Source organism: Colletotrichum chrysophilum (genome assembly GCF_026319265.1).
Source record: "Colletotrichum chrysophilum strain AFK26 chromosome Unknown scaffold_82, whole genome shotgun sequence".
In the NCBI taxonomy this organism is placed as follows: Eukaryota; Fungi; Ascomycota; class Sordariomycetes; order Glomerellales; family Glomerellaceae; genus Colletotrichum; species Colletotrichum chrysophilum.
The window spans coordinates 12,223-81,191 of record NW_026517369.1 but is presented as its reverse complement, the minus strand read 5'-3'; the positions used below and the strand labels follow the sequence as shown (position 1 = coordinate 81,191).

Here is a 68,969-nt window from a genome sequence, read left to right as displayed (position 1 = left end):
TCGCTTCAGCCCCCCGCCCATCAGATGCGCACGCAACCCGTGAATCACCCCAAGCTCCTCAAGACGTAATAAGGCGTGGTACCTGACGGATGGAGTTTCTGTCTGGCGACGCAAACCAGTCAGTGTGCTTCTCCGTCTCTCTGTCTGTCCGGATACTTTGCCAGCCAGTTGCGACCGGTTGCGAGGCGGTGCGTGCCAGACTCTGGCCAGCCTCCAGCTCCAGCTCCAGCTCCAGGACAGACTCAAGGGGCCCTGGCAGGCTACTGGCATGGTTGGCGAGGACTCACGTCGTAGGTTGGGGGTGCTCGCGGAAGCACGAAAAGTCCCGGACGAGCTAACGTGGAATTATTGCGCCTATCCACTCTCTTGGAACGATTCATTTGCTGAGGCGAGCAGTGAGTTTGATGGGCGGCGGGCGGCCACCTGGTCCTTGGGTACGGAGCACCAATGACCGTCTTCTCGTCAAAGGTGCCCTGGCTCCGCGGCGGCCTTGCCTTGTCGATTACGCTGGTCTAGCGCGTGTGTCGTCTCTTCTGGAGCGACGACATGGCCAGGTATCTTTGTACTCGGCCTGTCCCTGCCCTTAGAAGGTAAGGTGGAAGGGCAGCCGGCCGACAGAGACAGAGAGAGAGAGTGTGTGTGTTGGGGGGCCGCATGTTGGGCCGCAGATGGCACTTCCTTCCTTCTGGGGCCTTGCATACAGCTCATGCAGGCGGCATGGTGCATGCAAGTATGTACAACAACGACGACACGTCCCGCGGGTGGTGCTGTGCGTCGGTGACCGGGGGCCAGGGGTCAGATATCATCTGTAGCATCCATAGTCTTTACTATGGTAGACAAGAGGCGGGTGAGTGATATCATGGCCGACGTGCGCCCAACCAACACTGAACGAACGACAACCAACGACGACGCCCCGTCCGGCCCTGCCCGTCTGTCTGTCTTGTTCGGCGCGGTCGGTGGCTGCCGGCGACCACGACGGACGCGACCAGACCAGACAAACGTCCGTCATGCTCTATCTGTGCCAGTGGGTCGGTCATACACCCAGAAGGAGGGAAAAAAAGAAAGGACAGTGTGAAGAATCAAGTCCCTCCTCCTCGTCCTCCTCCAGACTCCCCTCCCCAGGGCGAAAGAATTAAGATGATAATACGAAGAAGAAATGAGAAATGTGTGAAAAGGCGCGGGTGGGAGGCCATCGAGGGTGGAGATGGCGCGAAGAGAGGGGGAATTGAGAGGGTCTTGGGTCTCTCCTTCTCCCACTGTTCGTCTGCCCCCATGCCATGACGAGCGAGTGACCGTGTGACGGGCAGCTGAAGCCAGTGGTCGGTCATAGTCGGTGTCGGCTCACTGGGGCATTTCTGGGAACCTGGGAGAGAGTCTTGGGAAAGCATGGGTGGTTATTTCAGTTCGTAAGGTTGCTTGCAGGGTATATTACATCGAAATCGATAGTGGTGTGGGGAAAGTTGCAAAGACAAGATTGTGTGTGTGTGTGTGTGTGTGTGTGTGTGTGTGTGTGTGTGAGCGACAGACAGAGTGTGTGTGAGTGAGACAGAGAGCGAGCAGGAATGAGTGAACCCAGATGTCTTGCTCGAGTCGAGCATGAACGAAACGGCTGTTCTCCATTGGTGTCAGTCAGTCAGTCAGCACCGTAGCGTAGCAACAGCGCAACGGTATACAAACAAATAGATGGCTCGTCATCCTGCACAATGTCGTGTCCTGCTGTTCTGGGGTCATCTACAACAACAATGAAATGTGCGCTTGCTGCGTGTTTGCTGCTGGGCCAGCAGAGCTGCTAAAGGACGGAGCACTACACTATGTAAAGTCTACTGCGCACTTCGTACTTCGTGCTAGCTTTCCCTTCCGCCCCTCCTTGGAGATTTCCTAGTGACGGGACCGCCCTCACGGCGGGAGGTACATGCCGCAATTGACTGAGGGACGGTTCGTTTTCCGTCCATGGACCCTGTCCCCCCATGGCCGGTGGTGGACTGAGATGCACGCAAGATGTGGCCATCTCTCTGCTGTGGCCCGCCGATGGAGCGTGCTCGCTGCCATGCCCCAAGGAGGCTTCTCGTCCGGCTTCGATCCAGAAGCGGCCGGCCGTGGCTGCGTGTGAATGGTGTTCCAGGAGGCCGGGAAGGCGAGCAAGGGCTCGCATGGCATGGTACCTACGGCATGGCATGGCATGGCCTGGACGAGGATCTTGAGATGCAGCGCGGGTGGGATCAGAGAAGGAGGTGGTGAGCGAGCATCCATGACCAGTCCAGTTTATTCCACCCACCCACCCGCCCGCCTCGATGCGATGCGCGCGATACATAGTGTAGGTGTCCACGGAGCGGATGCAGCATGTGTATGAGTGTGGATCTTGACGACCAGTCGGTCTGTTAGTCTGGCGCAGTTTTGGGGGTTAGAGTTTGCGTGTCAACTGACCGCCTTGCGAGAGGTGCTGTACCTTGACATCAAGTCATGTATATGTAAGGCTATTATTCATTTATTCGCAGGAGGATCATGTTTGGGGGCAGGCCAGGTCAGATCCGTTGCTTACCTCGGACAGATTGAATCATACGCAGTCATGTAGACAGAATCGTCACGTTCGTGCCTTTGCATGGATTCGGTTCACCGTCGTTTACACTTACGATCTTAACCACCCGTCCATGGCCCTGTACAACGGGAATAACCATCGCCGGAAATGTCGGGCTCACGAGGGGGGCAGAAGCAGAGTTGATTGATGCGCTGGAGGAGGCAACTCAAGTGAGGCATGTTTGCGTGAGTTAAGCGCCAGCTGCACCGGTGTGTTGTCACGGAGTTGTCGCTGCGGCATGGGGGCGGTATGACTGTTGCGGCGCCGAGTCTGGTGCGGCAAACCCAGGCCAGCACGAGGAGGTGAGTGGTGTTAGTGCCGTCCGGAATATGACGAGTCGGATTTTCGATGAGCGTGAAGCTGTTTGGTCTTTTGGATCATGATCGCCGCGGAACGCCCTCCTCCTTCGCGCAGCACGCACAGAGGGCGGTACTATCGAAAGTACGGGGTCCCGCTGCTGGCGAGGGCAGGCAGGCAGGCATGCTATGGTAGGTAACAGGGTAGACTAACAAGTGGATGAGACGAGATCGACTTTCACATCTCCTCGTCTCTCCTTCTCGAAAAGACGGTGACGGTGACGTTAGAACAGACCAGGGGCGGTTTCCGTGTTCCGCGAGGGAAAATGAGGAGCCAAAACGTGTTCAAGGTGCAGCTGGGATGGGCTAGGGCGGCAGGGATCCAAGCAGGGGAGCTGAGCTTCATTGCAGCGGTGGAGAGGCCGTTTCTCAGTTTCCCAGGCGGGCTTCTGCCTCACAGTTGTGAGGTGGTGGAGGAGGAGGAGAGCACTCTGTATGGACCTGGTGGTTTGTGATGTGTCAGGGACAGGGGCAGCAAAAGGAATGTGGATGCGCCATGGGTGCCCAACATCCAAAAGGAAGTCGTCCAACGTGGATGATGCCGTTTACACCGCGTGCCTATGCCTATGCTGTGCTGTGCTGTGCATCGCATCGCATCACATCGCAGCAGAGCAAAGCAATTGGCCTGGTCTGGTTTGGTTTGGTTTGGTTTGGTTTGGGCTGGATCGCTTCTTGTCCGTGATGGAGGGAGGGCGATGAGGGCACGCCATAGTTCACAACTTCCGGCGACGCAAGAGCGGTGCTGTAAGTGGTGTCGATGGTGTATGTAGCTTAAGTCTAATCGATCTCAGCCCGCGCATGGGATTCCCTCTTCGAATCGAGGCTCGGGAGGGCGTCGACGTGGGTGGAAGCGGCACCAAAGGCAAGGTAAAGTAAGTATTAGGCAGTAAACAGTGTTGAGATAGAGTGTGCTATTATGATGAAGGTTCGCGGCGGGCGGTGCTGGGACGAAGAAAACACGGGGGGAAACGGCGGCAGAGACGAGACGGACGACGCTCCGGTGGCGGGGGAAAGAAGAAGAAAGAGGAGTGCAGAAAGAGTTGCAAAGGCAAATTGGCACTGGCATTGGCAATGGAATGATGAACGGCACTTGTTGGGTCTCAGCCTTCATCTGTTGTTATGTCAAGTGCTAATAATGAATGCACTCTTCAGTCTCGTTCAATCATGACCCCTCCTTCTTCCGGCTTACTTTCTGCTCCATCCCTCCCGCCCTCCATCATTCCGTCTCTTGCTCTGGTTTCTCTATCCGTACTTGGTTTATGTCCCCATCTCCCCGTCCCCCAGTTCCTAATTCCGTCCGTCAGTCATTAAAGCATCTTGCGCCTTGACCCAGCGGTCCCTTCTAATTCCGTCATCAAATAGACTTCTGAGGGCGCGGCATTTCCTTCCTAATCCCATCCCACAGGAACCTTACGGTAAGGGAAGGGATTGAAGCTGAGTTGGGGCAAGGGGGGGTGGTAAAAATACCTGAATCGCCTTCATCTGAGTTGAGTGGAAATCTGAGCACAGCAGCAAAGCGAGTGTGGAGGGAGGGAAGAAAAGCACGCGTGCCTGCCCAAACCCTCGGAAGCCAAGGGTCCAAGGACCGGGACTCGCGACGACTAATACCCAATCGAAGACGAGCAGTCTGCCTGACTCTTGATGTCGCAAGCCTTGTCCGCCGGTCACCGGTGTAAGTGGCCATCATCCATCTGTTCCTCTGAAGAAGAAGAAAGAGACTGAGATTAGAGCCTCACCTGAGGAATGCGTGCTATTGGCGCCGTGCTCCAACCGTAATAAATGCGGTGTCATGCTGTGCTTGTGCAACTCATCACGTTATTAAGGCGCGGTGCGACATTACTTGAGCTGGCCTCGCTCTCAATGGAACAAGGTAAGGCCCAGGTGAGTCCAAGGTGAGGTATCCGTAGGCTGGCACCAAGTTCCTGGCACCAGAGCTGCCTCCCCTGCAGCTCACAGAAACATGCCGACCGGGGCGCTGCACTAGGCTGGGGCACTTGGGAAACTCTGATGGCCATGTACCACCCTGCGGTGATTGTATGTGACGATACATGTGCCCAGGTCCCGTCCCCGTCACCTCAAGCTCCGCCATCGTTTCTTCTGCTTAGCTCTGGTTCCATTCTCTTTCCTCATCTGGGTTAATTAGCAGGCGATGCCATGGCAGGAACCACCACCATGCCATTTCGAACTGCTTCTCATCTGCCCATCGCCCATCGCCCATCGCCCATCCGTCATGCCCATCGTCGCCAACATCCCTCAACCCAGCCAGCACCCATACCAGAGCCCAGCATCAACGAATTTCCTTTGCCTTCTCTGCTTCTACCGAAAGCAGCTTTGTCTCCATACACTCTGTCCAGGCCTAGGGACCGCATCACGCATGTTGCGCATAGCCACCCGGGGACCCTCGGCCATCACGTCGCCAACAATCTCGCCATGCTTCAAGCTACTTGACCGATTACCAAGTTCCGCTAGCCTCATCATCCATGGCTAGGTGCGCAGTACCCTTTCTCCGTTTCTTCAACCGCCTGCTCCAGCCTCCTCCCGTCCGCCTGGCTGCTGGACTTGGGGCTGGTGCAGAACACAGTAAACGACACCCCTGCTCTCGATGTCCGCCGCCTCATCAAACGGACCTGGCGATGATGCAATGAGCGCCCGTTGGCGTCCGGTCAGGTCAGGCCCAGCGTACCGTATCCAACGACAATACACAAGTACCAGCTACGACGTGCGAGCTCGTTGCCCAGGTCACGTATCCAAGATTCCAGAAGCCAGAGTTTCCGCCTCTTCCTCTACAGGCCGGCCATGCGAACCAGGGCAGAAATCTTCCGCCCCCAGACTCCGTGGACGGGCTTCCCAAACGTCACCGTTATTCAGATGGAATCGACGTGGCTGCCGCCCGCTGCACATCACATAATGAATTATATGTGGCTCCTCTCTGCTAGCCTCCGGCTTTCCGATTCGACGTCCGCCCGACAAACTGCCAAATCGACATGGCAAAAGGCTAAAGTACCCTCCTTGCAGGCTGCCTGACTGTGGGATTCCCACCCGGGCATCTGCTCCAGTGCCAGGCCTGGCTCGCCTCAGAGCTGACGAACCGGCTGGACCCCTGGGAACAATGGATGTGACTGGGTGCCACACACTGGCGGGCGGCCTGCCGCCGAGACACTGGTCCTGGTTCTGCTGCTTGCGCGCGAGGAGCAATGGCGATCTGCTCACTCCAATCACCCTCAGCAACGCGGCTTTGGATCCTAACCAGCCCCAGACAGGCGGGCTTCTTGGGACGAAAAGTCTTTTGCTGGGATCCGTCGACCTGGACGTTTGACCCTACCTACCTCACCACCACCGCATTACAATGTACTTCCCAGCAGGCCAGCAGCAGCGCGTGTACGTAGATGCCGTTGTACCTGACCCGTCGACCTCACTTTTGCTCTACGAACCACGCTAGGCGACAAGCCGGCTAGCGTCCAGGTAGCTTCCATGAGCCTGGCCCAAGGACATCGTCTTCAAGTCTCTCTCTCTCTTGCTTCTTCCCCGGGGACCAGCGCAGGGACCTCCGAATCCCGGCCGATTTTGTTTTTTTCCCTCTCCTCTCTAGTCTCTACCATTCTCTCCGCGCTCCACCGGTCGATATGAGGGAGAAATTGTCCTACATACCGCGTTTCTTCCTCCTCTCAAAGTCGGTCAGAAGAGCGGTGTTGGACCAGCCTCCCCGAGCCTTGCATCATGCAGAGGGATACATGTTTGTGCAGAAAGAGGGATATCGCAGTACCTCTTCTCCATTCAGGCATATCTGACTGCCTGCTGCTGACCGTCGCCCAAAGTCGATACACACCAATACACAGGAGCCCATCTGTGCGAAATAAGGCACGGGATGGATATCGTGGAGCGCCAGATGTGCTCCCATCCTTGCCGTCGACGAAGCTGCCCTAGCGCAATAACGGTTGCGGAGCGCATCGTCATCTCGCTATGCCTTCTGGTAATGACAAGCTGCCGGTAGAGTCTCGGCCGAGCAGCAATTGCTACAGACCTTCAGGCGTTCGGGCTGCGCCATTCTGGACGGACGGTAGCTGCGAAGCATCCGTCGCTTCTGTCCGTCATTGCTGGGTTGGTCCGAGGAGAAAATATACAGGCATATCCCAGTCTTCTTCCTGGCGTTCCGGACTGGCTCAGCAGTCAGAACCTTTTTATCATCTGTGCGGCAAGCATGGCTAGCCTTCCTGGAATACAAGCGTTTTCCCGCGTGACAGGTCCCGGAGAGAGAGACTCATAAAACAAAACAACAGAGAAAGTGAGGAAGCGAGGGGAGGAAAAAAAAAAAAAAAAAAAAGACAAACTTGTCATGGTCAAGGTCCCAGTCAAAGCCAAGCAAGACACGCAGATGCAGACTGCAGACGACGGGGACGCAGAAGCAGACAGTCTGCAGGCAGACAGACACACAGCCAGCAAGACAACCTGTACAGAGGTACGGTCGTGTCAGAAGGGGACTTGTACCGCTACTTGTCTCTGGTCCCGAACGAAGAGCCACCGGTCGACTAAGCCCTGTCAATGTCTGAGCACCCTATGGCGCCGAGAATGGGGCGACCCCCCGGTGTTTTCCTGGGAACATGCACCCCGGCCAGCACACGTCCACCGCAACCCAACAAGCTGCTGCAGCTTCACCAGGTATCCGTATCCATGTCGGCGTTCATCCTCCTCCACCACCACACCCCCATGCACCTTAAGCTCCCCGGCAAGTTGCCAGGGCTCGATAAGAACGCTATGCCGCCATGGGAGAACTACGCTAGGGCTGGACAGAAAAAAAATCAAATAGACCTGGCTCCTCCCGACCTTGTCTAGTCGTCGTCTGTGTCGTTCAATGAACTACGGTTACATTGGAGCAATAGACCTGCGAACTTCCTGACGATTCCCTTCGATCTTACTTTCTTATTCCTACCGATACCGCCGCCGGCCAACCCGTCCTGTCAAGGTTTCGAGTCAACTGTCTCTGGGAAACACAATCCAAGCTTTGCTACTTTAAACACGCAACCCCAACAACCCGACATCAACACCGCCTCTCTTTCTCTTCGAAAGAACGGAGCTTGGGGGCCAGTTCCTCGACACAGCAACATCCACCAGCTCGCTTACAAGACGCCATCACCTCACCCGGCTGTCCACGCTGGTAGGTAGATCCGGCCATAAACAGTGCGTAAGATCCCCTTGGCCATTCATGGTCTGGGATTCGTTCCTAGAGTCATGAGTGGTCCGCTCAGCTGCATCCCACCTTTCACCGCATCTAATCCTGACCCATCAGCACCGCCAGCCCCCGACATACATCTTGGTGGCCACCTCGGGCATCCTTAACTACCCTCCATCAACCTCCTCCGCAGAAGGACTTTCATCAACTCGTCAACGTTCTCTCCATCATCTCCAAGGGACTATCACGACATCTTGATAGCACACGGCTTCGACGCTAGCTACGCTAATCACCCAATCAACCTTCGACAACTCTTGCAGCCACCCATTTTTACTGTCCAAGGTCAAGAGTCTAACATCATCGACGGCCCTCCCAGCCGTTGCCGGAGCCTCCTCATCTTCTCTCCTTCTACGACCGACTTCTAGCAAATTTCCCGGGACTGTTGGCTTCGACCCAGTTAGTCCCACCCCCAGTCGACAAACTGGCGGTCTCAGCAGTTGCCCGGCCTTTTGTACAACATCCTCAACGAAGCCGAGAGGCTAAGGAGAGCGATTACGCACACTCAGATCCGTCAACTGCGCCTCGACAGTCTGGTTTCGACAACGGGCACACATCCGAACACCCAGCCTCCCACCCGAATCAGGATCACTCCTCCGCTTCAAGCACTGGTCAGGGCGGTCAATGTTCGGGCCCTCAAGGCCAGGAGTGCGAAGGGGACCAGGTCTCGATGTCACAGAGGGGACCTGCACCTACATCTCGGCCTCCATCGCAGTCACCCCCTCGCCCTTTCCAACAAAGCTCTCTTCCAGGACAACAAGATGTTGCTAGGGATCCGTTCGCTCCACGCTCGTCGTTGGGCATCAGAGGCTTGATCAACCCCTCCGAGGCACACGCAGAAGGGTACCAGGGGGAGACTTCGCAACCTCGGAGTGCCGAGTCCCAGGGCTCGCCCTACGGCATGCCCCCGAGACACTACAGCACGTCGGATCGACCATACTCGTTTCCTGGTCCCCCGGGATCACAGCCAGTAACCCCAGCCGGGCACCCAGCCACGACACCTCTTGGGTACACTCCCTCGGAGAGCTCGCCAAAGGGCGGCTTCCCCTTTCCGACGATGGGCAGGCAAGTTCTCAGCCCCAGGGAAACACGAGCAGCCAGTGTCGGCCAGGGAAGCATCAAGGGTCACGAGGGCCAACAAACCCCCTTCCTACCCCCTTCAGCGCCGCGAGCGAAACGGCCTTACGAGGAGGAGCCAAGTCGTCCGCCGCCTGGTCTCCCATTCTCCGGCCCGCCATCCCTTGGCCCTCCGCCTTCGACCATGGGACCAATGACGACGCCTCCCCGATCCATGTCCCAACCAATGGTTGGACAGCTACCACATGCTGATAGGCCTCAGCTGCCTCCGATGGCACGAGATCCCAGAGGACCGGAATACCAGGGCCAGCAAGGCATGATGCCTTCCGGGCCCAACTACCCGCCACAAGTCTCTCCCCCCGGCCCCGTGTGGTCAGCCCCTGGGAGCGGAACGGCATTGTACCAGAGCCTGCGGTCAGAATCTGCAAAGGCGGTGATGGAGGGCGGGATAATGTTCAGGATTGGAGGGGACAGCGGGATGGTGGTGCCCGTCGACGTTCACCAGGCATCGAAGCAGGCGGACGAGAAGCGGCAACGCAACGCCGGCGCGTCCGCACGGTTTAGACAACGGAAGAAGGAAAGAGACGCAGAGCAGATCGCCACCATGAACAAGCTGGAGCAGAGGAACCGGGAGTTGGAGTCTCGCCTGCGGGACTTGACTCAAGAAAGAGACTTTTACAGGGATGAGCGGAACCGGTTGCGTGAGGTGGTCTTGCGCACACCACTTAGTGACATGGCGAACGGGCCACCCAGCCCGACGTCTTCACGGAGCGGTGGTTCGATGGCAGAGACCAGCCCAATGGCGCAGGCACCCATCCTCTCTCACCCCCAGCAGGGCTACGCGTCAAGCGAGTCGTCTGTGGAGAGACCGGCACGACGACGAAGGACCGACTCTGCGCCGACGCCCGAGTTCTCGGTCCCATCGTATGGCACGCCGGTCCCCCCACCGGGCAACTTGCCTCCGATGCAGGCTGGGGCATACGGCATGATGCAGCGCCCACCTTCGACGGCCCCCGGCGGCGAGAGACTTCCCCCTCTCCGAGCTATGGAAGGACCCTTCGGAGCTCCCGGGACGGAGCCGGGAATGGTTCAAACCCCCGGCGGTCCGATGTACCCCAGCTACACCCGCGTCCCCCACGAGACGGGGTTCGCCAGCAGACCCCCTGGCCCGCCGCCTCACCATGGACACCATCCGCATGACCAGGGCCAGCGGTGAGAACCAATACGACAGAATACGGCCTTCAATGAGCCAGAGATTATTTGACATTTTCGACACTCGTTTACTTTATACCCACTTCGTTTCGCTGCTTCCCCGTTCGAATCGTATGGCTACAGATTTATAATAGGAGAGGCGGCTTCAAAATGGAACACTTGTTTTGGGGTTCAGGGACTTTTTCACACAAAGACTCGCATAGTTGGGCGACCGACGCGGACGTTTTGTTGGTTGTTACCGGAGTTGGCCGTTTTTGGGAGGAAAGAGAAGGGATATCTCCACCATCAGGATCAGGACAGAAAAAGAAAAACAGAGCAGGACTTGGTCCAGAAGATTATTCATGTGTTCCCGGCATTATGTGTAAAAAAAAAAAAAGGACAAAGCCTTCCAGGGCCGTTCAAGTTGGTGTTTTCAGAGTTGTCTTTCAGGGCGCCCGAGACGAAGCATTGGCTATCTGTTTCTCTTGTATTGCTCTGTGCCGTTGCTGGCGGATACCTATTTGATTGTGGTGGAATCTGTACACTATGTGTTTATCACATCTGTTTGAGCAAAGGAGGACAGAGACCGGCGGGTCGATGGATGCCCTCGGGCGTGGGCTGGCATTACCTGTGCTAGGTTCAAACAGTACTAGACAGCCGCGTGTTAGAAAAAAGCAACAGCAGCTTTATGTTTAACTTGACAAAGTCCCTCAATCCCGGCTTTTGCCTTGCTGGAAACCGATGACGAGGAAGACGATGGCGCAGCCCTCCTTCTGATGGACCCAATGGCGTGGGGGGATCGTGACTTGGCAGCTTGGTTTGAAAAGGCAACAGTGAGGCGAGAGAGGGGTGTTGTTAGTCCACCTCGATCAGGGACCGCAAAAAGAGAGAGAAAGAGACTGGGAAGATGCCCGTGTCGGGGGTTGTTTGTGGTGAAGGCACAGCGCAGCCCGGTGTGTGGGCAAGTCAGCTTATGCCACAATGCAAGTCATCCATCCATCATCGGAGGCGCTGGGCTGGCTGATCGACCGGTCTGTCGGTCGCGCCCCCCTCTGAGGTGAGGTACTCTACCGTGCACACCCCCTTCCCTTCAGCCAGATAAGGCAAACCCCAAGCATCCGAAAGTGTTCCTAGCGTTTACCCTAGGGCAGCTGACAGGGCGGAGGAGGTGGGATCGCAACTGCCTTTTGCATGTTTCCTTGAGGTTTCTGACAGAGTTGCGAGGAGTTGTTGTCGTTGTATGTTGTAGACATGGAGAAGCCGAAAGGTGAGTTGAGTGAGTGGCATGGACAATATTCGTGATTCTGATCTTCCAAAGGGGGTGTGTGTGTGTGTGGTGCGGGATATAACAGAGCCAAACGACGCCAAGCCGAACCGGTCAGTCAGTTCACCTTTTTTTTCTGTGATTATTCTTTCTTATTTCTGCAATGCGTCTGTTATTGGGGCTTGCGGATGGATACATTGCTCGTCCAGCGGCCTGAGCGGCTTGACTCGGCTCGTTGCAGTTGGATGTTCCTTTCTGGCTTCCATTACTTTTTTGGCTGAAATGCGCGGCGTAGCGGGCAGATGATGGCTTGGGTCGTCGAATGCCCAATCAGGAAATGACCTCGCCGAGCTAAAGGTACGTACCGATTTGCTGGTGTGGTGGTGGTGGTGGTAAGAGGCACAGGTAGTTTACCCGTCAGTCCTTTTTTTGATTTGGGTTATTTGTTCCACCGGATTCAGGGTCTCTCGGATGCATCGAGGCATGTAAGTGCATGTCAGTGGTGCTGGTAGGTTGGTGTGTTGACAGATATCTTCGATGTCAGAAGGGAGTGTCCCTGTGGAGAGAAGCGGCAAAGATTGGGGAACAGGAACAGGCACAGGAACAGGAACGGGGGCCATGGGAGGAGACGAGAGACGGGAAACGGGGACGCGGGAAACGGCAAACGGGGGGCGGACGGCGGGGCCACACAGCGCGGCACTCGGGCGGCCCCCACATTCCAGATGGCTTGGGTATCCGTCGGCTGGCGGTAGTGTTGGCGGTTGACTTTCAACCTCCAGGTCCGTCCGAGCCAACCATCGCTGCTGCCCAGCGTCAACGGTGTGTGTGTGGGTGTGCCATCATCCACCGGAAGACATCCACATGTGCCGCCGTTGTGAGAGTGTGATGTCCGCCGAGGCGCGGGGACGCGAAGGCATCCAGAGGAGAGAGAGACAGAGGGGTGCGTGGCATTAGACCGAGCAATTAAGCAGCTGCGGTGCAGTTCTGATATGCATACGCACAACATTGGGCTCCGTATCGAGAACAACAGGGGATCAGTGTGTCTGGCTAACTCGGGAGGCAGCCCTCGAGATCTTCGTCAAGTGTGTGGGTTAGTTTTCTGCTTCTTTCTGCCTCTCGTTGTCGAAATCGGGAGGCAAGTCAACTCCCGAGCGACGACACAACCTAAAACGGTGCGGCTGTACGCTGTATGTACGGCACCGCATTACATGCTGCACCTCATACTTTGACGCACGCATCCTCGTTGGACTAGCGGGTGAACAGACAGAAAGGCAGAGCGGGAGAGCTTCCCGACAGGGGGCGCGGGCGGTCCGCCTCCGAGCCCCAACGACCCCCCTTGCGTCCCCGGCGACGTTGACATTTTCATCTTGTCTGGAGGGGAACTTGTCCGTGTTTTTTCGTCGTTTTTATGCCCGGGCCCCGCCTCTAGTCTGATTTGAGTAGCTCCAAGTGCCTCCCAGACTTCCTTCTTCCTCAAACGCCATTCGCGCGCAAGAACACACGCTTCTGGAAGCTTTTTCTGCCCATCGTCATGTCAGTGTCCACGGACTGACTGGTGTTGCACCATCTTTGGTTCGCGCTTCGACGGGGAGAAGACAGGCAGAGTCCGGTCAGGGGGGAGGGGAGGGGGTGTCCAGCGAAAGCGAAAGAGGTTCGAGGTTCGACGAACCAGGCGCCTCGTTTGACAGAAAAGGAGGCTTGCTGGCACTTGAGTGCTGATTTGCAATTAATTGAGTTTCCAGAGTCGGATGTTATATGCTATTGTTAGCGCGCGTGCCTGTCGGTTGACTTTCTTGGCCCTTGTCAGTGAGAGAAGGAGAGAGAAGACCAGGACGGCATTGCGAAAAAGATTTGATATGATAATCGGCTGTTGGCGCCGAGTGAGTAGTCATTTTTGGTTGAATGCGATTGGAAAACGTTGATTTGGGGGAGTGTAGAAGATTAGACAAGGCTGAAATGAGCGAAACCGACGGACAAGTGACGAGACGGCGCACGCGAGAAAGCGAGGCAGACTCGGTTTCTTTTCTGGCGGGGATGTTGTGTGTTTGGAGGTTTGACAGCTTTGGAGAAGGTTAAAAAAAAAAAAAGGTAAGAGAATTGGAAAACATCAGGTCCACTGACGATAAGGCATTTCAAGCCTCAGGGCTTGGCGTTCCGGCACTTGACGACAGCGAAGTGTTGCAGTGGAATCCTGTCTTCGGGCCGTCCTCGTCGTGGCAGATGATTTGCGCGCCAAACGATTAAGCATGGTCCATCGGCTCGGGGAGCTAAAGCGACGGTGGAGAGAGGGAGAGAATCTTCATGTTTAGACATTCTCTGCCTTGGCCTCGGCTTGGCTTGGCTTACATGAATGGCCTACCTTGCCTTGCCTTACCTTGGCCACCTGGTGTGCTTGCTTTCCTGTCTTGCATGCCTCGTTGTCGTTGTTTGCCCTTTCTGCAGCTGCGGCTCGGACGAGAAGGAGGGAGAACAAGATCACGGGCCCGGTCGCGTTCGCTATTCCTCGTCGAGGGGTCCCCCTTTGCCATGTGTGTGTGTGTGTGTGTTTGTTCTGTGTGTTCACAGGATGGAGACAGACAGGAGGCGGGAGGTAGAGGTACATCGTCCAGAGTGAAGCACGTCCCTCTGCTTGTACCTGTTCCGAACTGTCCTGTTCGGGGGGTCGCCTGCCTGTCTCTTCTGTCTGTTTCTTGCTTTTTTGGGCAGCCTGAACAACGGAAAACACACGCCCTCCTTGCTTCTCCGACGCCCCCTTCGATTAGCCTTGCGTTTTCCATCTCTTTTTTTTTTTTTTTTTTTTCTGTTTCTCTGACCCGCCGGGAGCACACATCGCTGCAGCATCTCGGCACTGCACACTGACAAGCTGTTCACCGAACCCAAACCCGACCAACGAGATTCCCGGAGCCGCGGCGAGTGGAGACCCATCACTTAAAGAAAAAGAGGGGCTGATATCAGGTACGATCGGCCTCGGGAATCTGGGCGGCCCCCTTTTCTTTTGGGCGAGTGGCAGCACCACCAGATTTCCCCGCATGCAGCCTACCAATCTCGAGCCTCGAGCTGCATGCTGCACCATCATACCTCACAGAGACGACAATAATAACACAACAAAAAAAGTCGGCAGCCACGGGATGACCTCACCGGCTTGAGTATCCCGCCGCCTCGCTGTGCCTTACCGCCCCCCTTGCAAGGCTGCCTCCCCCTCTCGTTCTCGCGACGCAAACCATGTCCGCGATCACGCGCCCCGTGGTTTCCGGCTTGGCCCGTCGTCTGGCCCTGTCCAGGACTGCTGGCTTTTCCGGGGTATCCCACGCACCGTGCCGTCGGCGTCGGCCGCTTGGAGCGGCACCATGGCCGTGTACCCAGCGACCCCTCCCAGCCTCGTTCTCGACGTCGCGGACGAGCACACCGTCGGCGGCGGACATTTCGGCTCCGAACGGGCGGTCCTGGAGTCAACCTACAGGCCTTTTCATCGGGAATGAGTTCGTCGAGAGTGCCGGCGGGAGCCTGCTGAGCACCGTCAATCCTTGGTGAGTCGTGCGAGACTGAGACCACCCGCGTGTCCGAGGTTTCCGTGCTGATCATGCCGGCGCAGCAACGAGGAAGAGATCTGCAAGGTGTACGCTGCCTCGGCCGAGGATGTCGACAAGGCTGTCTCAGCGGCGAGGGCTGCTTTCGTTCATCCCTCGTGGAAACGCATTTCGGGGACGGAGCGCGGCTACATGATGATGAAGCTCGCCGACTTGGTTGATGCGAACCTGGAGACCCTGGCCACCATCGAGACGCTCGACAACGGGAAGCCGTACTCTGTCTGTCGCGATGTCGATGTCCCGCACTTTTCCGAGGTGCTGAGATACTACGCAGGCTGGGCCGACAAGCTCCACGGCCAGACGATGGACGTCGGCCCGGATAAGCTGGCTTACACCATCAAGGAGCCGTTGGGGGTCTGCGGGCAGATTATCCCCTGGAACTACCCCCTCGACATGGCGGCCTGGAAGCTGGGCCCTGCGCTCGCTTGCGGGAACACGGTCGTGCTGAAGCTGGCGGAGCAGACGCCCTTGTCGATGCTGTATGTCGCGCAGCTGGTCCGAGAGGCGGGGTTCCCGCCAGGAGTGGTCAACATCATTAACGGGTACGGGCGTGACGCTGGAGCTGCGCTAACTGGCCATCCCGGCGTTGACAAGGTCGCTTTCACAGGAAGTACTGCTACAGGCAGAGAGATTATGAAGCTTGCTGCTGGCGGCTTGAAGAACGTCACCCTTGAGACGGGCGGCAAGTCCCCGTTACTCGTCTTTGAGGATGCTGACCTCGACCAAGCCGCTCGCTGGTCCCACGAGGGGATCATGAGCAATCAGGGGCAAGTCTGCACCGCCACATCACGCATTCTCGTGCACGAAGCCATCTACGAGGCGTTCATCGATAAGTTTACGTCAACTGTGCGTAACATCTCTGTTGTCGGGGATCCCTTTGATGAAGCTACTTTCCAGGGCCCGCAGATTACAAGGGCGCAGTACGAGAGAATACTGGGATACGTCCAGGCGGCGAGAGACGAAGGCGCCACGGTCGCCATGGGAGGAAAGCCAGCGCCGCAGGCATCGGGCAAGGGGTTCTTCGTCCAGCCGACGGTCTTCACCGACGTCAAGACCTCGATGACGGTCTATCAGGAGGAGATCTTTGGACCGTGTGCCGCGGTAGTCAAGTTCGGCAGCGAGGAGGAGGCGTTGAAGATGGCAAACGATACGACATACGGACTTGGCGCGGCGGTCTTCACGAAGGATCTGGCGCGGGCGCACCGTATCGCGCGGGACGTCGAGGCGGGCATGGTGTGGATCAACAGCAGCAACGACTCGGACTTCCGCGTGCCCTTTGGGGGCGTGAAGCAGAGCGGCATCGGGCGCGAGCTTGGGGAGGCCGGGCTGGCGGGGTACTGCAATGTGAAGGCTGTGCATGTAAACCTGACGGGGAGGTGATGTGAGAAGCGCCGCCCATCAGAGGAATTGGTGGGTTGGTGTTGTCGGACGATGACGAGAATGTTGCGAGTGTCTGTGCGTTTCCGAGCGCGACAGGTTGATGTGACTGAGAGGACCAGCAATAGGGACGATGATGTACATGACGGCCATTATGCGATAGGGAACCTGTGACATGAACAGTGATGGGAAAGACGAGGTCACGAACTTACGATGGGAATCTGACTTGATGTTACGCCCTGCTACGGTGGAGAACGGAGACGGAAAATGGCAAAGTTACAAGAACGTTGGCTGATTCGCACTCAACATGGGATTTCTTCGTTTCTTTCGCACTTTCGGGCTTTTCTGCATGGCCAGTTCGGGATCGTCCGATTTGGCTGACAATTTCCCAATCTTCTCCTCTGCCTTCTCGTCTGACCTCGAGGCCCCGCCACATTGACAGCATAGCGGGACGTGAGAAAAGACAAAAACGCTTGGGACGATGAACTCAGGACGGGTTGGTGGGGAGGGGGAGATGCGAACCAACCAAGGAGCCAATTATCGTCTTGGTATCCCGAGCACAGGGGGGCAGTGCAATCAAATCACGTATTTCGGAATCAGCGTTTGCTGGCTTTGCTCTTTTGTTATTCTGTCGAGTTGTCATCGATTTTCAGAGGGGGAACTGGCAGAAATGTTTAGTGATTGTGCGAAGCATGGGGAGACACTCGACGACCGGTTCGCTTCGGTTCCCCTTTCCAAACTTACAGACACACAGTCCGGGGATGTGTGGCTACCTATATGAGGCTGAAGTCGGCCTATATTTGCCCGATGGAGCAGGTAAGTTGCAGATTCACCGGATTTCTGCCACTGTGTTCGTACTGGGGGCTCTGATCGGGTCGTGTCGAGCTTGTTTGTTCGATATCGTGCCATCGTGGCGACAGATCCGTCGGCTCGGGCTACCCCGCCCTCCTTTGGCAGTCAGCGATACATGTTTCCCATTATTCCCGCGCCGGATTCTGCCCGTGGGGGAAAAAAGGCAGAAATCCGGGGGAGGCTTCACAACTGCCGATGGTGAGGCTTTGCGGGGGAGAGAAGAATTCGCCGTGACTTTCGTAAGATCAGCCGTGGGCCAGGGAGGGTCTGGTGTGTTGTCTGAGAAGAGGAAGTTTGCTTGACGGGAGGCTGATACGGGGAGGGATCGTGAATCATGAACAGGGCTGGGTAAGCTCTACACTACAATTCGCGCGATTCTGTTCTGTGATATAGCCTCTGAGCCCGGACCAGTGGCCTGACGGCAGTTGAGAGAGGTGTAGTAGCACCGAGTCTGGCATGTCGGCTCCGATCGCTTTCCGATTACTTGTTTAGAAGGCTGATGTCTGGAGATGACGACTCAGGTTCAACACGGTCTCTTCAAGGGCAGCATTTTTATGACTCGGAAACCTCCTTTCGGGAACAGTCTCTACGACAGATGAGTTTCGGAGCATGACTGTACTTTGCGATGGTCCTTCTAGGACTAGTAGACCCAGGAACGAGTATCTAGCAGCACGTCCCTCAATCTCAGCTGCAAAGACGTAACCAAGAGCACGGAACCCCTGATTACCTTCACGACCAGGAGCCCCTATTATCTTTGCCTACAGCAGCTTCTAAGATCCAGTGGCCGACTTTCCAGGAACACAGAGAGTCTGATAATGTATCAATATCTGAGGCTCTTATTACACGACGATCTCACGCGGCCGACGTCGCAAAGCCGTTTGCTGTCGAGATCCAGCCCTGACCCATGTCGCAGGGCTCCGATACTTTGGGCAGCTGCCAGGCCGAGCCGACGCGGCTCCGATGTTCCCAACGTCTGTCCCGGTACCGTGAATAACGGCGGCATGGCCGTCTTGCTTACCGGCGGAGGAACGGTTCGTTGTCTGATACAATTTTGCTGTTAGAAGACCGTGATGAGAAGAGCTGCCTATTTGTAGTAGTTTTCGATCACCCGGACAGGGCTAAATACGCATATAAATCTATAAACTTGCTCCTGTACAGTTTTGTAGTATCACGCAGTACTTGTTGAGTCCATCTTGATCAACATGAAGCTTATGCTGAGGGAGCTCTCCATCGGTCAAATCAGAAGGAATTCAAGTCAACAGCAGCTGGCCTCTTGGCTTTGTCCACATAACTGCCAACACCCTGAGGTGTCTGCTAGCTCTCACTGGAAGCTATAAAGAATGACCAGGGCGTCCTTCCCGGATCCACTCCCTTGCTTCATGTTGGTGCAGCAGGTCATGAAATAATTTTGCTGCGTCGTCAAACTGAGCTTTTCCCTTTCCCCATCGTGTGGTGCCATGATTTCATCAGTGATTGCGGATATCGACACCAAGCTGATAATAACCGTGGCAGATGAGCAACTGGCGAAATGTCCAAGACTGCGAGACGAGCAGACAATTGCCGCAGAGATCATCGATGAAATTGACAGCACCAGGGATGACGTCGCCGAGAGACTCGAACCCGTATTGCTAGTGTCAGGGACCTTCCGGATAACGATCGGTGAGAGGGAATACTCGAACACCAAGGCCGAAGCCATTGAACCAACCGCCAAGAATATCGACGAAATCGCCGTACTGGATACCGTGACAATCGCCTGGGACAACGTATCGACATCGGAGTCCAACAGCAAGATCGACAAGAAGGTCGACAAACTCACAACGAAGCTGGACGGACAGACCATCACGAAGATGAGCGAGAAGGTCGACAGAGCTGAGCATTGCAAAGTCGACGCAGACGAGAACGGGAGAGTTGAAGCCATTGCGAAGACCAAGAAATTCGAAGAAAGCTCCACAATGGGTAAGTTTAACTCCTTTCAGAAGTTTTAGAGACAGTCGCCGAAGATCTTAGACAAGTTCAAGAAACGTTCCTTGAGTACGCATAATCAGGGTAAGTCTACTGTTTCAATATAGCCCTCAAATGCGAAGCAGGCCAGGAAGCTGGAGGCACCAAGGATAGGGAATGTCAAGTTCATAAAGGCTCGAAAGATCAACAATGTCTTCCATTACTAGGTATTCTGGTTACACAACAGCAGGAAGCTCCTGACCTTTTATCAGCCATAATAGGTAGCTCGATTGGATGGATGCATGACACGGAGGGGTCAATAGCGGTCAAATGATACAAATGGAAAGGTGTACAGTCGTAGACCAAATCCGAATACCTCATCTGGTCATCAACGAACTACGCAAGTGAAAGTGTACGTGAAATGCGATATGCTGTCGTTTCTACCCACCATGAACCGTGTCAGAAGCAGGCGACCAAGTGTGTAAACCAAAGTCATGATTATCTCGCACTCAGACCTTGCTCCTTGATTTCCACGCCCACCCCTTCTGTCCTCAGAGCAAAGTTTTCCCAGTCGGTCATGACTAGGCGCGGAACTTGACAAAAGAAAAAGGGGGACCACCCAGCGCCTGGGTATAGAAGCGGCAGTTCGTGGGCCCAGTAAATAGCCCGCCTCATCTGTCTCTGTTTACTATCTATCTTGTCTGCTCGATGTTGGATGTTTACCATCCACCGATTGAGGACGACGAGGACGACGAGGACGACGACGACATCGACAAGGATAAGGGCGACGATAGAGAAGATAGAAAATATCCCAATAGTAGCGTAACCTCTAAGAAAAACATTCGCTCTCACTAACACAGGAAAGGCAGGCAACCTCCTGGCAACGTGGGAAAGTGTGGGCCGTGGACTTGAGATTCTAAGGTGAGGCCCCTTTGCCAGGAAGGCGCCTCCCACTTCGAGCGGGAGTGCCTTCCCATTCCTGCCTACTACTGCGTCAGAATCTACCATCTCCCACGAAAAATATTCGCTTTTTTCCGTTCCCCCTTTGGCCCGCACACCGGCGCAATCTTTCTCACGCACAACCCTCCAAATCAATCTAAGATGGATCTAACTTCATCACACCAAAAGCGCCCATCAAGCCACGATGGCGACCTTACAAATGCCAAAAAGTCTCGCAAAGCGAAAGCTAAGGCAGACGAAGAGGACGTAGAACACGTCTGCAAGGGCAAGGACAAGTCCGCATGGGTGGATTACGATTACACCGTATTCCATACCACCGGGACCCTCAACGCACAAGCCGTCCGCAAGCTGCCGAAACCAGACCTCGAGGTGCTGTTGCTGCGGACTTTACCAGAGACGGAGTACGACCAAGACTGGTCGACAGACGATGAAACTGCGCTCCAAAGCAGCTGGCAGGCAGACCCGTATCGGTTAGATCTCATCGGGTACAAGGATGCCGACATTGGCAAGGCATTCCGACAGTCACTCAGATTCTTCGGTATCACGCCGTTCGAGCTCATATCCGAAAGATACGACCTCGTATACGGCGGAAACATTGGCAAGATCCGGGACAAATGGGCTCCGAAATTCAGCTTGACCCTGTACCATCTCATCCCGCACCCTCTGTGGGGGAGAGATCCCAGACTCCTCGCCATCGCGCTGCAATACACTTCAATACTGAGGAACCGCGATCTGCGCTCATGGAAGCTTGTTCGGCCAAACGAGAACCCATTCTTCAAGATCTTTGAGGAGGTCATTAAGGAAACCAAGGGCCAGAATCTGCCTATTTACAACCTGCATAAACAGGTGCGAAAGCGGCTCAAGCAGCAGCGCACGCCATCAATCTTTTCGCTCTTTCTGACGGCCCTGGAGGAAGTTGTCGAAGTCGAGGCCCGCGTGGACACTACCGATAAGAATGGCCCCGTCAACGTTTACACCATTTCTCGGTATGATCTGGAGTCCGTCCAAAAAGCATTGGATGGAACGGCGTACATGGGGATACCCTCCTTCCTGCCAACAGAGCTCATCAAGGAGCACATGTACAACTCTTCTACAGACAACCCGCCTCTGGGCCCATCAGCGCTCACCACGTACATTGAGCGAGCCCTCATCGCCGTTCGCCGCCACAAGGCAAAGACCAAGAATCGCAACAAGCGTTTGGGCGACCAGCAGCAGACCGAACAAGAGCAGCCCGATGCGACAGGTGGGCCCAACGTCAACTTAGAGGAGGTAGAAAACACTCTACATCAAAGAGACGAACAAATCGCCACGCTTCAACAGCAGCTGACTGAGAACGAGGAGTTTTCCCAACAGCAGCTGAGTGAAAAGGACGAACTTTTGGCTCAAAAGGATGAGCTTTTGGCTCGAAAGAACGAGGTATTGGTTCAAAAGACGAGCTTTTGGCTGAGCAGACCAGCTCGATAGCGGAACTCAAAGAGTTGCTCCGCCATAAGGATGAGGAAATGTCTCGACGGACACGAGAATTAGCGGAGTTGGGACGTTTGTGGGACACTCGTTCCTGAGTACGAGGCCGGGCCCTTGATATTGGATCACCTGCATATAAACGGCCCGAATATATCAGAGAATCCGCTAAATAACGACAACAGGGCTTCAGAGCCACTTGCGCCCATGCCAACTGCCGCAGAGCATGCGGCCTTTGGATTCAGTCAGATTTGGCACCTAGCGCCGGGACGGCTGTCATACTAGAAAGACGTCCCGACAACGGCATAGCGAAAGCACGCTTGATGTGGCGTATTGAAGGCAGAATGGCACACAATGCTAGTGGCATGCTAAGGAGATATTCCCACAACGGGATCGCGAAAGCACGCTTGGTGGCGTATTCAATGAAGGACGGCACAAACTGCCAGTGGAGGATAGGTGGGCAGGTAGCTAATCAAAGTAAAACTTGACCCAACAGCGACCCGGCTTCCATCCGTGACTTGACTGCCATCCGTGGCCTGTTTACCGACCATAGATACTTGGCGAGCTGCCGCTCTGCCGCACGCCGCCGAACAAAATTACGAAGAGAAGTTCTAGTGGGTATGTGGGCTCTATCCATTATGAGTAGAAGACAAAATCTTCCAAGTATTGCTGTCACGCTTTAGCTGGGTAGGTAGAGAAGATGCAAGACGGGGCGGGCACGACGGGCGGGCATAGGACGGAGATGCTGGGAAAAAATAGGTGGCAGACGACGAGAAATCAGCTGCGAATCGCGCCTCAAGCCACGCTTTAGTTGATTTGAGCTGCGTCTCTAGGACCTATAAACTTTCTAGTGAGTGGCAGATCACACTGTAGAGCCCGGCTGCTGAGGTGCCTACTCAGAGCTGGAAATTTCGTAGTAAATAGCGACTTAGGAACTTAAGTGAATCTAGACATTCTACTCAGGTCAACTACTCTTGTATTTGAGCCCGCCTTTGCTGCATAATTCTCTTCATCTGAGTTAGTCTCTCAGATCCACTACTTTATTATATAACATCGTGCGCACTGCAAAATCTAATGGATCTGATTAAGCCAACAATCACTGAATGACGTTTCCTTTCCGCTCAAGTCGTGGTGACACTCTGTATAATAAAGATAGTACCAGACCTGCATAGGATACTCGCGAAGCGTGCTGGTCATGCTCTAAGGTCCAGAGCCGAAGGATCGGGTTCTTGAACCTGACCGCCATCACTCCTCAATTGCTTCGATGCGAGACTGTTGTCCACGCTCAATTGCCGACGGGATGAAGCGCTCGCTGCGTACGGATTGATGTCGCTGGTCTCGCTCTTGATACGACGGCTCGTACGCACCCAGCCCCTCCACGCGCCCACTGACAAAATACAAATACAGGACCAAGATATGCCACTCACGGTTTCTCATCGATCAAGCAGACACTTGCGAGCACACTAATGGCCAGCGGTGTGAAGACACGATTCTTGATACAGCTTCATCCAAACTACTACGACCAACGACTTCTCGCTGTTCTATATCATCGACGTCGTCCGCCTCCCCCCAAGAATCCCCAACTCGCACTCCCGCGCCGTGATCCCGGTCCATCCATCCCGCCGCCCCACCGCCGATCGCCGCGCCGTACCCCATCCCCCACGGCGCCGTGACCGTAACACGCACACGACAACACACAAACCAACCCCTCCATCCATTCCCCGCCCGTTCGGTCTAGACCCGAACCTTCATCTTTTTCCAATCCTCACCCCGCACCCGCCGTCCCATCCCGTAGTGTAGCGGCCGTCAACCAGCACACCATCTCCAACAAAGCATAGTTCACCCCTTACGTCCAGAGACTTCTCCACGACAGCAGAGGGGAAAAAAAAAGCTTAGCCTATCTTCTCCTCACGCCCTGGAGCTGCAATGCAACACCACAAGAACATCAGACGAACAAGTTCCCTCTTTTGTGTGGCCAGAAAGACCAGCGTCAATTACCGCCGTACTCCCGTCCTCTTTTTTCCCTCCGGAGAAAGAATGTGAGGTTACCTAATGTTCCTATGCTCCGTGTAACGCCGGCCCTTCATGCTGTAGCGTGACAAGGGTATTTCTACTCTTCGCGCGTCTTTGCCACAAGACGCCGAGACTAATTAATCAGACAAATGACCTCCACCCCATCCTCCCTGGACATAAGATTCGAGATTAGATCCGACAGCATGTGTAGATCAGCCACCCCAAAAACGTATCTCGCGACATTGTCCAACTCGTTTGCTGTGACGTGATGCTGGATATCAAACCCCAGTCGTAAATCTCCCAAATGCAGCCAAAAAGAAGACAGGTAATAGACACGTCATGACGAGGCAGACACGGACGACGAGGCCCTCGCCAGACTGAGCAGACTGCTCACGGCCCCTCCGCAGACAGGGCTTGCTGAATCCTCGGCCGTCGAAGTCTCCTCGGGGACGGTTTGTAGCGTAGCCTTCTCAGGCTTGGTCACCACGACCTCCTCCTCTTGCGTCTCCTCCTCCCTGCGGTCGTCCGCCTCGATGGTGGCCTCGCTCTCAGGGGGTCCGTCGCGGCTCGAGGGCGGCTGTACCGTGACCCTCGGCAACGCCCTCTTCTCCTGCCCGGGCAGCGGCTTGACCTGCAGCCTGTCGAGGGGCACGTCTTCCTGCCCCGTCTGGAGCTTGTAGTTGGCGAGGCCGAGCTTCAGCCTCAAGATGCGAGCTTTCTGTAGCAGACGCCAGTCAGTATTCCGTTCCTTGTCCCCCGTACTGTCTCGCCGTACCTGTCGCGCCTCCTCGCGCGTCAACAACCTCCTCGGCCTCGGCGGCGGCAGCGTCGTCGTCGTCGTCGTCGTCGTGGCCGCGTGCTCCTGGTCCGGCTCGGTGAGGATGGTGGTGTTCTGGGACGTGTCCATGGCGGAGTTATCGAACACGGACGACGTGGCGGGGGACGCGGACCTGCGAGGCGTCTGCTGCCGTTGCGTCTGCTCGTCGTCCGCGGCGGTGGTGATGGCGTCCTTCTTCTCGGGCTTGAGATGGAGGGGTTCTTCTTGCGTCGTTTGCTGCGGTACCTCACACGCATTAGCTTCGCTCCCCTCGGGTGATGTATGCAGGTCCCTCACCTCCTTCGCGTCGGGCATGTCCTCCTCGGTCTGTGCGGGTGCAGGAGGCGGCGTGGACGTTGCTGCGGGTGCGGGAGAAGCTGCTGCAGCAGACACACGCTCCGCCTTGAGTGACAGTGCGGGTGCGGGTACGGGCGAGGGTGCGGCGACCTTGACGGGCTCCTGGCACTGCTTCTTCTTGGGGACGACGCTGTTCTCGTCGAAGATGACGGTGTCGAGGGACCTCTTCAGGCCCAGGGGAGACTTGATTGGGCTCTTGAGAGGCGAGCCAAGCATCGTGGTCTTGTTGTGCAGCTGGCGTTTGGGCGACATCGCGTTGACGTTCGCGTCCAGGGGCGCGAGGGCGCGTCTCTTGGCTGGTGATGAGGGGTTCATGGTGTCTGTGGTTTACGGGAACCGCTGCTGTGGTGGAGGGGACGAGAAGGAAAGAAGCCTCGCAATGAAGATTGAGGTGAGGGAGGGTAAGGGAGGAGGAGGATTGGTAGAAGTGAGGTTGAGGGCAGAGTGCTGCAGCTGCAAGAACAAGGTCAATTCAGGATTCCGGAGTGCAACCTGAGCGACTTTCGGGGCAAAAGGTACGGTTTCGTGGCTGGGCTGGCCCGTAGCGGACCGAACGAATGATCGACGACTTGTGCCCGCGTGCAACTGTAGCAACTGGACGGCCGTTTTGGAATCCACAGAGCTGTCCAAACAAACAAATAGAACACAAGTGCGTCGGTCAACGTTGTTGAGATGCTCTGGCCCGTGTCTTGAGAGTCTAGGGAGACAGAAAAAGGAGGACAACTGCTCGAGGAGGATTCTCGACACAGAGCAAGGGAAAATGGGAAAATGCCCCAAGAGATATTAAAGAGGGAGGGAGCGTGTTGTTGACAGGATTCGGACAAGCGAATGCAGGCGAACGCGTACCCGGGAGATATGCAGCGTCGCCTGCTCTGCTCGTGTGAGGTCGGGTCGCTCCAACGGCGGCCTGGTCTGCTAAGTCGCGACCAGTCTTTAGCGGACGAACGCCGCTGTAAAAGCACGTTACCTGCTGAAATACAGCACCTCACACTGAGGTGGCAGCATTCGCGGTTCGTCTTGTCCCCCACCAACATCCATCGCGGGCCGGGGACGGTTGGTGTAACTTGGTGCCCCCTCCGTTCCCCCTGTCTCGGTGGCTGGCGGCGGGCGCGTACCCCTGCCGCCAGTCCGCTGTGGTGCCGCTGTACGGCCCCTGCCTCAGCACGCTACAGCGCCTGCTCCAGGGCATGATGCGCATCACAGAGCGCCCACGGTCCAGAACGCGGCTTACATAACCCTGCATGTCCCCAGAGGCGCGTCTGTCGTTGCAGGGGTTCACTAGCCACCTGTGAGCGGATGCGGCCTAGCGCTGAAGAAAGTGAAATGCAGGTACGGGGTCAGGGTCCACGCTGCTGGGATCGACGTGACAGCTCCCCCCATCCCTTCATGGATCGCCCAACGCCGTAAATTGCCCACCAACACGCGTCTTATTAACACTGAACCACCGCCAGAGACCGTGTACCATGTCGTCACTGCTCATTAAACTTCCAACAGCTGCAGCACATACTCCGTACATCACAAAAATGCTAGGGACGTTTCCGTTTTTTGAATCTCGGGTATCATTCCTCTCGCCCTTGCAAGAGTCGCGCCTTTTGTCGGCGCCAAAGAAAACAACTGAGACTTCCGCCCTTCGCAGATCGATAGGTACAAACGCGTAATCGTCTCTCAAACCTCGAGCCAAACGGCTTCCAATAATACTGAAAAGGAACGAGTATGGTCAAAAAAACACAATGCAAAGCACTCCACCCCCTCGTCCGAGGGTTGTGTATCCATATAAAATCATCGCTCGCAAAGAGACCGACCCAGAGGCAGCGGCCACTGCCCACCAAAGGAACGCCGAAGCCTTGCTTTTCCTGATGCTAACCCTTCCCACCCGTCCGAAGAACCGGCTGGTCATCATTCGTTGGAATCTCCTCCGGGGTATTCAAAACATCTCACACTCTCCCTGTTCCTGTCCTGTCTTTTTTTGATTTCCTTCTTTCCCTCCTCTCTCCTCATGACGATCCGGAAACGTCCAAGGAATACAAGCTGTTGTCGAATTGGAACGGCTTGTTGAAATCGGGGTTGACCTCGTCCCAGTTGGGGAACTGCTCCACCGGCATCGCCTCCTCGAGCATCAACGCATCGAACTCGCCGCTGCCGTTGGGAAAGCTGTCGAGACCGCCATCCATGTTAATGTTGTTCATGTCCAGGAGCAGGTCAACGTCAACAGGCTGCCAGTTGAGGTCGATATCCAGATTGGCGTTCTCCGAAATGTCGCTGTTGGGCTCCGACGATCCGCTGTCCTTGCTCGACTCGGGCGTGTCGTTCGGCGTAAGCGACCGGTACACACCCATATCGCTGATGACGCCGCCGGCACCCATCTCGAAATTGCCGAGGTTGGTGAACAGGCTCGCAGGGTCGATGGTGTTGGCCCAGGCATCCATGGGCGCGGGCGGGGCGCCGCCCATCTCGGGCTGCTTGTTCTCCAGCTTCGGCGTGCCGTCCATCTTGATGACAGGCTTCGTGTCCTGCTTGCCGCCCACCTTGCTGCCGGTACGTTGCATGGAAGCGTCGCGGGACATGGGCGTGGCTGCCGGGTTGCTTCCCGGAGTCTGACCCTGCTTGGACGGGTTCTGTCCCATGAGCTGCGCCTGAGGCTCCGTCTTGACCTGGCCGTTGACATCGAGGCCCAGCGAAAGGGCCAGATTCTCTTGCATGAACTTCATCGGGTCCTCCAGGGGCTTGACGTGCTCCTCCTGGATATGGGCCTGTCGTGCCTGCTCCGACGGGAGACCGGTCGTGGCCATCTCGCAGTCCGCCTCCGGGCACAAGAACATGGGCTTGGGCGGCGCCTTGGGCTCCGGCGCCGGCTGTCGCTTGAGCTCTGGTGAGCCGGACTTGCTGATCTGTGGCGACGGCGTTGCTTGGCTCGGCTGCGGTGGCGTGTCGGTCTTGGTCTTCTTCCTCGGCGGCAGTGTGAGGTTGTCCCTGCTGACCTTGGGCTTTGGCTGTGCGTAGGTAGGTTGCCCGTGGGGAGACGTCGCGCCGAACGAGAACGGGGGCTGGCTCGTGGTCGGTGCCGCCGGTGGCCCGCCGCTTTTGCTGTTGGATCGACTGTGCATCTTGTTCAGCGCCTGCGTCTGCTTCTCCAGGTTCGCGGCACTCAACGGAGCAGGCTGTCCACCCTGTGTGGGTGTAGCGTTTGCCTGGTTTGGTGCAGCCTGTCCGCCTTGCTGTTGAGGCGGCGCGGCACCCTTCTTCTGGAAGTTGGCGCAGTCTCGCGCCATCGTCTCAAGTAGGCGCCTGACCTCGTTGATCTCGGCGGGCCGGATGCTGAACACCGCCTTGGGGTTCAACATGGTTTCTCCGTCCTCGAACTGCTTAATCATACGAATGCGCTGTCGTGTGTCAGTGATTGATTCGCCTCATCAGAGGAGTGTGCTTACAGCTCTAAAGTAGGCCCTCGCGCGGGCGTCGTCTCGAGTGGCCGCGTACCACCTGCCCAAGGCCTTGCCAATCTTGCCCATGTCGTGCACCAGTCTAATCAGCAGCTGTGCCGTTTCCGCTCGTTCATTCGGGTTCATCGGGATGTCGGGCATGTTCTCCGTCATCATGGCCTTCTGTTCCTCCTGGCCAATTCGTCGCAGCTTCTCAAAGTCGTTTTCCATACCCGCGGCTCCAGCGGCTGCCATGGCCTGCTGACGCGCTTTCATCTGCTCATACTTGGCCCGCTGCTCGGGACTCAAGTTTGCAATCTGCTCAGGAGTGAGGGTCGGTATTTGTCGGGGCATTGCTGGTCGCTGGGGCTGAGCGGCGGTTTGGGGAACATCGGGGGCGTCATCAGTGCTGGGACGCTTCAGGTTCTTCTGCGCCGTTGCCGGTGAGGGGTTCGGGGGCTGCTGCTGGTTCGTCGGCGCTGGGCGGTTGTTGTTTGGTGGCCGAGCGGCGTTGGCGACCGTCTTCGGGTCCGGCGTCGCGCTCGGCTGCTTCGGCGGAGCATGCTGCGTCGGCTGGGTAGGTGTGGGCGTGGGGTTCGGCTGAGGAACGCCGGCTTGTGCCATTGCGGGTTGCGGAGGCTGAGGAGCGGAAACTGGCGCGCCCGGCTGCCCTTGGCCACCCTGCTGCATCCTCATGGCCATTTCCTTTTGCATAGCGGCAGCCATCTGGCGTTGCTTGATCTGGACGATGAACGCCCGGAGTTGGTCATCCGTCAGGCTCGCCACCTTAGGGTTCGCCTTGCGGGCATTCATGATGTCGTGGGGTGTGACCTGGACCTGGGGCATTTGGGCGAGCATACTGGCGGGTATGCTCATCTGGCCAGGAGCTTGCTGATTGAGGCCAGGGTTGCCAGGCTGCATGCCGTTCATCTGCTGCTGCTGGAGCTGCTGCTGTTGAGGCTGCTGCTGCTGTTGGAGCTGCTGAGGGTTCTGTTGCAGTTGGGGTTGAGGTTGCTGTTGCTGTTGTGGCTGCTGGGGTTGCTGTTGCTGCTGTTGCGCCTGTGCTTGGGCTTGCGCGGCCTGGTTCCTCCTTTCCATCTGTCTCTGCATAAACTGCGCGAACTGCTGCCTTTGGACCCTCTCAAGTTGTGTCTGGACTTGAGGCGCAATGGGATTTTGTGTGAGCCAGGCCCTGAGATCCTTCCATTTGCGAACCTCGGGAGGGGCGCGGAGCTGGGTACCGATCTGAGCGAGCACTGGAGGAGGGAGGTCCAAACCATCCATCATCACCTGGTGCGCTGGCGCCAGAGGCGTTCCCTGGTTCCTAAGCCGGGCCAACATTTGCTGCTGCTGAGCGATGAGCTGCGGGTTGGGTGCACCCTGTGCCGGCTGTTGTTGCATCATGCCGTACTGTCCATTCGGCATGTTGAAGCCGCCGGGTTGGCCGGCCCTCTGCATGGCAGGGTTCATGGCGTTCATCTGGCGGCTCCGCTGTTGTTGTTCCTGCCACTTGCCCATGACCTCATGGAGCTTGTCCTGTGGAAGTTGCTGGATGGCTGATCTTTGCTCCGCATTCATGTTGGACATCATGCTGTTGTAGATTGGGTTGTTAGCCAAAGCACCAACGCCCATGGGACGTTGGTTACCCTGGTTGAACCGCGGGTCACCCAGAGTGTTGGCGAATGGACCGTTTCCACCTTGGCCGTCCATGGGGTTCATGGCGCTGGGAGGTCGACGCATGGGAGTGTTCAACGTGTTCATGCCGGGGCTCTGCGATGGAGGCGCGCCGCCGAGACCGTTCGGCTGTCCTTGTAGTTGTCTGGCCTGCTGTTGCGCCCGCATTTGAGCGGCATGTTGAGATTGTTGCTGTTCCATCTTCAACTGCTGTGCCTGTTGCATGCTCAGTTGCTGCTGGGCCTGAGGTGGCCGGGGCGTCTGGTTGGGACCAGCCTGGTTGGGCATGCCTTGGGGCCCGGCGGTAGGTTGAGGCGTCGCGTTGCGAGCCGGGCCGTTGCTGGCGGGAACAACCATCTGGCCTTCTGCTTGAGCCAGGATGCCGGCCTTTTGCTGGTTCATAATGCTCTCCATCGTGTTGAACTGACCAGACTCGCCGTTGTAACCCTGCATGCCGGCAGCGTTCATCATGGCGGGGTTCATCTGCCCTCGGCCAGCCTGCATCAACGCGGCCTGGGCCGGGTTCATATTCGGGGGCATGCCCTGCTGTGCACGCTGCCTCTGCATCGCAATGTTCTTGGTCAGGCCTTGGAATGCCTGGTGCTGGAACCAGATTAGAACGGGATCTTTGCCCGACGCGGAGTACTCCTGGCAACGTTGGGCGAAACGTGTCTGAACAATCTGCCGGTAATGGTTCTTCTGGGATTCGGGGCAGGAAGCCATGAGCTTTTGTGCAAGCTCGACAACCTTTTGCTGGTCGGCTGGGCTCAGATTGGATTGGTCGCTGGGAATACCGTTCTGGGGCCGTTGCTGTGCGCCACCTGGTATCTGGAACATTTGCTGGTTGGGGCCGATGGGCTGACCACCCTGGTTGCCCATGTTGATGCCCATCTGCGCTTGTTGCTGTTGTTGCAGCTGGGAGGCCTGCATTTGGTGCTGAAGGTGCTGAAAACCTTGCTGCGGGTTCTGCCCCATACCGCGACCCATCTGGTTCTGCATAGCGTTGTTCTGATTCATCATCAGCTGTTGCTGAGCCTGGGCCGCCGCCTGGGCCTGCTGCATGTTGTTGCTCATGCTCTGCTCGGCGACCTGTCGTCGACGGAAAAATTCGTTCGTCTTGTTGCTCATTTGCGCTTCGTACGAGGCCTAGACGGTGGGTTAGTCGTGCACACACACCTTGCTGCGGGAGGCGAGCAATTTTCAACGTGGCTTGGTTCAACTGCTTACCTTGTCGGCCGACTTGTTGAAGGCTTCTCGCTCGAAGTTGACGCCAACCTCTGCAGCCTTCATAAAGTCTATGTTGGCGACTGCGAGTCCGATGTTGGTGATTCTAGGTAGCAGCACATCAGCCAGGGCGCTTGGCAGAAGGGGGAACGGGCCAAGCGAGGCGCGAAAAAGCGGGACGGGGAGTGCGCAAGGCAAGGCAAGGCAACGCAACGTACAGGTTATGGCATTTGATCATGCGCTCTTGGATCGCGACGCCAGCCTGCCAGCCCGAGTGAATCTGCTGCTGGGCCAGCATCGTCTGGTAGAGAAATTGGTTCAACTGAATTGGGGAGGGCCGGGGACGCTGTTGCTGCATCATCCCCGCCGCTCCCGCCATGTGCTGCATGTTCGCGGCCATGGCCGCTTTCCACAGGGTTTGAACAAGTCCCTGCGACGAGTCGTTCTATATCGTCGCGATGTTCCGAGGGTGTGGATCGTGGACCTTGGAGCGGTTGTCGTGACGGGGACCGCTGTCGGGTCTGGAAAGTTGAAGGTATCAGAGAGTGAGGTTGCTAGAATAAAACCGGGCAGAGCAGAAGAGGTGCTGGCTATTTTTGAACAATGAGGCGGAGAGCCGTCGACTGCCTGCAGGGTGCCTAGCGACGTGCTGCGACAACCATAAAGAGCTAGCCGATTGTTGCGTGTGACTGTAAAGCAACAGGTGGGTCCTGCGTGTTGTTGCTGCAGCGGATTTGGGGTGCTGCAGAAGGCTCTGTTCTCAAGCGACGAGAGTATTTCGGAGGTGGTGGTGTTTCGTCGGTGTCGTCGTCGTCGTGGTGGAGGACGAGGTAGAAGACGGGCGGGTGAAGCGTGGTCTGGTGAATGCCGTCTCGTGTTTTTCTGGTTGCTGGGATTACGTGGAGGGCGATCCGAGAGCGTGTAGTTCGGACTTTGGGAGCCGGGTCTGTCGCTGTGTGAGGACCGGGCTGCGAGGGCCAGTATGTTCTCCCAACGCGAAGAGCAGGGACAGCAGAATGAAAGCGACAAGATCACGACGAGGTGTGAGTGTCGGCGGTGGATTGTTGTGGTTTTTGGGTGTGTCAGTCCAGGAGCGGCCGAAATTCCAGAGAGTGGAGGGTGGGTGTCGGCAGCCGCAGGTCGAGACAAAGCGAACCGGGGGTGCTTCGAAAGCGGGATAAGGCGAAGCGCGCCGGAGGAAGCTGTACAGAAATCTTGCGATGTCGACGGGGGGAATCGTGGATATTCGACGAGGCGAGAGTCGAACAGACGGACACACGACGACCTCGACTCGACGGCGACGGCGTGGAGGAGGAGGAGAGGAGGAGGAGTGTTTGTGGTGGTGAAGGAGGAGGAAAGAGGCGGACTGGGAGACGAAAGCAAGTGGGTGTGAGTGCTGGGTATGGGTTTGGGTGTGGTCTGGGTATGGGTATGGGTATGCACCTGGTCTGGTGTGTCTGGTCTGGTCTGGGAGAGGTACCTACCTACCTTACGCAGGCAGTATGGGATGGGGGGAGTGAGTGAATGAGTGAGTGGCACTGGCGCTGTGCAGTGGGAGGAGGTGCAGCGGCAGCCAAGTTGAGGTGAGGTGAGCACAGCCAGTAGGGTGCGTAGGTGGGCAGGGTACCTGTCCAATGTACTGTGGTACACGCAGCGCAGGGCAGCACCGGGAACAGGGTACTTGTTGTACCTCAGGTATGGTACCTCTTGCACAGAGTATCCGTACCTAAGGTAGGCAAAGGCAAGGCAGGCACCTGGCGATAGAAAATGAGGTGGACGGGTACGGCAGAGGACGGGATCGTTGGGCGCGGTGGAGCCCTTGGAGATGGGCTTTGCTGGATCAGTGCCAGTTGATTTAGGTTCTGGTGGACTCAGGATTGGCGCTTTTTAAGCGTGGAGCCTATTTTTGCAAGTCGTCGACTGGGGTGGCTGAAACGAAAAAGAGCAGATGCTGTTGTCGTATTATTATTTACAGAGTGCTGTAGGTAGATAGATATTCGTGACGATGTTGATGGGAGAGTTGGGTTGGCAGTGCATCACTGGACCATACCTATGTATGAGGCCGGTGTACGGAGACTACAGAAACACGCGCCGGTGAGCTTAAGAGGAGGCAGAAGCGGAGTTGGCCATAAGGAAAGGGAGGGGAGAGAGGGCGAGAACGGCGGAGGGTAAGAAGAGAGAGGGCGTAGGTGATGAAGGATGAAGAGAGAGAGAGAGAGAGAGAGAGAGAGTGTGTGTGTGTGTGTGTGTGTGTGTGTGTGTGTGTGTGTGTGTGTGTGGATGAGATTAGGGATAGGATGGGATGGAACCAAGAAGAGGACGTGGACGTGTGAAGTGAGAGAGTGACGGGGGGGCCAGCAGTAGCAGCAGAACAGAAGCAGCAGAAGCAGCAGAGACTAGAAACCAGCGACGACCAGAAGCACTGGACTGGGAGAGAAGAGAGGATGGGGCCTGCAGGGCGGCGAGATGCACGAGTGGAGAGAGGAGGGGAGGGGAGGGCGTGTGAGAAGAAGGGTGACTGGTGAAGTGCAGACACTCTGAAGTGTGTGGGCTGGGCGGACGGGGAGACGGGATTGGATGGGACGACCTGGGAATACCGCAAAGGGGGGTGTGGAGATAGGAACAACAAGTGGGAGGTGGGAGCCAGAGACAGAGAGGAACAGGGCAGCGCAGGGCAGAGAGACACACGCACCAGGACCGCCAGGAGGAGCCAGCCAGGTACCGGTGAGGCAGGCCCCGGACGACGACAACTTGCTGTGCAGTAAAGGTAGATGAAATACAGATACATAAGTATGGCAGAGAAGGTGTTGTTGTTTGATGTCAAGAGAGAAAGACAAACAGGATACAGGATACAGAATACGCCATTATAAAAATAATACTCCTCGTCAAGGTGAAATCTTCAGATGAGCCTCAAAACGAAACGTCCAACATACATACCTACAACAAGTTTTCGGGGACACACACTCGCACACACAGCAAGTACACCAGCCAGGAGGGATTATCATGGGTCGAGTATGAGCCACGCATCGAGCGAGGTGTATGAGCCGCCCGTGGTCTTATGCGCCGGCAACTGGCGCATCACCCGGCGGCGGCATTCAACTCAACCACTTAAGGTGAGCACGCATGAGTGCCCTCATCCTGTTGCTGATCTTGTCGACTGGCTCAACACAGACAAAGCCTGGATCAGGATACGACTGGACGCCTGCGATTAGATTTTTTTTGGGATTCGACACTAACACCAACAAAAGCTGCCAACGATACAGACTACATACCAATGGCGACGAGAAACAGACGGGACAAGGTTGGCGGACAGGAAACGAAGGGACGTCCAAGGACCAAGGGGCCACTCACCGGCGGACAGCGGGCGGGCTGAAGTGGGCTGCCTTCCACACAGGCACCTGGCGAAAACGGGGTCCCTTTTTTGGGCGGCAGTTGGTCCTTTTTTTTTTTTTTTTTTTCCTCCCCTCACCTTTGGGGGGGAGGAGAGGAACGAGGTACGGGGAGGGGATGGGGGGGTAGGGATGATGTGGTAGTAACGACAGGGGTGCGAATACAATTCATCCCCAAGTGCGAGCGATGGTTGGCTTTGGATCTTTGCCTGTCTCTCTCCCATTCCCTCTACTTCGCGACAGTGTCATTCAAAAAGAGGACAAGAACAGCGAGGAAAGCAGAAGCAGAAGCAGACAGCAACAGAGACTGGGCAGCAGAAACAGCAGTATAATGCTCTTTTCCCTCATTGCGCGCTCCAGAGCGGTGCAAAACACCAACAACCCATGCTTCTCTACCCTGTCTGCTTCACCTCACCACTAGCCACGGTCATGGTACCTTGCTCGAGACCCTGCTCCTCACAAGCCTGTCCCTGGATGCAGCACTCTGGCGGCAGTTGCCTTGTACCAGCCTATCGTTGCAGCGGTGAGCGAAGCGGTCAACACCCGCCCACGCTGTTGCTCTGCCTTGCTAACACGATACAAAAATGCACCCAAGCCATGTGCGCCTCGAGGTCAGGCACTCCAGGTCAGCGACTGACACCTCCCACTGTTCACCACTCGCTCGTACAACGCCCACCGAACATTACGAGTACACGCAGCGAGAGGAAGAGAGAGAGGACAGGACGTGGGATGGCGGTGGGTGGTGCGAGCACCGTTGCTCCAGACCGACCTTGTCAACCAACCCACGGGAGAGACAGACCAAAAGACTCAACGCCGGGATCAGGGTCAGAGCCCATGGCCACGGCCGGGCTCGCTGTCCGAGGCCAGTCAGGTACCTATATACCTCCTCTGAAGCCATCCCGAAATGTTTACTTTACATCTTGTCGTTGCTGCTGGTGCTGGTGCTGGTGCTGGTGCTCGACTCAACACGAGAAGGATGGAGGCGGCTGAGATGGACGTCGTCTCCAGCGTGCGCATTGCGATGCGCCGATCAATATGACCTTCACCAAGAGATCGTGGAGGAGCAGCCCCATGGCCATCTCCAGAAAACCCTGGTCACGAGTCTCACTTGACAGCGATTTACATCACCCGGTGAGCAGGGCAGAGTCGGCAACGACCGGTAGTGTGCTGCTGCTGGCTGGCGGTGCGGTACAGACACGCCACGGCTCCTTCACACAACCTTACCAAAAACCAGGGACCGACGGGAGTGGACGAGGAACAAGGTCCCGGGCAATCCGTCCGCTGAGGAATGGAATGCCACGAATGCCCTCTTTCTGGCTGACATTCGATACCCTCTGTGCCTGTCCTCCGTCCGACAACCAACGGGCCAACGGCCCAGCCAGGCCAGGCCAGGCAGAGCTCAGCTTACCAGTTACCGTGCGGTTGGGCTTTGCACATTCCATTCCATCGCCAGCGCACGTCAGCTTCTTCGGATTTCAATGGTTGGCAGCAAGGTACATTCTTTGGCCTTTCCACCACCAATCCGTCCGCCGTCCGTCCACTCATTGGGCCGTTCTGTCTCTCCCGTCCAGCCATGGCAAGACATTGGCCCATAGTCCAGTCACCTCCACTAGCTCTCTCTCGCTCTCTGCCTGCCCGTCTGCTTTCGGAGGGGTCTTGGCATTGTTCTCGGTCTTGGATGTCTCTTCTTTTCTTATTCCACTTCTGCCTCGCAGGAGAGAGAGAGAGAGAGAGCAGACGGGACGTGCAAGCGTTCGTTCCTCTTCCTTTCTTCTGCCCTTCGTCTTCCTCCCCCGTCGCGGCTCCACGACTTTTTATTAGTCGCTTCCTTTTTAACCCTCACCAATCGCCACATCTTTGCGCGACCCAGCAACACGGTCCTCAAGTCCGAGTCCTTCCCGCTCACACATTCACGTTTCGCCTGCGGCGTGCCTTGTATTCTTTCTTTCTTCCCCGCCGTCCCCAGCAGGAAAGTAAATTGGCTGCAAAACCATGGCGGGCAGACGTGGATCATCAGGGCCCTTGCATTGGAGATTTGAATCTTGCCAAACGGGTGAAGAGAGATCCTCACATGGCGTCTGCAACAGGGAAGAAGCCGAGTGCAAAAAACGGGGCCGCGGCGCGTAACGTCTGCTTGGAGCCAGGAAGAGCACGCGCAGACGCAGCAGACATGAGGACCTGGACGGGAGGGACAGTCTTTGGAGGGGAGGGGCTTTTCACTTTCACCCTCTCTTCTGAAGAGAGAGGGGAGACAGGAAAGCAAAAGAAAAAAAAAAATACTCGAGGCTCATGGCTCACGGCTCGTGGCCCAAGGTGCTGCTCTTCTGCTGCTGCTGCTGTCTTTCCCTGCACACTGCGCACAATGCTGCTGGGATGACCCCTGCTAGCTCAATTGCTCACATGGACGCTAGACCAAGACTGATCAAGCCGTGACGGACTGCGTCCTCCAAGGTGAGAGGGGAGTCAGGTACCTGAGCTTGTGCCAAGTGACTGCGACGACCACGGGATACTTGGCCTGGCGGTGTACCGTACCGCCTCCTCGAAACCGTTGTTCGCCGTGTTCAGAAACCAGTGAGCGGGAAGAGAGAAAGAAGCAAAGACAAGAGTGCGGCGTTCGCTGCAGATGGGAGAGAACAGACGTTGTGGTATTAGGCTCATCCACAGTTATCCATCTCAATATGGACAATCGCAATGAGACGGGACGAAGGTAACGGGGACGAAGGGAAAAAGAACAGGGCACGCACGGGTGCACAGGCACCTTGCGAGTTCCCAGACCGAGTTGGAGACATGGTCCGGTGCATAGAGTTGGGGCTCGGAAGACAGGCTGTTGCTTGACACTGTCCACATTTCACGTCTGACTTCCTTGACCGAAGCAGTGCAGCAAGAAGATCACAGGTAAATTGATGCCAACGCAACTCGCGACGCTGCCAGCTTCGACGAGTGGAGGGCGGTCCTAATCTGCTTGCCAACTTACACCACTGCAAGGTAAGTGGGGATGTATCCGTCGTGTGTGCCCCCGTCAGGAAGCATACACTTTACATAGTGATCTATCCCACGACCGGGGCCCCAATAAACGTTATTCGAGGCCCGGCGACCGAGACCTTATCTCTCTTTCACGACGACTCTGAGGAAGAGAGAGAAAGTTCCGATGGAAGCTGGGGGCATGGTAAGGCACGGTACGCTCCCCCCAAAAGACCCCGTTTCGATCGACGGGCGACGTTTTGGCACGCCTTGTTGCCTGTCATGCCAAACCTGCTTCGCCTTGCCTTGCCTCGCTGGGCACCTTATCTCGGGGTGTAGTGTAAACACCCAACGCCTCGCCTCTTGTTGCAAGACACACCCAACGGTAGAGTAGCATCGACGAGATACAAGTCGGCCACCGGGCTCTCTACCCGCAGCTGGCGGTAAGTCATCCCGCGGTGTAGGTAGCCTTCTTCCCCGACTATCGCGCCAGCCAGACCCGGCACAGGCCTGTTTTGCCTGTTAGCCGTTTCCACTTGCTCAGGATTGCCAGTCACCCAGTGTAACGATGCCGAAAGCAACACCACAATGTCCTGGGGCAACCAGGAACGTCTGAGGGGGTCGAAGAAATGCTGGCAATCATCTGAACTCGGGCCCATGCCATGGCGCAACATCCTGCAAAAAACTCTCTCCCTCAATGAGGTGCTCTATATCAATGCATCACGCAGCGCGGCCGAGGCAATCGGCAAGGCCTTGCTTGATTCTTACATGGACATCTGTCTCTGTATCTACTCGTCGATTAAAACCTATCTGGAAGGTCAGCAAAAAGTGACTACAAAGAGGGGACAGCGAAGGCGCTTGCCACGTTGGTTGGTTCGTGTACCGTACTCCCATCGGATTGTCGCCGGGAGCTGGTGTCAAGTCGCGCCCCGCCGCCAGCAAAGAGAAAGGTGAAGTAACTTCCCAGAGAAATAAGCAGGGAGGGGTACCTCGGACTGGCAGCAACCTTAGACGCGGGAGCTGTCTTAGGTAATGACGCAGAGTGCCCAAGGGCCGCCGGTCGACGCCAACAAGGCCAACCCAACGGGCCCCAGCTCGAAAGGAGGAAGACGAAGGGAAACAGGGGATGGCAAGTCCGACGTCAAACGGGGCGAGATCTACCCTCGATTCGCATCTCCTCCTCCCGCCGTCTTGCATACTACTTTACTAGTAAATTGGCCTCTCCAACGCCGTCATCGAGGTGGCTGGCTGTCAAGTCGAGGAACAAGCGATGTTTCTTCTACCGTGATAATTTCTTCTGCCCAGACTGCCAATCCTCGCGACCATGGGTGGTGGAGAGGGGGACTACGGAGGTTTTTCTGCTCCTTTACGGCCTCTGACATTGGCAGCGGCTGCATACGAACGATACATATTTCGGATTATTATTGCCCTGGGCAGTTTTGTCTGGCTGCCTGTCTGTCTGGCTGCTGCAGACTGCGTATTCGTCCCTCCCGCACTCTGCCTTTGTACCCCCCCTTGTGAGCAAGTCGTCCAAGGTACAAAGGCGCAAAAAGCCAGCTGCTTTGCTTTGCTGCGCTGCAGACTTGCAGAGGATCTCCAGCTAATCCCAGGTAGCTCCCTCCCAACTGGCCACACCCTCCCATGCCCCCCGACTCGATCACGCCTACACTACACACTCGACCAATCCAATCACACGTCGAGATGTTGGAAAACCAGAGTCGGGACTTGCCTGACCCTGACGGTGGTGACTGAGGTGCTCGACTGCGACTCTCTGAGGGTAGGTGGATGGTCGAGAGGGTCCGGCTCAGCTGCTGCCTCACTCTAATTGTGCAGTCACAGGCTGCTGGTTATTACATCACTCTGCTGCCGTTGGTCACCTCACACGCCACACAAGCAGCACACTTACACGCCCTGCCTCTCTCTTCCGCCAGTCTGTCTGCAGCACAATATCGCCATCAATCAGTGTGCGTCCAAACAACAGCAATGACAATACCAGGCCCATCAGACGCTTGGAACTTAAGTCTCGAGGGTTCGTCGCCCTTCCACGGCTGGGAATCAGCATCTGGTGTCTGCTCTTGTCAGGCCGTTGTCGAGCAGCAGCCATGACTGGTTGAACGGCCCCCATTAAGGTTATGTCCCAGACTCGTCTCGTTCCAGCCGCGTCAAGATACACGATGCCCGTCCTCACCACCACCACCACCACCACCCACTCCGGAACCGAATCTCCTTGAGGTCTCTGACTAAGGAAACGGGTTCAACTCATCACCCAGAGCCAGGCAAGGTGCCCACTCTGCTGGACTATGATGCGGATGCCTGGAAGGCGGCTCGTCACCCCCACTGCTCTCTGCTACCAACGACACCTTGGGTCGACTAACAACGAGGTCGACCAAACAATCTTGTCGGATTGCTACCGCACAACCCGTTTGTACAAGCGGCCGACGAGTCAGCGCCAGGGCTGCAAGATGATGCGATGGCAGAACGACCGCCTTGGGGTTCATTCTGCCATCCACACGCCGGTCGCGAGTAGCAGAGTTGTCCACTGCCCTACGCTCGCATCACTCTATGCCGGGCTCTTTCTGCGTCCTTGACTCCATCCCACACTTCTGCCAGTCCGCATGTGTGTCGCAGACGTGCCGCACCTTGCACCAGCTGGCGGCGCTGCACGCCCAAAACACACCACACTGACAGAAGCCGGAAGATGCTGGCAAGAGGCAGAGACAAGACAGGACAGGAAGACAGACATCAGGCACACGCACGCACGCACGCATCCGCACACGGGCTTCATCAGATTGTCCCAGCCTGCCCCACTGCTCGCCGCGTACCTTTGCCGCCAAAATAGCACACCCGTTTCAAATGTGGGTGGCCCACGACTGTGGACGGGGGCCCTGAACAGCGGCTAGTCCAGATTATCTCGCCGCCCTCTTCGACGTCGTCCTTACTGCGTGTGCCTGGGATGGCATGTGTTTGGAATGTTTCTGCATGGCCTGCTGGCAATCATTGTCAAATTCAATATCACAGCCCTCTGTTTCTTACGCCCACTGCCACCATGTGTGCAAGGACACAGGACACCAGGCGCGGCAATTCGATTCTGAGTACCGCCAGCCGGCGACGCTGACTGTCCGGTCGATAGTCACACTTGGAGGGGGCTGCCAGGTGGAAGGGGCGGAAACTCCTGGCGTGCATATGGCAGACAACCAGACTCGGTCAACTCGATCGCCTCACCAGCACAAGGCCCAGTCGTGCGTACTACGCCGCCGCTGCTTTCTCAGCCCAGCAAGGGTCAGCAACACCATCGCCCAGATACTTGGTCCGGTAGTCAGCTTGATCGATAAGGCTGCCATATGGGAGCTGAGCCCCTGGGTCGGTCGTGCCAGCTGCGCTCTCATCAAAAGATTCGCACTCTCGACTAAGCCAAAGTACCTTCCTTGGCCGTTGTCTTTATTTGTTGTGCGCAAATGACCGCCCTTGGTTGCCATTGGTCATTGGCCCGTCGCCAGTGATCATCGCCGGGGTCCAGTTGACTCCGGTCGGCTCGGCCGGTCAGATTGCGTGCAATTTGGGCCTATCTGGTTGCACAGTGGCTCGTTGCGAACGTCGGCCTGGATATGTGCTACAATCGACTCCCTCCTCCCAGCGGAACGAGGTTCTCGGAGGTCGCCAGGAAAAGCAAATACGTGGAAGCCCAAAAGAGAACATCTGCGCGGGTCTGGCGCCTTAGCACCAAGACATGTGCACACCAGCCCCCGCTCCCACACCCGAGTGGCTGACAGGGGCACGGGGTTCAAAGAAACACGGTGCTGGCAGCGAACATGAGGAGGGAAACGAACAAGACATGGAACCGCGCGATGACAGTGATGCTGGCAGATGTCCTCCCCCAGGACCGCCGCTCACAAGGCATATGCGAACTGAAGCTGTCTGTAACCAGCTTGTTAGAGGCGGCTGCGCGGGGATCATCTGGTCGTTGCGGTTCGTCGCCGTAGGCACTGGCAGATCTGCTGGTACCTGCATTGCGACGAGCGTTCGACTGTGAGACGATGTCTCTCCACTGACAGGCGACCATTTGGACGAGGCAGGCGAAACGGCTTCAAGCAAGGCCAACGCAACACAACGCAGACCAACCCACCCTCTTGTTTCCCCAGCCGTTGTCTTCCGCTGGGGGATCCCTTACGTGGACCTCCTCTCAAGTTCCTTCAGGTCGCCCCCTTTTTTTCCCTTTGCCTGCACTCATCTTGGGAACAGATGCAGACGGTGCCGTTGAGCGCTTTGGAGGTCTCTGTGCCATCTGCAGGCATGTACTAAGTAGTAGGGCCTTTCACAGTGAGATACACACAAAAGACGGACGAAAGCAGCAGTTGGTCAATTTAGGTTTACGCCTTCGTCCCGCTTGAACGGCACGGGCGAGGGTCATGCAGCTAACGCACTCGAGCGTATCTATCTTCCCACGACTCACTCTCAAGGTCGAAACGGCTGCTCCAGCCTAGGACCTTGAAGGCTTCTGAAGCCTACGGGCAGTAAGCCAACAACCCACTTCCCCTCCATGATCTGCGCGCCCTCTCAAAGTTTCGAACTGCCAGTGCGGGAGCTAGCTTCGCACGGGAAGAAGTTGATACGGCAAGGCATGAAGATAATGAAGAAGATGGAAGAGAACAGTACAACAAAAAAAGACCGAATGACCTGTTGTCTGTAGTCCGCAATCACCTGGCCTCATTGGGCTGCATCATGGCGTGAGTTTGGGCTTTGTCATACCGGTAAACAACGATTCGCAAGGCATGGCGTCATGAAATGACACCCGTATCTGATGTCGACGGTACCGCGAGGCGAAATCGAGATGCGGATGGGCTAGTTCTCGCCTCCTCAGCCAGCCGCGCACGCCGGTCTGGAGGGCTGTCTTCAGAGCTCTTGGGGTGTGATGAATCTGAAGACTTGAACAAAGAGGATCGCGGTACAGACGGCAGCTCTTTTGATACAGTCAACGACGTCTGATCGTCGCACTCAAATCGACGACCCGGGTAACCAGGGGGGCCAGACCCTCCATCGTGGTGGGTCAGGGCCACTCCAAGTTCCATGTCCAGTTTTCCCTCCCCGTCGCCCTGATGCGAGTGAGCTTCAACGACGGGCTTTCTCATTCTCGACGACAAACCGCATAGCTGAGTGAGGAGAGCTTGCGCGTGTCATATACACCTTCAAGCTCACTAACAAGACAGTTAAATCGAAGACGCATTGCTTCATATCAAAAACGTCGAGGGAACTTTTTTGACAAGGTACATGGAGGAACAGGGCATCATGCCCCCTGAGGATCACACTGGAAGGTGACGGAAGCGTCTGCGTGTCGCTGGGACGGTGCCCATCCGTGAACAAGGCCAGACCCTGGACGGGTGGCTCGAGAAACGGCAACGATTGGCTCGAATCTCGGTAGGCGGCACTGGGCTGTCTTCGTCTCATTTTGTCGGTCTCTCCCTCTCTCTCTCTTTTCGCCATGTATTTTCTGCCCAGCCCCGAAAAGACGGTGGCTTTTGCTGACCCTTACCGGCCGCCATCAAGCCATTGTGTGGCCACGTTCAGTTCAGGTCGAGCCGAAGTCCACGACGATATTGGGGCCCGGTATGACAGCAAACCGCAAACGGTCACGGACTGATGTGTTGGCTGAAATAGAAAGAAGGGGACGACCGCGATGGGTGTCGGAGGACAGTCGTTCGAAGATCTTGCATCTTGCATAATGCAGGTTTCTTCTTTACGGATTTCATGACGGACGAGTTGTCATGGGGGTTGGTTATGCGGGAAGGAATTTCACTCTGTGAGAGGGGACCTGCTGGCTGTCTTCAGGAAGGCATAAGGAATGGGCGAGGGAAGCTCAAGCGCGGCTCTCATTCCCTCCACATCCAGCCCGATGGCAACTCGTGTTCAGCCTCAGTCTGGCTTGCGATGGATACAGTATTGCCGGTGGTTCAACCTCGTGACCACCAAGGCTCGTTCGCAAGACAATATTGCGTTCTAGGCCTGATGATGGGATTCTCCATCCGACGCCGCAGGAATCGCGAGAGTCTGAGGGTTCTCGATTACAGCGAGGTATTGTGTGTGCAAGAACCCGGTATATGCACAGTGGGAAGAGCAAGAAGAAGGGCGGCTTGTCAAATGGGGTCGCGGCAGCCATGGAGTGCCCCTGCTCACTAGTTTTGTCGTGGACAGGGGTGGGTGGGCAGCAAGCGGCGGACCGCGGTCGAGGGAAAGGACGTGCTGGCGCTGGTGAGGCGCTGATCGACGACGGACGAGGCTCCCGGGCAAGAGGGACGCGGCCAACTGACGGCCCTGTAGCTCTTAGCCCGCAGCCCGTAGCCGCGGGCGAACTGTGTTTGGTGCTGGGTTGACGGGAAGATCTTTGTCTCTGCAGCGTCGTCGATATATGAAGGCTCGCGTGAGGATGGGTTCAATGGAGGTTTTCCTTTGGGGGAGGGGAGCGAGGTTGGCAGGGGGCTTGTGGAGAGAGATGTTTCCCAGCTGGCCTGTCGGTTTGAACCTTTGGGGGCGAGAGTTCCATCAGAACCGCTGTCGGCTGCCACCTTCAAAGTTATCTTACAGACAGAGATCTCTGTTCCCCTTTGGCGAGATGAGATTGGGAGAGCCTTGGGGGAACCGGCAACGACGAACGAGCGCTGTCGATGGTGCCCGTCGCTGTGCTGCGCTGCTTGCTGCTTGGCTCTTGGGGTGGGGAGTGCACAGACAAGCAGCTGCAGGGCATCCCCAAAGGGGGGAAGACGTCTCTTGGGGTCACGCCAATGAGCTTGGCTCCCCCGACGGGTACGGAGCTGCGTTGCTGTCTGCTGCGTGGGAAATGGGGGAGACAGGGCAGACGAGAGTTTCACCATGTGCTATGTTGTCGTGTACATCTGACATTTACAGCAAGCGCATCCATAGCAGTTTGTTGTCTTTGATGGCATATCTTGCCACCAAGACAGGTTTCCGGATACACTCTCGTCCAAGGCGAGAAGAAGGACGAGGAAGAAAGAAGAGCAGGGCAAGGGGCGTTGACAAGTGTTGATGGATGCTGGTGCTGCTGCTGCCCTCTGTCTCTGGTGCAGGGTGCGGGCCAGTTTGGCTGGCGTCTGTAAGTGGGTGTCGTCAAGGAATCCCCTGGGATCTGCAGAACATGGGAGGAGGGGGGTCATTCCGTATCTGTCGTGCTGCAACGCCAGGGTGACAAGGGTGTTGGTCGACTTTGCCGCCACGGATGTTGAGAGGTGTGGTGCTTGTTCTCTGTGGACGGGGGTTTTACCGGGGTCCATTCACATCAATTGAGGAGGATGAGAGAGGGCCCACGGGGGGGGGAGGCTTCAGGAGCCGAGGAGGGCGAGACGTGACGGAGAGAGAGAGTTGTTTGCACGAGTTGTTGGCGATGTGAGTCGTCTGTCGAAGAAGTAGAAGAAGAGTGTGGTCTTCTTTCGTGGCCTTGCCATGCTGGTCCGTCATCCACCTAGTGGCGATCGATGCTGACCGTCTGCCCAAAAGTCACGGCTACTTACTCGAGTTCCCCTATGTGACCTTGCCTGGCCTTGCGCTCCCGACTACGACTAGTTGTGCCATGGATGCGCATGCTGCCTTACCTTAAGGCGTCTTAGCTCAGCTTCATCGAGTACCGATACACCTTGGAGGCGCTGAGGGAGGGCACCCACGACTCGCGGGTACGTATCTTTCTTGGAGAAAGAGAAAGAAGAGAGAGAGAGACAGAGAGGACGGTGATTCTTTGGTGCCCCAGCCAGCCCAGCCCAGCCCAAAACCCCCAATCCCAAGTCCCCAAGTCCCCAAGTCCCCAATCCCCAAGCAACGCCAAAGCCGGTGCACGCGCTCCACCTCGTTCCTTTTCGGCAGGTGAAGGAGACAATCCCAGCTTCGGCGCGGATCAACGTCGGGTTGCCTTTGACGACATGCGATAGCGATAGTCGACGAGCTTCCCCTCGTGACCAGATAGCTTCCAGATCCCCGACTTGCAAAGAAAACGAAAAGAGCAGACGACGAGGCAGACCAGCAGCGTTCCGTCTCTGCAATCGATCCGTGTTTCCCTTGTTCTGCAAACCCTAAATGCTCCCGGTTACATCTTATTTGTGCCGAAGCATTCCCAGACCGAACACCGCCAACCCCACCATCGCCATCGCCATCGCCATCGCCATCGCCATCGCCAGAATCACCGTGCTGCGACCCCTCCAACCACGAACCCGTTTTTCGACCACCTCCCGCACAATGGCTCCCCCCCAAGCTGCCCTCGACTTTGTCGACTTTGTCAACGCCTCTCCCACACGTAAGAATTGCATCCTACCCCACAGATAACCGCAAAAGCTCACACCCCGCTTCCAGCCTACCACGCCTGCGCGACCGCTTCGAAACTCCTCGAGAAGGCCGGCTTCACAAAGATCAAGGAGCGCGATTCCTGGAACTCGACCCTCCGTCCCGGCGGCAAATACTACCTCACCCGCAATGGCTCCTCCATCGTCGCCTTCGCCATCGGCAAGAAGTGGAAGCCCGGCAACCCCGTCGCCATGATCGGCGCCCACACCGACTCGCCCTGCCTGCGCATCAAGCCCGTCTCCAAGAAGAACAACGTCGGCTTCCTGCAGGTCGGCGTCGAGACCTACGGAGGCGGCATCTGGCACAGCTGGTTCGACCGCGACCTCTCCATCGCCGGCCGCGTGCTTGTCAAGGACGGCGAGGGCAACTTCGTTCAGAAGCTGATCAAGGTCGACAAGCCCCTGCTGCGCATCCCCACGCTGGCCATCCACCTCGACCGCAGCTCCAACTTCGACCCCAACAAGGAGAGCGAGCTGTTCCCCATCGCCGGCTTGGCGACCGCGGAGCTGAACAAGGGCGCCGCCAAGTCCGAGGACACGGACGACTCCCAGGAGGACTTCAAGCCCCTCAAGGCCATGACGGAACGCCACCACCCGCACATCCTGGACGTCATCGCCTCCCACGCCGAGGTCGAGCCCGAGGCCGTCGTCGACTTTGAGCTCGTCCTCTACGACATCCAAAAGTCCTGCCTGGGCGGCCTGAACGACGAGTTCATCTTCTCCGCCCGCCTCGACAACCTCAACATGACGTACTGCTCCGTCGAGGGCCTCATCGCCTCCGTCAAGGACGCAAACGTCCTCGACAACGACACCACCATCCGCCTGGTGACCTGCTTCGACCACGAGGAGATCGGCTCCACCTCCGCCCACGGCGCCAACTCGAACCTGCTGCCCGCCGTCCTGCGCCGCCTCGCCTCCCTACCCGGCAGCCGCGACACCGCCTCGGACGGCTCCTACGTCGCCGTCTCCTCCCACGACGGCGGCGACTACGAGTCCACCGCCTACGAGCAGACCCTCTCCCGCTCCTTCCTCGTCTCCGCCGACATGGCCCACTCCGTCCACCCCAACTACGCCGGCAAGTACGAGTCCTCCCACCAGCCCGCCATGAACGGCGGCACCGTCATCAAGGTCAACGCCAACCAGCGCTACGCGACAAACTCCCCGGGCATCGTCCTGCTGCAGGAGTGCGCGCGCCTCGCCGGCGTCCCGCTGCAGCTCTTCGTCGTCCGCAACGACTCGCCCTGCGGCAGCACCATCGGCCCCATGCTGAGCGCCAAGCTCGGCGTCCGCACGCTCGACCTCGGCAACCCGCAGCTCAGCATGCACTCCATCCGCGAGACGGGCGGCAGCGCCGACGTCGAGCACGCTATTAAGCTGTTTGAGAGCTTTTACGAGCGGTTCGGGGAGCTGGAGGAGAAGATTCTCGTGGATTAGGGTTTGCTGGTGTAAGGATTTAGTGGCGTTGCGGCGGCGTGGTGTTGGTTGAGAATACAAGTTTATTTGAACATTTGAATGTGAATGTGCTTTGGTCGTGTGAGTTTGATATGTAGATGTTCTGATTCCCGAGTCGGAGGGGCACATACTCGATATTGGCCCTTACATGTCGTCCTTCCATTCCGTCGCTTCGCATGAATTTGTGACGGAGACTTTTGATCTGGACATTGTTGATGAATATGATCTGAACAACTCCCTGAATTAAGTCTCCGAATCGGAAAGTAACGACAGCTTCACCTCCTTTTGCTCCTGCCTCTGTCAGCTTTCATCTCACGTCTGCTCCTGTCACGTCTATTTAATCCGCCTCTGCTTCACACGATCAGCTCGAACTCTTCCGACTACACGTCGGGTTTTCACATATTCAGTTGGAGGCATCTTGACTTCACGGAATCTGCTGAAATCTACAGACCAAGTCTCACTTAACTCAACAATACTTCAGAGAGTCACGACGGCTTCACTCCCTTTAGCTCTTCCCTCCGTCAACTTTCATCCCACCTCTTCTATGCTCACATCTACTTGATTCGCTTCCGTTCTGAGGAGGCCTCAGCTACAACTTCCAACTAAGCATCAATCTTCATGAAGAAAGGTGAAGGCGTCTTCATTTCCACAACACTTACCTACCCTCCGAGCATATCAGCATCTTTTTATCTTATTCTTTCCTCAGCAAGTCGAAGTCAAAGTCTTGACTCACAGTTGAACGTCCAAATTTGACTTTACTCAACGATAATCACCACCAAACCCACGCTTTATAAGTGGTAAGCGATTTACCCAACCTGCAAATGAAATTGCTCTTGCCTCCCTGAGACGAGTCGAATCCTAGTTCATTCAGGCTGGACTTCCTTCCAATTTCTCAGACGTCCATTTCACTAGACCGATTTGAGAGCTCAGATCTCGTCTCAGTGTCCCCGACTGCACTCAAAGAACATCACCAACGTCCAACAATCTCAACACTCGACACCCTTGGCTGATCAATTTGTTCCCGAGATACCACATTTTACTTACCTGGCAACTTTTCGGCTCAGTTTACCGAATTCTCGTCATTTTGTTCTCAAAAGGAGTCAATCAGGTGCTGCTCACTAAGAGTCCCGCCAGGTACCAAAAGGAGCAGGCACGAGGCGACTTCTCAACAGTGCCTTCCCCTCTCGTTCTGACCAAGCCCCATTTAAGCCTGACTCCACCTGAAGCTCTTCTTCCGACTTCAACCCAGCCCTCGACGTCAACTTGGACTTCTCATATTGCCGATTTGAGAACCACGCTCGACAGATATCACGTCGAGAGACCCCACCAGAGTACCCTCGACTCTGCGACATCTTTTCGCATCCGAGATCCTTCAGGTCGTATATTTGGTCACTGCTCATACCGAGCCCAAATCTCAAAATCTTCATTTAGACAGCAAGAGTTTACGCAGTCAGAGAGCAGAGCCGCAGCTTCCGAGAACGTCCCAGAGGAACCAGAACTCATCCTACTCGACTTGCCATTTCATCTACTTCGGATCAAATTTCCTACCCATCACGTCCGACTTACGTTCTCAATAGCCACCGGGACCAGGTTTTCTGATTGAACGGATTGTGACACCACAACATTGCCTTCGGGAAGGAAGATGATTGAGAAGGTCATCTAAACCATCACTGAACTCATCCGAACGTCGACTACCCACCAGAGCTACATCTTCTACAACATCTCAACATCTCAACTTCCTTACCTGCGCACCATCCATCACTATATATCTGCAACATAACCAAATCCCCATCATAACCAGTAGGTTCCAGCCTTTGTCCACTCCCCTTGGTCAAAGAACTAACACTTCTTCACAGCCACGAGAACCGCCAAGATGTGCCAGAGCGGTTATTACTACTACAAGTGCACCCACCACGAGGTCGTCAGCTTCCCTTGTGATAAGAACCGCTGCCGTCACCTCCTTGAGCCGTTCCACACCTACCTCCACGACCAGCTCTGCCACGACTGCGCTGAGCTTGGTCGCCAGAAGCGACAGGAGCGCTGTCGCCGCGAGAGCTGCCTTGACCAGCAGCCCCCATCCCGTCCCGCCTCCCAGATGCAGATGCATGGCCAGCAGCAGAGCACCCAGGGACAGGGACAGGCTCAAGCCCAGCAGTCTCAGGCTCGCCAGGACCCTCAGTCTTCGTCTCCCGACAGCAAGGGTACCATCCGCCCCCTCGAGACCAACAAGCTCGCCAACATGGACTGCCGTCTTGAGGGCACCTTGGGCCTCACCCCCAGCGACGTCTACCGTTTCTACCGCCACTTGCGCATGTAAAGGGGAGCTGGGATGAGTTGAGCAGTGAAGATTCAGGGTGGGAAGCAATTCTTAACGCTATGGGGTAACGTTGCGAGGGGTGGCATGTGATATCAGCGCGGTGTAGCGGTTGAAGTTAAAGGGCGTTTTGGTGTTGGGACAGGAACAGCACTTTCATCTGGGGAGACTTGCTTTACAGATCATTAGTGAAATGACATTCACGTTTTTGGACCAATGCTAGTCCGATGTCTTTAAAGTGATGCGTTGTCTTGTTGAAATCACTTATAGTGAGAAGCCACTGACCAGAGAATATTCAAAAAGACACAACAAAACACAGCAACGTACTACAGTACAATACAATACATTACATTACAAAATACATCTTCAAATACAACACAATACACTACAGATTACAGTACAATACAATACAAAATACATGTATTGATTGCTCCTGACTCATCAACGCGGGCAAATGTAAGTTTTCTCCGGGAGATGTGCAGATCCTCGTTGGGATGTGGTATGGAAACATCGTCGGAGAACAGTAATATGCCGATTGCTGATTTTGGACGTATGTTCAACCGCGTGGAGTTATTCAGTAATACCCGACACCCTATGGATGAGATGAAGTTGACGGTCCGACTTGGCGGCTCCAAGACTGCCCGTTCGTGGAGAGCAGGGGAAATTGTTAGTGCAGCGACTAAGAACCACGAACAGGGATCGACGGCGCTGAGCGTCCCCAGCTGAGCTCTGACAGCTCTGCCTGCCCCGTGCTCCAGCTCTCAGCTCTGCACCGCACGTGGAGTCCCAGAGTCTAGAATGCCCCTAACGACAAGGCCAGATGGCCAACTCTTTTTTTCCGCCCCGAACGTCATCAACCCGAGTGTCCTGCTCCTCATTCCATCTTGCGCCAGACGACCTCCTCCCCAAACATGGTCCAACTCTGAGTCTTTCAACGTCCAATCCTGCAGACGAGCCCGCCACGCAACCCTGCGACCTGTCTCGATTCAATTGATCCCGCCGCCAAGACCCTCCAGCTCCGCCAGCCATGGCTCCCTCCCCCTTTGACACCGCGAAGCTCACCCTCGACTACCTCCCCTACGCCTGCGAGTTCGACCCCCAAGATGCCAACAGGCTGCTCGTCGGAGGCGGCGGCGGCGCCAACAGGTCCGGCGTCGCCAACAAGATCGTGCGCACCCATCCCTGCCGTCCCGGCCCCCCAGACAGAATGCGACTGACACTTGCGAAAAGACAGTGATCGACACCTCGGCAAAGGACGAGCTGCGCATCGCCGGCGAGGCCGACCTCAGCCGCAACGAGGACAGCGTTATGACCCTGGCCGTCGGCCCAAAGAAGGGACGCACCTCCCACGTCTACGCCGGCATCAATTCGAGCCCCGCCGACGTCGAGAAGGGCAGGAACGAGCACTTCCGCGTCTTCGGCGTCGAGCAGAGCAAGGCGCGTCTCTCCGTCGGTGCTAACAGCCCGAGCGTGAACCTCGCCGAGCTCTCGCGCTCCGCCCTCTTCGCCCCCGCCGAGAACGACAAGGACGCCTACCAGCGCCTGCTGAGGCTGTCCGCGCCCTTTGGCGAGAAGCACCAGCTGGGCGCCGTGGCCACTGGCCTGGCGAAGCAGTCGCAGATCTCGCTGTTCGAGGTGTCGGCCGCTTCCGGGGCTGCGGTGAAGCCGAGGGGCACGCTGGAGATTTCGAGGGAGGCGATGGATCTGGATGTCATTCAGACCGGGGACGAGACGTTCCAGGTCGCCTTCTGCGATGAGCGCGACCTCTTCGTTGTGAACGTCACCAAGAACAGCGTTGATGGGCCGCACCTGGCATTCACCATCAAGGAGGACGGCGCCGGTGTTACGCCCATCTTCAGGTCGATTCGGTACTTGTCGCCAAACTTCATCATGGCAGGCTGCAACCTTCCGAAGCGCACTGGCGTGGTTCTCCTGGGCATCCGGCTGCCGATGAAGGAGGAGGAGAAGGGCCGTCTGGCTGCGTCCGCCAAGCTGCCAAAGACAGTGACCCAGGCGACTACCATTGCCGTGCGAAACCTGAACCCGGCGTCAACACCCGAGGCCAAGCTCGGCAACACGCAATTCGTCGTCGCCGTGGCAGGACAAGACCGCTCCGTCTCGCTCTTCACGGTTGAGCACAAGTCTCTCTCGAACCTCGAACTCCTTACCAACCTCGAACGCCTGACGACGTTGAAGGAGGTCCACCCTCTGAACATCACCAACGTCGCCCTGTCCCACTTCGTCCCGCCCAAGACGACCGCCCGTCCTCAGTACCTCAAGCTTGCCAGCATCTCCATGAAGAACACCGTCGTCGTGCATTCGATCCTGCTCAAGAAGTTCACCGACAGGGAAGTTCCTCTTCGCAAGGGCGGCCCGCCTCGGCCCCAGCGCTATGCCGTCGCTCTGCAACCCAAGAGATACGGCACCAAGGCTACCATTACGCTCGCCACCATCATCGTCCTCGTCTTGGCCGTCCTCTTCCAGATCGGTCTCGAGTCGGCGGGCGTCGTGAGCCCGCGTTTCCTTGCCAAGACGAGCCCCCTGGCCAACCCCAACACCCCCAACGAGTTCCTCTCAACGCTCATCGGTGAGGTCCACGCGCTCCAGGGAGACCCGATCGTCATCCGCGAGGACGCCGTCACTCCTACCCACCCCGAGGAGAACCCGGTGCCGAGATTCCAGGCCGCCGTCCACGACGAGGCAGTCTACGGCCCCGCGGTCAGCTGGGACGATCTCTCGGCACAGCAGAAGAAGCTCTGGAAGGAGAAGCTCTCCAAGGCGGGACACTGGACGCAGAACATGGGCGAGAGCGTGTTCAAGGGCATTCTGTTTGGCGAGCTGGCCGGTGCTGTGAGACAGGCTGTCGCCGGTCAAGTATGAGACGCATGGGTGTATGGATATATATAGAGTATTTTACGATCATGTCATTGCTAGGACTGCCTATGGGCACTACGATTTTAATGCAGAACTTGTACCATGAACTTTGACTTGCTTTTGCGGCGCTCGTTGGCCAGTGATCTTTGTAGTGCGTGTTTGCAACGTGGGGCCCCATGTGCTATATATATGTGCGTCAACATGACCTACGAGTTAGAAGCACCAAATGTTATCGTGAAATCGGGGATAGATTGGTTGGGTGGTTGAACATACAGACAGCCAGGTATCAGGTGATGCCACTCCAAGCGAGTGAAGGTACGTCGTCACTGGCTGCCAAAATGTGTTGAACGGTGCCACCGCCACGTTGTCCGCCACTGTCGTCTTGCGTATATGCCTACCTATCATACTGACTTTGATAAAATGCTTGCCAATAGCGGCACAACGAACTCATCAGAGCAAAGGCTTAGGTCATGGGGTAGGAGGCGGCGATAGCCCTTTTTCCAAAATGCTGAGACATTTGGCGAAAGAGTCTTGGCCTTTCCATTTGTATCTATCTTGACCATTGCGAGGCGTCCATCATCCACGTCTAGTAAGTATCCAGAAGGGTATTCAAGACATGAGGTATCTCTGGCACCAGACAACTCAAAGACGGTTTCATTAGGTGTTTATCGATGCAGCGCAATGTCTTATGAACAAGATCATCGTATTGTTGAGTTTTTCCCATACAGATCGATACTGACATTGCTTTGTTAGAATAATTTAGTCATTTTGAACGCGTATATCGTTTTGTAAGTACTCCCTCACAAACTTCTTGCACAGGCGGTGCCCGGGAACCTCTGAAGCCAGGCTTTTGGCCATGGTCATGGAGGAGGCGGCAAATCTCGCTGGCAAGCCCCGAACCTGTGTGTATTCAAGGCGTCAGGCCTCCCTTCTTGTTCTGAAGACAGGCGCGCAATGTGAGCGTCTTGGTATAGGTTTCCTTTTTTCATCGAAAAGATCCAGGTTTGCATGATCCTGGCTACTTCCATTGAGGGATCTTGTATACTCCGCGGGGATGCTTGACTGTTGCTTGTATATCTGCCACGACAGTGCCATCGTCATTCCCTGTCATTTGCCGCGGACATTTATTCACGGCGTGTATTTGGATGGCGACTGAAGTTGCCGAAACCCAAGACAAGGCTGACACATCGAATTAGATTTGGGCATAAAGCTATTCGCAAGCCTCGTTAGCGAACGGAACAGGCCACTGCGAGATTGTTGTCTTCTCCGTTTGCAGCATGACTAGATGTCTGAAATAAATAGCAGAGGCATAGGCAGGGATCAGCCCGTCGATGGCTACCGAGATACATACCATGGCCGGGTATTTGACGCAGCCAATTCTTTAAATCTGGTTGTTGTTAACAGCGTTCAGGCCGTTTCTCTCTCCTCATAGCCCGGGCAATGCGATTGACGTAGTGAATTAAATCCAGGATAGACCGAGGAGCCTCTCAACACGGTAAATTCTTCGTTCCGAACCACGCGAAACTCCAAAATCTCTGGACTTGCTCGTCTCCGTCAGTCGGCGTCACTCTCTAGGAAATGCCCTAAGAATACGCAAAGTAGTCAACAATCCTGCCAGGAAGAAATGACGTCTTCGTGCGTATGGCATCCAGTCTACATGGAACGGAACTTTACCTCTTTGCACAACTGATCGGTGTAAGTTGCTTCCGCGAACGCACCGCACCCGATACGTATTTGGTTTGGAACGTTGAATATTCGGCATCTCGGTCATCTTTATACGTCCCCAAGTCCAGGGCAGTAGCTCTTTTGGCAGAAGCTCAGCAGTTTAAGGGCCCGCTGGACCTGTAAATCATGATAAATAGGTCATCAAGAGTCAACAGCCTGGCTTGTAAAATGACACAATGAATCGGCTGAAAGAAGGAATTCCGCTCCTAGTAATAGTGGCTCCAGGCGTCCAAGGCCTGGCTAATGCTGTCACGCGGTGCTCAATACGGTATACGTGCGTGAAGGACCGCCAGTCACTGAAGCGTCTTACCTATGTCCATCATCGTCTGATGATTCTTGTGAATATAGTACGTTGGAATCTGTCAATCTTAACCTGGACGACGATCCTTGCGCTTTTACTTCATGCCACTTCCGATACAACGGCTATCCCTCTTGTAAACAAGCACAACTGGTTCCAAACTTCAGGGCAAGCCACAGGCCCGATTTGCAAAAAGAATATGAGACCCCTTCACGATGGTTTAATGGAAGCTTCTCCAAAAACCCAATAAAACATTCAAGTCCGATATGTGGCTGGCTGGTTCTCAACGATGGTGAAATTATTAAGTTCGTTTGCCCTATGGAAGCCCGCATATGTTGAGAACCGAGTAATTGACGTTAATGATCTTCGTCCTCGTCCGTAAATTCCATTTTTTGAATATATCTAGGCTGTTTAAATGTGAAGATTTGCTCAATATGATATTAAGACTCTGATATCGAGATGCAGTGCCCTTCTTTAGGCCCCTTCCACTTTTCTGCGGGTAATGACCACCTTGTGCTATCTTTCTACCTTAGATATGTTAAGACATCTCATTTATACCTGTTCAAATACCCTGCTGTGCCTTGCTGAACACTTTATTGTATTGACTGATTTGACTGATTTGACTGATTTAATCAAATCAAAAACCAATTTGATTAACTCAATCAAATCGACTTAGACACTCTTCCCACTCTAAGTCACAATATCGAGATTAGAGCATCATGTTTTCATAGATCGTTAAGAGTCGTATCATTCGCAGAGCTTGGCTCTACGTGTGCTGTTGTCTAAACCAGGAATCTGCTCATGTGTGTATCATGCGCGCTTCTAACCAAAAGACGAATCAAGGAAATGTAACCGAACAGACTCAGGCACCTCCGCAGTGCCCGAAAAATCACTTCAATCACCTAAGAAACGTGTCTCGACCTGCCCTTGTCCGTCGTCTCGCTCATGGCGCTCTCCACGCTGGCCTGCGACTCCTTTCTCTCCTCAGCCCTCTCGGTCTTGTTCTCGAAAGCGAGGCCGGGGTGTCCAAGACACAGAGAGAAAACAGCAAGAACAATCAGTCTGCAATCATCGTCAGCATACCGAATAACCTCAAGACAACAGGCCAACTTACACTCCCTCCAAGCCGATAAACAGCCCCTCGTCCGTGACCTTCGTCGAGTTCGAGTATCCCTCACTCAGCTCATCGACACGGTACGAGCACCGCGCGAGGATGAGCGCGACAGCCAGCGCCAGGAAGCCAAAAAAAATCTTCTCCCGCTGCGCAAGCTTGCGTGTGTAGCTCGAGCGCGTATAGCGGATCATGTAGTCGGCGAAGACGGCGCAGAAGACGACGATCACGACGACCTGGATGACCAGACCGCCCATGGCCAGGTTGACGCCCAGGTCGGAGTCGCCCTTGGAGTCGGTGCTGATGGCGCCGCCGGCGGCCTGGATCACCAGGCACGACACGTCCAGCGCGATGAAGACCCAGTAGAGCGCCTTGGGAGGGAGGCGTGCGAGTTCGGGACCGAGGTGGATGATGCTGGTGGAATGCAAGAGCTCGAGTCAGCGAACGAACTTGTCTTTCGGTTATGGCGTTCTGACACCAGCATGCTTTCTTTTGGCATCGCAAGATTGCGATCGCGTGTAAGGGGTGGGTTCGCCCAGATCCAGCCCCAGGAAAAAGCAAACGCCGCCGAAATGACAGTGACGACCCGAAAACAAGGTGAACAAACAGGAAAACTTACGCTTTGGAGAGGGTCACGTAGATTGCGGCGGTGTACCAGACGGGACCGCTGGTGATGAAGACGATTTGCAGCATGAAGGGGACGAAGGCGAAGGGGTTGTGGTAGAGCATGATGCGGCCGATGTAGCCGACGATCTCGCTGAGGCAGCCGAGGACCATGAAGGTCATGAACCAGTAGGAGCGCCAGCGGATGCCGAGGAAGATGTGGACGAGGCCGGCGATGCCGTAGAGGGCGAGGAAGAGGGCGTTGGCGGCGAGATTCGGGCGGTACCTGTACAGGCTGTAGTGGATGTCGCAGATTTCGAGGGTGCAGTTTGCGTCGGGGCCGAAGACGACGACGTACGGCGGGAGAGGCGGTGGTGGTCCTGTCATTTTTGGTGATGATTTGGTCGTTGGAGGAGTGTGAGATGAAGACGGGACGGCTTCGAGAAGGGCGGGAGGCGGGAAGGGCTTCTTCTATGGGGATCGCGGCTGGGAGATGTGATTTGTCTTGGATGCCGGCTATCGTGCTCAGGCCTTGGATACTGAGAGAAACAAGCAAGCGTGTCAATACAGTCAGGACCGGAAAGGGGCCACGCTATATACATCCAAGATTGTCACAGGGAGGGAATATTGGATTAGAGTCTGGAACACGATGGGGGCCTTCACAGCATGGACGGATCGCGGAATCCAGGTACGGAGGAGACACTCGTCATCACTAGGCGCATTAGAGGGCCCCCAAGGCTCGCATTCTCTTCGATGATTCAGATAGACTCGTGGCTCGATGAGCAGCAACGCCAATCATGTCGGAGCTGGTGGGCGGTGCAGCCGTCAGCCGGGGGTGTGTGACAGAGACAGTTCACCTTCCCGGCCGATGAGAGAGAGGCTGAAATAGACGATCCGCCTGACGGCAGTGAGCTGAAAAGGGATGCATTCTGCGCTCGCAGCTAGCTGGGCAGCACAACCTTCGTCTGGATGGCGAGCGGAAGAAACGTGCGTAGGGCGAGAGAGATCGGCCGTTAAGGATGGGACGGCGTCAGTCTTGGCTGCTAAGCGAGTGCGGAAGCGGGGCCGGGACGGACATGTCAGATGCGAATGGAAGAGGAATGCTGCGTGGCTGCGTGCGTGCGAACAGGGAGAGAAAGGAAGCTGTGGTCTGTGCGAGCGAGTGCGAAAGGGCGGGCCGCGTCAAAAGCGTCCATTTTGGGCAACGTGGAATCCGTCGGTGAGGAACAGCCAATTAGCTGTGTTGGGGGAGGCCTTGAGATGACGACGGGCTGATAAGTCGGAGGAAAGTTGGGACGGTTGAGCTGGTTTGGATGATGTGTTGTGCTGCAGGCTGACGGGGGGCTGTAGGGCTGGGCACAACCAGGGCATTGGGATCTCGACACGGGATGAAGGTGTCATTGATCTGAGGCTCATCCCACCATGGTGCATGCATGATAGGACGTCGAAGTATTGGTGGTGATGGCCATGCCAAGGGTTCTGCCTGTGAAGTGGAAGACGCCGTCGCAATCGCACCGACTGTTGCCATGGACGGGTGCGTGCCTCTGCTCGAATGCCAAGGCGGACTTAGGCGCTGGACGGTTTGGGCACGCTGTCTTGATTTTTGCCAGAGGCTAACTCGAGCCGACCTCTGGAACGAGGGCGTCACGTCTGGTGTGCCCGCGCGCAATGCCGCCGAATCGGGACAGCGCGTTGAGGGGTCTAGAACGAGAGTTGATCGTTTCCTCCGCATCCTTTGACGGAGCTGCTTTCGGGCCGGCACAGCGGCGAGATCGGCGACACATCTCGATCTTGCATTTGACGTTGCGAGGTCAATGACATGCCGGTCATGTGCTGTTGATCCGAAGATGTGATCCAAGTTCGGGTGTGGGGCCGCCACTCGGCGCCGGAGGCCGGGCCCCGGTGTTCGGGGCAGCCACCGGAGACCTTGTCGTGCAATCTGCGATTACACCTTTCAGTGACCACGTGCACTCAAGATACGTATTCTTGAATCGTTTCGAGCGAAGCTTGATCTGTTTCTATGCGGTAAGCATATCCACGAGATGGGACGAACTGGGCCGAGTCATGCGGCCTCTTTCTCTGAAACAACACGGACAGGCCATATTGCAGAAGTTATGATTCAGCTACGTACATATCAGCAGGCGGCTTCAGTATTGGTAAGAGAGCATCATTAATTATTATCGGTAGGTACGAGGAATGATCGTCAACCCGCTCGGTGAAATATAGGTGCGTGAGAATAGAACAGTTGTGCACATCTATTTAAAGTTGCGTGCTCTCTGGATTCGGCATTTGTGTGGGCGAGGCTAAGAACTAATCATCTCAGCCCGAATTCAGACGACAAGAGCACTCTACTGCAGACAATGTCTATCTTTGGCTTCTACGATGTTCGTCTGATTTGGCTGTGGGTTGTGGAGTTTCCGCAGCCCTGTCGGCCTGATCCGAGTCTATCTCAAACATACCCACAAAGACCCATGATGCTCAGTGACAGAAATTCATTTTTGGATGACGAGGCTGGAAGAGGAAGGAGGGGATGGCCATATCGAGTTGATTGATTGCAAAGACCCCATTTGGCACTCTTTCGACCGCCTGTCGGGTACGATGCTCACAGGCATGCGCTGGAACTCGGTGTCCACGGTTTCGACGTTCCATATCCGCAAAGTGTCACGGCGTTTTTTGCTCATACGGGCAATCGGTCTGGAGCCCCATCGTTGCTGATACTGACGATGCCGTCCCGTCTGAGAAACCAGGCTTTGATGTACATAACGGCCACGTCGATGGTTCCCGTCTGTTGATGACACCGTAGCCACCAGGTGTAATACTAGTCTGGCCATGAACATGTGAGACGTCGCAGCCTGCAAAAGCAAAAAAGGACTGCGCGTCACCTAGAAGCAGGCCACCTTCAGACACTATGTCGTGTCATTTTGACTGACGTCCGTCGTTCGTTGTACAGTCTCAGAGTATGAGCTCGTCGACGGGCGGGAGAGGTTCACCATCGGATGCGCAGCACAGGTCGGCCAGTCGACTGCTCAGGCATGCCGTGATGAGAGAGAAACACAGCAGAAGGGCGACCGCTCCCGTGCGTCGTCTGGAAATGACGACAAAAAGAAAGGAAAGAAGATTGACCTGGTCCGTGAACGTCCTTCTCCATCCCAAGATTTTGCCCAGATGAGATCTGCGCCTCACAGCCTCGAAAACTGGATGCCTCAGACTTTTCGCATCGAACGACGGACATGACCGTCAAATTCCGATCACCATCAAACGACGTCCGCCCGCACGCCTACCCGCAGGCCGGCCCACGACAGAAAGGGTGCGAGTCCAGGAGTAACGCGGTGCGGTCGCCAGCGCACCAAGCCGCTCGGGAGGCCGCATCAGACCTGACCCGTGCCGTCGTGACGTATTTCGTAAGTGTATAGTAGCTCCGCCAGAACGACCCCGTCGAGAAACCAACACCCAACGGCGGCGTCACCGTCGTCGATCATGCAATCGTCCCGCGTCTCCGCGATTCGACTCGTACGCATTGTGGTACAATATCCTCCGATACCCCACGAGTCGAATCATGTTCCGGATCCAGCCTGTCGGTCGTCATTTCGTCGTCGCCGTTCCATCTGCCCTCTCCAGAGACATCAAGCCCGTGGCGGTTTGGGATGTCCCAGCATCCAACAGGATGCCAAAATTCTTCCGAAATGAGACGGGCAATGCTGCGCCCTCTCCAGTCATCCATGAGGATCCCGCGGGGCATCTTCCTCAGCCCTTTCGAAATCCCAGAGAGCCACAAAAAAGAGAAAAAATCCATCGCCTTCCTTTTCAGGATCTGAGACGGCATGACCCCAGCTCGAGGTGTAGAGTGCTTGCTTGACCGCGGGTCCCTCTCATATCGTTTCGGTCCCCCATCCCGGGGCCTCATCATCCCTCGGTGAACTCAAAAAAAGAACAGGATGGGTAGGTGGTGGATTGTTTGTCGGTGGGGAGTTATGCAAGCGCGGTGACGCCGTTCATAACTCGATCCCCGTCGGGCGGGGGGCCGCCGTTTCACCCAAATTGATCGCAAGTCGGGCGTCCAATCAGAGGCCGCCGTTCGTCCCAATTGTAATCTCCCGAAAGTCCCTCAGTTGTCCAATGCTCAGATGCCCGCCAAGACCCGTGCCGCGCTAGTCCCAGGGGTATTCGTCTCTTTCGCAGGGGTTCGGTTGACAGTCGTCCAAAGGTGGCGGTCGGATACGTGGGCGATTCGGTGTCGGTGTCGTCTTGTGGGTGGGAACACTGCCCAACGGCGAAAAGTGTGAGTTGCACTCTGCTGTCGAAGTCCGGGGAAGGTCGCTGTAGGGGCGATCATGTTACCTCACTTGAGGGAATCGGGTGTTGCGAGGGAAATTTGTTCCCTAGACGCCAGAAGCAAGTTTGTTGGCTACTTGAAATGTCACGTAGTGGAGAATGTCACCAATATCTTGTTACACCAAACCGCATCGTCGTTAAAGCCAGGCTCGTCTGGTTGGCTGAGATCTCCTCCAGCGTCTTCCAACGCCGGAGCATCACTCGCGCCACCGAGAACAGACCTCAAATACAATTAGAAGATTAGATACAAATGGTATTTGCCATTCCGTTAAGATGATACATGTACAAAGAGAAGACGGGCCTCTTTTTACATATGTGTCGTCTCTACTACTCCAGCAAAAGACCCGCCAAATAGTTGTTCGTTAAATGCCGTAGCCGTGATGGCTTCCTTTAGAATTGTCCCGGGGAAAGGATTTAAGCGAAAACGTAGGCGGCAACACCGGCGAAGGCGGCGAGAGCGACGGAGCCGCTCAGGCCGGAAGCGCCAGCAGTGACGGGGGTCTTGGTAGGGGGAACAGAGCTGATTTGCGTGTTAGTGATGCTGCTCGTTTCTAGACAGGATATCAGGATAACTCACGTAGTGCCGTTGCCGCCAGTGGGGACACCGGGGATGGTAGCAGAGGGCTTCTGGCCGGTGGCGGTAGCGCAGGGGACAGAGACGGTCTCGTAGATGACGGTAGGGACAACGGTGGTGACGGAGGTAGAGATGGTCTTAACGGAGACGCCGGGGCAGACGGGGGCGGCCGGGCTGGACACCAGGGTGGCGGGGACGGAGACGGAGGGCAGAGCAGCGCCGGTGGTGACGGCGGGAGGCTTGCCGGTGGTGGCGGGCTTGGAGGGAACAGCCGCAGGGACGGTGCCGTTGTTGGCGGGGGGAGGGACAACGACAACGGGGGGCTGGGTGGCAGAGGGCTTGGCGCCAGTCTCGGTGACGGGGCAGATGGTGGTGCCGATGGCCTTGGTCTCGGTGACGACGACGGTAGAGCCGGCGGGGCAGTTGGTGACCGTGGGGGCGCAAGAGGTGATGGTCTTGACGTTGGTCTGGTAGACGGTGGAGGTGGTCACGGGGACGACGCTGGAGGAGACGACGGTGCTGCGGGCAGGGCAGTTGGTGACGGTGGGCGCGCAAGAAGTGACGGTGAAGTACTGGGTGGAGAAGACGGTGGAAGCAGGCTCCTGGGCCATGACGGCACCAGCGAGAGCAGCGGCGGCGATGGAGTACTTCATTTTGAATGTAGTTGAAGGGGGTTGGTTAAATTCGTAAAGACGAAGATAGTGTTGGTTGGTTGATTAAGAGAGTGTTGTTTAAGCTGAGAGCTTGGTAAAGAATGGACGACCGAAGTCAAAGTTGAGTCAAAAGCTGATGCTTGAGATTGATGAGGCTTGTTTGGCTGGAGAGGGAAAGAAGAAGACGACCGAGGTGAACGGGGAGGACGGCGGCATATTAATAGGCCATGTTGGACAAGTCCTTGATGGGATCGACCCCGGGCCCCTCTCTTCTGTGTGTGCTAAGGTTGGCTTGACTTGTCGAAAGAGAGAGAGAGTCAGCTTCCCTCCCGCCTCTCTCCGCTCTCGTTCGCTCGGCACCGTCTGTCTGCAGCAGTCCCTGTGCCTGTGAGAGGACCACAGAGGAGGAGTGACATGACATGGAGCGAGCACACAGCCCGTGGGAAATTACACAACGCCTGCTAACGTCCAGCCCCATGAACGCTAATCCAGGGGGTTTGGTGGAGGTTGGATGGCACCGGCAAGGGCACTTGGGCGAATTGGCCCGCAGAGGCGAGGCCGACTTCCCATGCGCACCCATCCCGGTCCCTTACTACCCAGGCTACCGGGGTTAGATCCATCATCCATCTGCCTCCATCTGCATAGACGACAGCGAGAACAGCAGACGAGAAACGCCGTTGCCACCTTATTTGCTAGGCTCTGCTTTTTTAGCTGCGGTGTAGCCTGAAGAGTGGTAAGGAGAGATGAGATGTGAGCGCTTATTGGGGGCGAGAACGCCCACCATGCGAGTAGGGCGCCATCCGCTCCTGAGGTGGCTTCAGGCATAGGCGCTGCGCTGCATTTGTGCGCCAGCAACGGCTGGCTTCATTGGTTTTCAGGCGCTTCTCTACCCCAATTTCCCTCTTCGTGTAAGCAATGAGTCGGGGTACGACAATCTCGCGAATCCAAATTGTATGGCTCTCTGTCCATCTGTCCGTACCTTACCGACAGCACTAGGGAGTGACCGACCAACAAGAATAGGAGAGACAGACGGCACACCCTCTCGCTCGCTGGATTCTGGAATCCCACCTTAGTCATGCTGGAGAGCAGCACATGACTGACCATGGGCGTCTATCGACAGTCCACCTGGTGTGCCGGTGCTGCTGGACACACTTCTAGCGGTGGCCTCTCGCGCAACATGACTGGCTCTACTTGACCATGTTCGCCAATCTCTGGTTTTCTTGTCGCTTGACCAACGCTTGGTGTTTCCTCTGGCCCCAAATATCCCGGAGCCAGGCGGCCAGGATGGATGCGAGAGGCATTGCGAGTCAATCAATCAAGGGCTGCAAAGCGAGGTTTGAAGGCAAGTCAAAAAGTGGCACATTAAATGGCCACAGGGATGGGTTGTCTGATTGGGCAAGTGGGCGATGGTTCGGTGTGATTTGTACGCTGTACACACCGCGCAGGCCCTTGGACTTGCACAACTTGGACGTCTGCTGCCGTACACTGTACCATTTGCAACGATGCGCAGGCCAGCTCGCAGATCCAGGCTGTCGTTATTTCGCTCACTCGCTTTGCCTTGTCTTGTCTCTTCGCTTCGGTGGTGCGTGTACTTTAGTGTCTTCGTACGGATAGGCGACGAATGCCAGCAGGAAGTCTCCGAGAATCGTCCAGGTCTGCACGGTGCTGAGGTTAATAGAAGGTTTTGCAGAGGAACGCGGCAGACGTCTTCTAGACGGACGCTGCTGGGAGACGTTCGTCCGTAGGGAGAGACAATCCGAAGCCATGGTCTGCCCAGAGCTGAGGCAACGAGGCCGCCCAGCTGAGCAGAGGGAATAAAACGGATGGGCGCGGGAATGCACCGAAACGTGGAGGTGAAGGAAGATCAGCCAGTGACAAGCACCAAGAAAGATGCAGCACGAGCACACTGCGAACAGGGTTCTCCGCCAAAAGAGGAGAGAGAGAGACAGCCCAGGCAGGGGAGCGCGATTCCTGGGCGTTCCCCTTGGCAAGCCTTGTTGTGCCTTGTGCCTTGTGTCCCTGGCTCCTTTTCTCTTTCTCCTCTCCGAGTGACCCTGGAGTTGGTCTGTGGATGTTTGCACAAACCAGGCACAAAGGGGCCCAAGGCACAAAACATTCTGTACAGTACGTACCTGCATGAGAAACGAAGCGGAGGGTCTGCTAATGCAGGAACATAAACTGGGCTGGTGGGCACTATTTCCAAAAGGGTCAGCCTCTGGGATGCACCCAATGTACGTACTCCTTTTCTCCGCGCAAATCATCTTCACAACTTCCCCTTTTCAGTCTCTTCCTGTCAATCTTTTTCCATTTCACGAACCGTCCATTACGGCTTAATTTCCCGCGAAGCTGCCAGAATAATGGGAGAACCACTCGTCAACGTCCATCCATGGAGCCTCGTGGTAAATCATCCCCGCCATTCTTGTTCGTCTTCGGACTGAGCGCTTGGGAGGGAAACGATCCATCCGACTTGTTGGCCAACGTCGGCGGGAAAACAGACACCGCAGCATGCACCTACGGTCACGGCTAAGTACATGCACACTGAGCCGCGGAAGCCAACGCAGAGGCGCAGATACCGCAACATGAGAACCAGGGAAGACGAGCCCCCTGCCACCAAGCCCTCCGCCCCTGTCCATCCCTGGATGGGTTTTTGCGAAAATCCTCCGCGGCATCATCCAGCGTTGCGAGATCAGCGTTGTCAACACGTCAGAATCACGGACCATCGCGCCCACTGACCGTGTCCCTTCAAGCTCAAAAAGCCAATCTCAATCTCCAGTTCGTCTCGTTAGACTGTCCCGGCACTTCTTGATGCCGCCTGAACCGGCTTAGCCCCGACCGCCACGCCCATCCCGCCGATGTCTGTGTTTTTTGACGTTTTACTTCTGGGACTCCATATCGTGAGTCTGGATTCCGTGGCAGCCATGCCATTGCCACGCCTAGATGGCCGCCACTCGGGCGGTCAATAACGCTACTGCGGTGTCTCTCTACTTTAAGTTGTTTTGTGCTTGGGTGTCGGGGATGGCATCGATTCAGGAAATTCATGAGCGTGCCAGCCATGTCCATTGTCTTGTTGGCTCCTCGACAGACGGATATTAGCCAGGAACCAAGGTCAAGGAACCCCTCATCGGCGACCCAGAACAAAGAAGAGCCGTTTCAACGTCGGAAAAGCATCGCAAATTGTCTCTCAGAGATATCCATGTCGGACTTATCAGCAGCGTACCAGCCGGCCCCACGAGGAAGCCAAGGGCTCCAGCGTGCTGCTAATCGCGCGTTTCACAATTGTGGACGCACCAGATCGTCTGATGCTCCCTCAAGGGCTCCAACGTCTCTCCCATGTCGATTGACCCTTATGACGTCTTGTTATGCCTGCTCGTGGGCTGCCTGACCGACGGCCGGCCGAATGTGTTTGATTGCCGGCATGACTTGGACGACGACGGCTACTTTCCGCCAGTCGTCTGAGGACCACATATGGCAAGGTTGCGTTGACAGGAGCAATGATAACCTTAATCAGCCGCGATTCAGGACTGCCAGCGCCGTCACCATCACGGCTTGCGGTAGTGTTGCCCCGAGGCCACGCCGTCGACCGCCTCCGTCTGTCCTCCGGGTTCTTGGCAGCGGCCTGATCGGATCGGCTGTCCAGCGTAATTTGACATGACCACATCATCGACCATGCTGTCACTGGCCGCTTGGCCAGGCCATGTCTAATCTCTTGGCTGTGAGACCTACAGACACCACCAGCATCGCCGCTTCTTTACATTTGGAATGCAATTTCTATGCGCCATTGAAGCCAACCGAGAGGCTGGAGTAGAGAAGCTTTTGCGTGCCCCTTGGCCGGCGCGTTTGCTCTGGAACGGCGGGTCTTGGCAAACAATGGATCTCGTTTGTCGCATTGTTCCCTTTTCAGTCTTCATCTCACCGACAATTCTTAATGACAATCGTCCCCTAAAACCTCCGATCACGCGGCGGGACTGACAGAGTTGTGGAGTTTAATGAACCATGCAGCTCCCGTCTCTCAGGAAGCTCGGCGCCACACCAGCCTGTAGATCACACAGCCGATTTCTCCATACTCTGGACATCAGCGTCCCGTTTGGGAAATCTACCATCGGAAGCCGTGCGACTGGCTGGGATCGAGTTGGATGTCACCTGTGGGATATTTGACGCTGCTTCTGGTTGTCTATTCTAGGTAAGTGGAAATCTGACCCGCCCTCTCGGTCCAATGCCCGGCGCCAAACCTCATTGTGCCTGAGGAGGGGGAAGAGAGTGTGTGAAGGCAATCTGACCAAACGAAAAGCAAATCTCGGACAATTTTTTGGGGTCAGTCAGCCATCCCCGCAAAAGGAGCCCATTCCGCGCCGCTTCAAGAGGCAGGTCTTTCGTCGGGTCGAGATGGCGGCATGGCCTCGGCCAACCCCAGACTTGGATGCCCGCATAAGCCAACATGCACGCCTCAGGGGTACGATGAAGCTCAGAAGGCTGTTCGCGCCGCAAGATATTAGCGACCGTTCCCTCGGAACCTGTTCTCGATGTTGGTGGCTGAATGGACGAAGGATCTCGCCCGGCTGATATTCCCATTCCCTTTTTGTCGACAAATTGGATTACTACGGGAAATCGCCTACATTATTGGCTTGAAGCGCGCGTTCTGTTTTGCCACGCCCGAACTCGACTGCCCGAGATACCGGATGACAGCAGACTTAGGAACTGCCTGACGCGCCCGATACGTTGCTTGAGGTTCTGCATTCATCTTTTCGAGATGGCCTGGCCAAGGGAGCAGCAGCGAAACTCGAGCCAATCTGCCATTGTTTTGCGCATGCAGACCACCGAGTATCGAACGATTTGGACTCTTGCCGATGCTTCGTCTTGCGATGGTCCTCGATACTCATCACCCACGCCAGAAACTGCCCGGTACCGCGATGCTTTTCACAAGACTCGTATCCCAAGGGTCTCCCAAACCTATTGCTCCGACTGATGCTCCGAGAGACATTCTGGTCCCTTGAAATCAACAGACAGGTCTCAACTGCGCTGCCAGGCTCTCATGGGGATCAGCAACTACCGTCCTGCCCTTGGTTTGAATGGTAATACACATTGGCATGTTATTGTTTTACTGCAGGTCTCACGGCAAATGAGTGCGTGGTGTAACACACGTTTCGACTCAGCGCACAACATGGCAGGGTTCGGCCTCGGAACAGCGTCCAGCTGGTTCAGCAACACGCATTGTGTCTCAAGCACACGGCGTGCGAGCGAGACATCTTGGCTGCGGCCCGTCGCTAGCTCTTGTCTGTCTCGCGGTTCGACATACGCGTGGTTTTGCTGAATAAGAGACAGTCCATATGAACACCGCGGCGAATCGGCCGAGTCTAACGGATACCTCCCTTCAGGGATATTGATGATTGTCTTGGGCATCGTATCACCATCCTCCCTTTTCACCAGCAGATTGCAAGCATGTGCACCGCTCACAGCCTCGCTGCGATACTGTCGGCCAACAGCTAGCGGAACCGAACTCGAGCGTGGGAAGCGTCCAGGGCTTCGTTGCGAGTGACCTCCCGATCAGTCCAGAATTTGACATCTGAGAGGCGTCTGACAACCGCTTGTCATATGACGGATCAAGTGGGCATCCATTGCCGCTCCTTCGCCATCGCGATGAGACAAAGCGAAGTCTGACTCCTGCCTGTCGAGCAAAGGCTTGATACAGCTCTTGATATGGCCTTCGGCGGTAGACTCAAGACGGACGGGACTACCAATACCAATGTCGGGGATACCAGGCCGCAAAATTCGGACACTGTACCGACTGAATAGAGTAGCCGGCGGTGAGTCTTGGTCTGATCCAGACGTGGCGATTTCCCTCGGTACATTCACTCCAAGAAACTGTCGTCGGCTCGAGCACGTTCTCTACAATAGTGTCCAGTCCCACACTGGAGACTTTGCCTCCACGGAGTCGTTTTAGAACTCTTCGAGCAGGCTACATAGGTTTATGGCTTCTGGTGAAGAAGTTGTGGCCGAGGAAATTGACTTTGTTGTTTCTTGAGCCAAGAACCCTCCATATCACGCCATGGTGCCCTGCCCGAAGCGGTCATACACAACTAGAATCACGTCTTAAATACCATTGGAAAACGGCGGTATCAAAAGTGATAGACGCAGGATAATATATGGCACAAGCCCTCCCGCAATTGAAAATATCGGTGTCGATGTATGCTTTTTTCCTACAGCTACTGAGGTTCCCCATGATTTCAGAGATCATGGTCACTGGTGGCCCTTTCCTTGAACCTCTAGTCTCTAGGCTGTGAGACAAGAGATGGAATGTCTGGTGTGTGGATGGCCCTCTCCATGCACCCGCTTTCTCGTTTCCACCACTTGGGCCAGCAGCTCTTCAGCCTTCTTCCGTTCGCCCAAGTTCTTTTGCACCCACGCTAGGTTATACATACTAATTAGTGTGTTAGAGTGCGTGTTCCCAAACACCCCCTTTCCCATTTCTACCACTCGCATAAAAAACTCTTTAGCCTCTTCCAATCGGTCCTGGCAATAAGCTAGAACTCTCATGACGTTCATACTTCTTATCGTATCCGGATGCTCCTCGCCAAGCACCCTCTTTCTTGTTTCCAGCAGTTGCGCCTCTAGACTCTCCGCCTCCTTCCACCGACCCTGTTCTTCTAACATATCCACTAACTTGTCCATACTTCCCAGTGTATCTAGATGCTCCTCTCCAAGTACTCTCTTCTGTATGCCCACCACCTGCGCTTGTAAATCTAAAGCCTCCTCGAATCTACCTTGCTTCTCATATATCAATACTAGATACCTCGTGCCATTCAGCGTGAAGGGATGATTCTCTCCCAGGACCTTTCCCCTAGCGTTCACTACTTGTTTCTGAAGTTTCTCAGCCTCTTCCCACCGCCTTTGGCTATCATAAACTGATGCCAAGTTTTCCATGTGTATCAGTGTGCGTGGATGCTCCTCTCCAAGTTCCTTCATGCTTATGTCTCTCACCCG

General features: G+C 55.9%; 11 protein-coding genes across 11 annotated transcripts; 7 read left to right on the top strand and 4 right to left on the bottom strand.

Moving 5' to 3' along the window:
- Nucleotides 1–9,458: 9,458 nt before the first annotated feature.
- On the top strand, nucleotides 9,459–10,448 carry COL26b_008945 (uncharacterized protein; the record flags this gene model as incomplete). The annotated part of the gene is made up of 1 exon (XM_053181690.1): nucleotides 9,459–10,448. One exon carries the CDS (start codon nucleotides 9,459–9,461, stop codon nucleotides 10,446–10,448), a length of 990 nt encoding a protein of 329 aa, XP_053034338.1.
- Nucleotides 10,449–15,034: 4,586 nt separating this feature from the next.
- Nucleotides 15,035–16,654, top strand: COL26b_008944 (uncharacterized protein; the record flags this gene model as incomplete). Its single annotated transcript, XM_053181689.1, has 2 exons — nucleotides 15,035–15,135; nucleotides 15,280–16,654. The coding sequence occupies 2 exons, from the start codon at nucleotides 15,035–15,037 to the stop codon at nucleotides 16,652–16,654; spliced, it is 1,476 nt and encodes a 491-aa protein (XP_053034337.1).
- A 2,306-nt stretch (nucleotides 16,655–18,960) lies between these two features.
- COL26b_008943 (uncharacterized protein) lies at nucleotides 18,961–19,488 on the top strand (the record flags this gene model as incomplete). Its single annotated transcript, XM_053181688.1, has 1 exon — nucleotides 18,961–19,488. The coding sequence occupies one exon, from the start codon at nucleotides 18,961–18,963 to the stop codon at nucleotides 19,486–19,488; it is 528 nt and encodes a 175-aa protein (XP_053034336.1).
- A 1,057-nt stretch (nucleotides 19,489–20,545) lies between these two features.
- Nucleotides 20,546–21,868, top strand: COL26b_008942 (uncharacterized protein; the record flags this gene model as incomplete). The annotated part of the gene is made up of 1 exon (XM_053181687.1): nucleotides 20,546–21,868. The coding sequence occupies one exon, from the start codon at nucleotides 20,546–20,548 to the stop codon at nucleotides 21,866–21,868; it is 1,323 nt and encodes a 440-aa protein (XP_053034335.1).
- A 2,347-nt stretch (nucleotides 21,869–24,215) lies between these two features.
- Nucleotides 24,216–25,367, bottom strand: COL26b_008941 (uncharacterized protein; the record flags this gene model as incomplete). Its single annotated transcript, XM_053181686.1, has 2 exons — nucleotides 24,216–24,596; nucleotides 24,654–25,367. 2 exons carry the CDS (start codon nucleotides 25,365–25,367, stop codon nucleotides 24,216–24,218), a joined length of 1,095 nt encoding a protein of 364 aa, XP_053034334.1.
- Nucleotides 25,368–27,046: 1,679 nt separating this feature from the next.
- Nucleotides 27,047–31,769, bottom strand: COL26b_008940 (uncharacterized protein; the record flags this gene model as incomplete). The annotated part of the gene is made up of 4 exons (XM_053181685.1): nucleotides 27,047–28,432; nucleotides 28,481–31,291; nucleotides 31,373–31,475; nucleotides 31,588–31,769. The coding sequence occupies 4 exons, from the start codon at nucleotides 31,767–31,769 to the stop codon at nucleotides 27,047–27,049; spliced, it is 4,482 nt and encodes a 1,493-aa protein (XP_053034333.1).
- Nucleotides 31,770–45,951: 14,182 nt separating this feature from the next.
- COL26b_008939 (uncharacterized protein) lies at nucleotides 45,952–47,489 on the top strand (the record flags this gene model as incomplete). The annotated part of the gene is made up of 2 exons (XM_053181684.1): nucleotides 45,952–46,009; nucleotides 46,066–47,489. 2 exons carry the CDS (start codon nucleotides 45,952–45,954, stop codon nucleotides 47,487–47,489), a joined length of 1,482 nt encoding a protein of 493 aa, XP_053034332.1.
- A 1,891-nt stretch (nucleotides 47,490–49,380) lies between these two features.
- COL26b_008938 (uncharacterized protein) lies at nucleotides 49,381–49,824 on the top strand (the record flags this gene model as incomplete). Its single annotated transcript, XM_053181683.1, has 1 exon — nucleotides 49,381–49,824. The coding sequence occupies one exon, from the start codon at nucleotides 49,381–49,383 to the stop codon at nucleotides 49,822–49,824; it is 444 nt and encodes a 147-aa protein (XP_053034331.1).
- A 1,024-nt stretch (nucleotides 49,825–50,848) lies between these two features.
- On the top strand, nucleotides 50,849–52,701 carry COL26b_008937 (uncharacterized protein; the record flags this gene model as incomplete). Its single annotated transcript, XM_053181682.1, has 2 exons — nucleotides 50,849–50,989; nucleotides 51,052–52,701. The coding sequence occupies 2 exons, from the start codon at nucleotides 50,849–50,851 to the stop codon at nucleotides 52,699–52,701; spliced, it is 1,791 nt and encodes a 596-aa protein (XP_053034330.1).
- A 2,919-nt stretch (nucleotides 52,702–55,620) lies between these two features.
- On the bottom strand, nucleotides 55,621–56,819 carry COL26b_008936 (uncharacterized protein; the record flags this gene model as incomplete). Its single annotated transcript, XM_053181681.1, has 3 exons — nucleotides 55,621–55,780; nucleotides 55,833–56,243; nucleotides 56,449–56,819. 3 exons carry the CDS (start codon nucleotides 56,817–56,819, stop codon nucleotides 55,621–55,623), a joined length of 942 nt encoding a protein of 313 aa, XP_053034329.1.
- Nucleotides 56,820–61,178: 4,359 nt separating this feature from the next.
- COL26b_008935 (uncharacterized protein) lies at nucleotides 61,179–61,991 on the bottom strand (the record flags this gene model as incomplete). Its single annotated transcript, XM_053181680.1, has 2 exons — nucleotides 61,179–61,284; nucleotides 61,342–61,991. 2 exons carry the CDS (start codon nucleotides 61,989–61,991, stop codon nucleotides 61,179–61,181), a joined length of 756 nt encoding a protein of 251 aa, XP_053034328.1.
- Nucleotides 61,992–68,969: the final 6,978 nt, after the last annotated feature.